This window comes from Pyrgilauda ruficollis, unplaced genomic scaffold, assembly GCF_017590135.1.
Source record: "Pyrgilauda ruficollis isolate IOZ18807 unplaced genomic scaffold, ASM1759013v1 scaffold43, whole genome shotgun sequence".
Lineage (NCBI taxonomy): Eukaryota > Metazoa > Chordata > Aves > Passeriformes > Passeridae > Pyrgilauda > Pyrgilauda ruficollis.
Genome location: NW_024525823.1, coordinates 7031876 through 7103964, shown reverse-complemented (window position 1 = coordinate 7103964; position 72089 = coordinate 7031876). Strand labels below are relative to the sequence as shown.

General features: G+C 44.5%; 1 protein-coding gene across 1 annotated transcript; it reads left to right on the top strand.

Moving 5' to 3' along the window:
* The first annotated feature begins 16424 nt into the window (after positions 1–16424).
* Positions 16425–58626, top strand: SCML4 (Scm polycomb group protein like 4). The gene is made up of 7 exons (XM_041478180.1): positions 16425–16595; positions 24917–25046; positions 27591–27791; positions 30940–31137; positions 45189–45446; positions 53956–54101; positions 58501–58626. The coding sequence occupies exons 1-7, from the start codon at positions 16440–16442 to the stop codon at positions 58624–58626; spliced, it is 1215 nt and encodes a 404-aa protein (XP_041334114.1). The 5' UTR covers positions 16425–16439.
* Positions 58627–72089: the final 13463 nt, after the last annotated feature.

Genomic DNA, 72089 nt, shown 5'->3' with positions numbered 1-72089 from the left:
AGAGATCTGTTTTCTGCCTCAGAAAAGTACAGGTCTGGTGAGGGCTCTCATTTTGCAAATACGCAGTGCAGATTCTCAAGAGAACCTCTGTGAGAAGAAACGGCACAAAAAGTCTCGCCTCTCTTTTCTGCACCAGGTGCCGGTAAAGGAAGGGTGCTGGGAAAAAGGGAGTTGTAGTGGGTGGCCCATCTTTTCAAAGTGAGAATATTCCCGTCCTGCAGCTAGTGCAGCTGCCAAGGAGCTGGTGAGTGAGTGAGCAGGGATGGTGCATGGCCCTCCTCTGTCGCTGAGGGACAGAAGGGACTCCTGTGCCAGTCAGGCAACAACAAAGCAACAAACCGTGCTTCAGTGCAGATGTGCAGTAAAGACACTCACAGAGTAAAAACAAATAGAAGTGGGGATGTATTCAAGAAACTGTTTATGATCGTTATTTATGTATATGTGGAGACTCAGTACCCTGTTGCCTTAAAAAAAAAAGTTTGTAGCATTTATCTCCCGATTTAATCTGGCAACCTCCATCTATTTCCCTGTAAACGATGAATGAGATGTGCCTAGTAACTATCTCTTATGGCTCAGTAAATACTTGAATTTATTTGCATATTAAGTTGGCCACGCGCTCGCTAAATGCAGCAGCACGAACTACTACACAGAGGAGGCTCATGGGCCATTAATGTGCCCAGGATTTATGTGAATGACTCCCTTTAACATTAATGGGAGTTATCTGCACAAATCGCCTTCCACTGGGGGAATAGACCATAATGTATGTAAACACATATTACTCACTGCTGTTTAGTTATTCAAGAGGACGCTTAGCAATCTAAACCACCGCTCTGGTGCTGATATATGAGCAGTTTTCCTTAAAATGTGGGAAGAGAAGATGCTGCTTGTTGTGTTGGTTGTTGTGTCACCTCAGAGCTGGCACACATTTGGAGGTGGTTGCAGTCCCTCAGGCTTCAATGGGACACAGAGGAGGAAAGTTTTTCAGGGTTAAGTCCTGGCTGAACTGGTATTTCACATGGGAGTGAGGGCAGTTCTGCTCAATGGAAGACAAGAGCTAGGATAAGATGGGTTCCTCTGTCGAGCTCCCAGTGTGGCTGGGAGAGGGCTGAACTGGTATTTCACATGGGAGTGAGGGCAGTTCTGCTCAATGGAAGGCAAGAGCTAGGAACTCCCCATTTCCCAGCCAAAGGCTCTGCTGTGTGCCCCAGTGCTGCGACCCTTCAGGAGGGGCTGCAGTGACCCTTCTGGTTTTGTCAAACTTGTCTCTCCTGCCTTCACTCACTCACCTGGGAAGCCCCATTCATGCAGGTCAGTGAGCAGCATGGCTGGGCTCTACCCACATGTGTGGTGTAGTTTGTCTCCCTTCCCACAAAAATGGATATCCCCTTGCACACTGGGAGCTTTGCTGCTGCCTGCCTGGAGACCCCAGGGCTGCGGGACTGGTCCCGCCTCACTGGGGAGGCTGCAGGTACGGGTAGGGTGTGCTCTGGGAAAAAAGCCTGTTGTTGTTCCCCCTCTGCATGGCTTTTTTCCACCTTTTCCATGTGTGTGAAAGTCAGCAGTGTGCCTGGGGGGTGCAAGTCCTGCTGTGCCCTCAGCTTGGCTCAAAAACCTTTGGGCACACGTTAAGATGTTGTGTTCCTCTTGCTGTAGTGACATCAGGTCACTGAAGTTAAGCCTGTGCAAATATCCTTGCCTCCCAGAACATGGGTTTCTTGAGTAATGCTAAAGAACCAGAAAATGCAGCTCTTCTCTTATTCACAACTGACTAGATGAGGGTAAATTTGCTGTGGAATGAAAAAGAATCAAGTGATAAGGCTGATGGGACTGACCAGAGTGTCACTGTTTAAGCCTGCTCCTGACCCTGTGTGACCACAGGTTTGTGTTCCTTCTACACCTGCACTTGTGAGCTTGGCTGTGTCAGGGCACAAAAATGTGCTGATGGCCAGTGCCAGTCCTCTTGGATGGTTAGTTTGGGATGGAGCTGAGTGGGATGGGGAGAGACAACTGTGAGAAACTTGCAATTTCAGGGACATTTTTCTTAATAAAATTATTAGAGATAGTGAAATTCCTTCAGTCTTCAATTTATTAAATTTACCTACCATGGTTGTTACCTCTGATTTCTAATTAAATGAGATTATTGAACTGGGAGACAATATTGCACAAATCATGATTTGTTTCTTTTCTTTACACATTATTTTTACATTCTTAGAGGTGACAGCCTCTGCTGACAGCAGGGACCGATGCTGAGATGACAAAGAAACTCAGGGATCTGTCTTTGTCACAAAGAAAGATCTGCTCAGATGATCTACCAGTAACCTCGTGCCAGGGCTTTTGTCTCTCCCTGAGCTTAGAACACGTGGAGCAAGAGGTTCTGTCCAGGGAAGGGCTGATGTTTAGTGGTGGACTTGGCAGTGCTGGGTTAGCAGTGGGACTCGATGACCTCTGAGGTCTCTTCCAACCCAAATGTTTCTGTGATTCTATGCTGGAGTGTTTATTTACCTGGGTAGGCAGTAGGCTGCTGTATGATGAGGAGAAAATTAAGGGAGGTTGTGATATGTGATATGGAGGTAGGCTCGCAGGAACAGCCTCCTCTCTGAAAAGGGGAGAGCAGGACTGATTGAGACTTCTGGTGGGTGATTTATTCTAATTAATTTGGAAGCTGGTGTGTTCTCTCAAACTCATTAATATCTAGCTCTGCAGATACAGGGGTCTCATGCAGAGGGACATATGGGAGGGGATGATGAGCACACAGAAGCCCATCCTCCTTCCTGGGTGAAAGCTTCAGAGCCGGCAGGGAACCGGGAGAAGGAACAAGTGAGGCTCCAGACCCTCTCAGGTGTGCTCGGGGGGGACTCAGAGCAGGACTCAAAGAGTGCAGCTGACAGCAAACCCTGTGGGAGGCTGTGCCTAGGGGAATGGTCCCTGAGGCCAGAGAGGGAGAGAGCTTTCCAGAGCAGGAAAAAATTGCCATGCATGCCCATCTGTGTGCTTTAAGACCTCACATGAGCTGGTTTTCCCCAAAATAATGTGAAGTCATAGAAACATGTGAAGTAGAGGTCCAATGGCAAACAGGGCCCTGTGTGCCACTCAGTTATTTCTCCCATTGGGGCCAGCATGCAGAAACACGTACAACCACGGGGGCACTCCTGTCTGGCCCTTTACCAGCTAAATGAAAGTGCAGAGGAACTGGAAGTGCTAACGATGGTCTTGCTGTGTACTCAGCTGTGACTGCAATCTTAATTACTGTTAATTACTGTTCGATGGAGAAGCGTTGCTAGTCAGAGGTATTGTAATTATTTACTGGTAGTAGGTCCAGGAGACAGTACACTACATCCCTGACTTTTCTGTTTATTTGTTTGATTTTAACACAGAAATAAATGGCAGCAGAATAAATAAATAAAGTCAGCCTCTGAAAAGGTCACATTTGCCTAAAGTCACAGTCCATATGCCAGTCTCTTATGCTAATTTTGGGACAGTGAAAAGCCTGACACTGGTCATGCTGCCTGTGATTGCTAGAGGAGGCTGCTCAGGTTGGTTAATGCAGGTGCCTTTAAGCATCAGAAGAGAAAAGGTGGGTTGGGAAGGCCAGGAGACTGTGCTCTGTAAGGGAACGTAAAATTAGAGGAAAGTGGGAGGAAAATTAAACAAATAAAGTCTAAAATTCTTCCAGGTACTCAGGAAGCTTTAGTCATCATGTGCTATAGATGGCATCATGCCACAGCCTCCTGATAAGGGAGAAGAGAAACTTGCAAGGAAAATGGGATAAACTGTGAATAGAGAAAATGGCTTCTGACAAAGAATTTGGGGGATGATGATGTTGATTGTATTTGATCCTGTGTGAATTACATCACAAGAGAGTAAATGTGATTTTGGACTTTAAGGTGCAGAGGGAGGAGTTTGCAGTGGGCCATTTTGCCTGTTCTGCTTTGGGCATCTGAAACACACACAATCCGCATTTAGAGACCGGTTTGGATTTTCAAGAGAGACATATGAAGCTTTTCAATCTGCCTTTTCATTTCCTTTGCAATATCACAGAGATTCCATGAAGAGATACATACTAGATGTCTCAAACGCTGCCACAAAGAGCTTATAATCTGTTCAGAAGTGATGTGGTCACGCACACAAACAATAAAAAAGGATGACTTACCTCCACCCAGTGTGACCATCCCCTACAGAGGGGCAGGCAGAATGAACTATGACCTGTAGATATTTTATTTGTCTCATAATCATTTGTGCTTTCTCACTGGCAGAAGAAAGAGGTTAAAAGCTGAAATATTTTATAGAACAATTTTGAAATGACTTTGCAGCGAAGCAGTGTGCCTGGGGCATTGATGTGCTTTATGAAGGCTTTTGATTAAGGGGATTCAGGTGGTGGGGGAGCAGGACAGTCCTCCCTTCTGGCCAGGGCTTGTGCAGGCACCCTGAGCCCTTCTCACCAAGTGCCCACCATGCTTGGCAGATGATGGAGGGAAGTCTCCCTGAGGGAAGGCAGGTCACCAGTCATTCTGTGTGTTGTTCCTCTGGTGATCCACATAGTGGGACAACCCTCAGTCACTGAGCAGCTCCAGAGCTCCTGCTGCCACTGAGCACAGAAACCTCTGTGGTCCATCAGAATATGCTGCCTGGGTGGCTGCTGTCAGCCTCAGGCTGCTGTGTGCCTCAGCCTGTGCATGAAGGCATTTCTTCCTTGGCAGCTCCTGGTATATCCAGGAGTTGTCTTTGCTACCCTAGTTGTTGTCCCAATTAGTAAGAAGAAACGTAGCCAGGAATGGAAGACTGCCATTCTAGAAGTCTCTTGCCAGTTTGGTGATGCGGACATAGAAAATATGAAAGCAGTGACACCTTGAGCACCACTAAACAATTCAACGCGTGGTGGGGAAAAAAAATCCTTGTGTGCAGGGACTGAGAATGCAATGCAAGTTCTTCTCTGGCCCCACAGAGCCCTGTTGCAGAGGTTTAAGCTGTACTGCAAGAGCACATATGCCTTCTGCTAGTGCTCTGTGTTTGCTCTCACCAGCCACTGTCAGAATCACAGAGGGGCAAAACTCAGGTTCCATAAAAACTCTGAAAGCTTTCTGTTAGCTTCCCTTGGATCAGGTTTGGAAGTGTGCCTACTGACACTGACTGACAGGCCCTTGCAAGCACAAACCAACTGAAAATTCATTCAGAGGGACCTTTCATCTGGGGTGTGTTTTTTTAAATAGCAGAGAAAGCACACATTTAATCAGTACAATTTTGCAGATTCTATTGCTGAAGGTATGCAGACTCTGACACACGAGCCAGCTGGAGAGGTTTTGCTCTGAATATTGAGTTTCTAGGTGATGAAAACAGGGTTGTTGCCAAACACAATGTAAAAATCATTGAGAAAACAGAAAATGGTGGTTAGTTGAAGAAGGAAATGGATCAAAACAGTTCTGAAAGGTCTAGGTTATATATTTATTTAGAAAATGAATTACAGATATAGTCAAACAGGGGCAAACTTTAGACTACTTGTCCTTTAACAATCAGCCCCAGTCAGCAAAGCTTTGCTCCCCAGTCACAGTGAGCTGCTCCTTGCAAACATGCTGCATGATATTCCCATGGTTCACTCCTAGGTCTGGAATATTTTGCAGTTTCCCAGCATGCTTTTATTCCAGATGTATCTAATCTGCACTTTGAGAGCCACCTGCAGCCTCCCCCAAGGACAGATCCAGTGTCCAGGCAGACAGCAAGCCTGTGAGTGGCCAGAACTCACCTTCCCAAGAAAGGTGTGCCAGCAAAACAATCACAGCTGATGGTCTGAAACTTCCCCACTACCCTCTGCCAGCCTGCCAAGCAATCGCTGAGGCACCAGAGTTTTTCTGCTGGAGTGGGAAAGAGTAGCACTGGGGTGACCATCCGGTTCTCAAACAGTCCAGGTTAATACAGCAGGCTCTAGTTAGTAATGCACATGCCTTTCTCATTCCTGAACTTAATTATTAAATTAATATCCTTTTATTCATGCTGTCCAATTAAAATGTTAAAATGTGATTTGAATATAAATGTGTCTCTCATGCGTGGAAGTGGAAGCTTTCCGCATCTTCAGAATCCGTGGTCCCTGAAATCTCTAAAGACAGAAACACAAAAGCTACTCCAGTTTATGCCAGAAAACGATGAATCTTTTATAAGTATTATTTCTCAAAATGTAATATAAAAGTGCATCAGATCCCTAAGGAATAAAGTTAACTTTATGTGAGCAGTGTGTGAAATTTCTGCCCTCTGTCCAAAAAAAGATATTTCCCTACTGACTTTTGTGATATCAGCTCTTCATATGTAGGGGGCTAATTTATTTCTTGGGGCAGATATCTGTGGTAGGCACATCAGCTCTGGTTTCTGATTCTGATTCCAGAGTCGGGGCTGGCTGTCACTGGTGGCAGAATGGGCTGGTTCAGGAGCAGGGGGCTGGGCAGGGCAGCCAAGCATCCAGGGCTCCCCAGCATGATGCTGGGATATCATTTGTGGGCAATTGGAGAAGCAGTGGACTGTTCTTCAGTGCTCAGACTGACTGCAAAGCACATTTCAGTGGGAAGGAGGGGAGAGTTCCACATCTTTTTTCCCCAAATAGGCACATTAGCCCTGGCGATTTCATGTAGTAGACATAATCTGGTAAGGAAGGAAAAATGGAAATTTTATCCCATATTACGAGCTCAAGAAAGGAGCTCACAATGGGGAATTATGGCAACTGTACTCAGGACAGGGGCTGTCTCTGTATTAGAAATGTACTTACTTGGCAAGGTAACTCAGGATGGCAGTGTGTAAGCCATAATGAAACACCGAGAGTAGCACAGGAGGCAATAAATACCAACACAAAACATGCAGACCACCTCAAGCTGTTCGTCATGACAATTTTATCTTTTATCATAAAAAGTTTGCTTATATTATTAACCTGAATCTGGGGAAGACAGGGAGTTTTTCAACTTGACTCCAGTTTCTGTTCTAGGGATTCTTTCTGTTAATTACAGATGATTTCAGGGATCAGACCAGTTGAAATTGAATTGCTGATTCAGAATCACAGCCTCAGTGCCATATAATTAATGAATTAATTTATGTCAGACTGTCAAACATACTGGGCATCTTTGCATCTCCAGCACTTGGGGTTTGAGTTGGGGAAACTGAAACTCGAGGATCTTGGTGTTGGAAATGACACCTGGCAGGTCAGGCAGAGAGGAATGATGTGCTCTGTGTTACAGTCCTCCCAGTCACTGGAAAATTCACTCTGTCCCAGATAGCAGATGGGCAAAGGCAGGGTGGCAGAGAAGCAGGTGGAGGCTAATTGCAATCTGGAAAGAGAGCAACCCTCCATTACACATCCCTACACCCAGAGGGATGCTGGGGGAGGATTCAGGGTCTCATGAGCCACCTAAGTAGGAGTATAATGGCTGTGGAGGCAGTGGGGGAGAGGACCTATCTCCTTTGGAGACTTTGCAGCATGTCAGCACCAAGGGGAGGATGCTCAGATCAGGCAGAGGAGGTGAGGAAATGGAGGAAGCCTGATAGGAAGGCCTGGCAAGCAGAGCTTGGAAGTCTGCAGGAGCATCTACTTGCATAATAAATACCAAACTTGTAATACTCAGCCCTTGGTTTTAGCTCTCCATCCTGCCTCTCCAAGATCCCAGAGGGAGTTTTGCACAGCTCCTGGACAGATCCCCCAGCAGCCCATTTTACCACCCCCAGGATTTCAGGACAGGGGATTTTAAGAGGGTCTCTTTAGCAAAACAAAATGGCACCTGTGCATACGCAGAAGCTGAGGCAGGAAGTCTCAGGACAGTGAGGAGAGGGATCCAGGTTGTTTTTCTGGGACCTTGTCTTGCGCATGGCAAACCACAGTCTGAGGCAATGATCTGCAAGTGGAGCCCCACCCACGCCTGCAGCTCACCAAGGCTGGACACCAAGTCTGCTGTATTTCTTCTTGCTTCTCTGCAATATCAGAAGTGGGGCCGCTAGCCCCACATAAGATAGGGAAGGAGGGAATTGCCTTTGCTTTGTCCCTTCTTTGTGCACATTTGCCTTCACCACCTCTGCAGAGTGACCCTTGCCACTCACATGGCCTCGCTCATCCATTTTCACATCTTTCCTTTGGCGCTCTGCTGTACTCACTCACTCTCCATAAAGTTTCATTCCCCCAAGTCCCTGCTCCAGCCTGCACATCTGCAACAAAAATGTCAGGCCAAATGAAGAAAGGTAAGATCAGGAGGGGAGGCTGGCCTCGGCTGCTCCTGGGGGTCCCATTCTCGCCAGGGTTTTCAGGTTCTTCTGGCTCATTAAGCAAACCTGAGTGAGAAGGGGCATGCAGCTACTGCTCTACCTGCTGCCACCAGGGTGCTATCCTTCAAAAGAACACCTCCTCAAGGACAGCACTGTCACTGCTGAATTGAATTTAACTTAAAAAAAATAATCAGGCTCTAAGAAGACACTGGGAACCATTTTCCCTTTCTTTTGCTCTTAGTAACAACAAAAGGTGCAGACACCATCAACAATTTTTTCTGGATTTTGAAGAATCCTGTGGTTTTTTCTACCAGCTCCCTGTCTCTTCATTAAGGAACGCAGATCGTGAGAGGGAGAAGAGGGCAGGATACAGCACAGACTCTGCTTGCATGCTGACCCCCTTTTTCACCCCAGTGCAGCAACTGAAAATACCAGGGCCTGCTCTCAGCACTTGAAGAGCAAGCCTGCTGCAGGACCCCTTCTGCCACTCCTGAGCCTGGAGCAGCCAGCAAAGCACCTGTGGCAGACACATTGATGAGTTTCTGCTGCGCTGAGACATGTTTGCAAGTATAAAAGGGTGTTTCCTTGCTTTAACTCTGATTTGGATCCTCTGGCAAATTATTTAATGAAGTGCTATACAGTTGCTATTGCAGGGTAAGCTTGAGTACAGGCTGGAGGCATGCAGGTGGGAAGATCTGAAATCACCTGCAAAGATGGATGTGAAAGCCAGCCAGCAGAGTGCCACCCATGCCCAGACTGGCTGCTGCACCTCCATCAGCTCCCATGGGGCAGCCACAAAGTCAATCACAGCATTTATAGGAACAGCCTCAGGTAGTTTCCTGAGCAGAGGAGACAAGGATGCTCCGTTTTCTATAGACTGGTGACACTGGTGACCTGTAACTGCCTGATTCTGGTGTCTGAGAGGGTGTCAGGTCTCACAAGATTTTTTTCCCAGCATCAAACTTTACATTGTGTATTCTGCTCTCATTGTCTCATAAGAGCACAACTGGGGTCTCACATCTCTGTCTTTTACACATTTCCACTACACCTGCAAGACTTTGCACCCCTTGCTCTTGTGCTCCATCAGCTCTGTTTGAAACAAAGCAACAAAAGTCATATGAGGAGTGAAGGAGAGCACGAGTCCATGAATACATGAAGTCTTACTCTGCAGGAAAGTAGACTAAATAAATGAACCACCTTTTTGCCATGCATATCTCAGGTGCAAAGTGATGTCACTGAAGGAAAATTGTCATCTCCCACAGTGTCCCTGGCTGACACGGTGGCTCCAGGGCAAGGTACACAAAATCTATGCAGTGACACATGCCACTGAATGTTGTTTTGGATGTTGCAACTACCTTCAGCTCTATCAAGGAGAGTTAAATTTCTTCTGTGCTGCAAGGACATTATGATACAGGGCTACCACTTCCAACAAGAGACTACAGCTCATTGGAAATCCATGTTTTTACAGTCCTGAACATAAACACATTCACCCCTCTTGTGTCTGTGCACACTCTTCACTGTAGCACTGCTCCACGTAGGGAAAACTCACAAATATCTCTTTGAATACCTCAGGATCAATCTTCTTGGGAGTGCCTTCAAGAAGAAAATGTGTTTGCATTTTATTCAGCTTTTCTAAACTGCTTCTGAAAATGTCTAAACCATAACATAGCTGGCAAAAAGAAACCACTCAAGGAACTATGGGGGGAAACATATTAATTTATTCAAATGAGAGGTACTGAAATATTTTGCTCCCTTTTCCTTGAGAAACAACATGTGGCAGTGGTTGGGTATGGGTCACGGGAGTGTGAAGAGCCTGGATCCTGCAATCAGCTGGCCTTGTCCCAGGAAAGTTGCTTTCCATGTCTTTTTTTCTTCTGGCCCCTGGAAGGGCTTCTGTGGGACATGTGGGAGAGGTGAGACACTGAAAAGATAGTAAGTTCCTAACTTGGAAACTGACAATGAGTCCAAAACAAGCCCAGGAATCTCATCTTTCTTACCCAGGAAGCCTGAGTTTTCACTTTCAAAAAGGTAATTCTTTCCCCTGCAATGTAAGGTACTATTAACCAGGAACACAGGACAACACAGAACTGGCCACTGCACATAGGCATGAGCAATCCAGTGCGGGATTCACAAGGGCATTGCTAGACATGAGTTTTTTTTTCTGGACTAATTTTACAATCAGAAGAAGCAAGTACACATAGAACATGATAAACCTCACCCTAGTGTCAGGTGTAAAATAGATAAGTCAAACCTAACTTTCAGAAATGAGAAAAATTTTGGTTTAAGACACCTAAATGCAGATGTTTACAAGCAAGGGACAAACTGGAGCTGATCAGTGGACCCTAGAGTCACTGAAGCCACCACAAACTATATTTATAGCTGGACAACTTCAACCATTTATATCTGGACACATCCCCACACCTTCAACCATATGGCCACATCTGTCCTGACACCATGGGACATCAGACATCCAGCACCCATGGAGACACCTGTGTCCAAGTGTTTGAATGCAGGCATTTAGGTGTCTTAGTCTGTTACTAAGTCTGGTTGTCTAGAATAGTCATCTAGTGGCACCTTGGATGGAAATATCTCACCTTAGGTGACCTGAAGTGTGTGAGATATTTTGGCAGATGTGACACAGGGTATCACATTGAAATCACCAGAGGCAACTATAATGAGGTGAAGATAAACTGGGGTTTGAAATTAGGTGAGATGAATCCCATTTTTGGTTCCCACAGCTAGCACAGGTATTTGCGTTCGGGTTTTTTCTTGAATGATTGATTTGGGAAAAGAGGCCTGTCTACTTATATCCTGTTGGCTAGACAGTCTCAAGAGTTCTATGTAGAAGTAGTCTTCCTGGGGTCAAAATGAACAAAAGAGTTCCTCAGAGAAGTAGCTTCTCATTTCAATTCCCAAAGCAACAGGCAAGAAAAGAGAAGTGGTTTGCAAATCACTGTAAAAGAACTTTGTGCCACAGATAAAAATTATCCTGACCTTTCTTTGAGCAATGGTGAAATGGGTGTTCACCGTGAGAGGTCATTAGGCAATCACATACAGAAATGCAGAGAATATTGGCTCAATGCTTTTATTAGCAAAAATTCCTCCTGTCTGCTTCACTAAACTCTTGCCTTTCATGTACTCTGCGGTGTTGCTTTGGTATTCACGATGAAGAGAAGTGTAATGTCTCATGTCCCTGAATACTCCCCAGGAGGAGCAGGCAGGTTTAAAGCTTGCTTTCTGGATCTGACAATTCTTTTCTTTTTGCTCACCTACTCCTCAGGCCATCAGCTCTGAGCGGTCACAGTCAAAGGGCTGCCCTGCTGTGCACAGAGAAAGAGGGGAAAATAGTCATGTTACTGACTGAAAGGTATCCCCTCCCTCTTGTTTAACAACGTGATATCCCCCCACAAACGTGCTTTCCTGAACAACATCTGAAGAAAAGACAGACAAGATCACAAGAAGTTTATCTCTTTTCCACGTTCCACATACCACCATTGGGTATGTAGATCAGTGAGACACAAAGCTCTGCAAGGGCTGGAGGCAGGGCTGCAAATTCTGACAGGTCAGAGTCTTTCTGCAGCTGGGAGCAATGGGTGTAGGGGAGGGAAGGGCAATCTCCTTCAGCTGCTGAGGAGCTGGCACATTTTCTACTTGACTGCACCCCTGCATGTTCCTTTGGCTTACAGCAGGAATTGCTTGTTCCTTCCCTATGTGTCGTTCCTGTGCCTGTCCAGGCACAGGTTTGCATGAGACCTGGTATAAACCAAGTTTAAATGATCATCCAGTGGAATTACCAATATAAAATTTAATGTGGTATTTTTACCTTCAGTCCTTGCAGTTACCGGAGTGCAGCTTAAAAGCTGCATTTATTGCAGACATTTATTTTTATTAAGAATGGATCTTTGCAGTCCATCAAAGACACTCAGCTTGGGAGGAAACACACTGTAGCTCCCTCTGCTCTCAGCTGAGGGAGCTTCCAGCACGGTAATCTGTGCTGCTAATTGTACAGCATACACACCAACCTGTGGGGCAAGGCATGCATGGTGTGAAGCATGGGCTGTGAGAAACATCCTACAGCTCACCAGCACTGGCCTAGGGAATGTTTTCTCCCCACCCCTGGCATCCCAAGGGGTGCTCATAAGGATCCTCTGAAGTCACAGCTGCACTTCTGCTCCTGGAGGGAATGAGACTTTGCCCTTCCTGCAGTGCTTGCCCAGGTGTCAAGGTGGGGAGAGGTGTTTCCCTGCTGCCTCCTCTCTGGGACCTGATGGGGCAATGTGGAAGGCAGGGTTAGAAACTGTATTTCCAAATGACAGTGTTTGAGAGACAAGTCAGGAGAGGTTACCCTGTGCCTAGCCCTGCATTAAGTGATGAGAAGCCATAAATGCAGTTTCCTGCTGTTATTTTTAAACTAAGAACACAAAAGTGGTAGACCCAGGTCAGACTGAAGCTGCACCATCCTTGGGCATCCAAAAGCTAGTGCCTTTGGAAAAGTACAAGGACAGGGCAAACATACACTGATTTCCCTCCCAGAGCATTCCTCTGAGCTATTTGTACAGTGCTTTCCTGAGCTGAGGCACTGCCTTTGTTGGTAGCCTGTAATTTGCTTCCTTGAATTTGCCCTTAAATTTCATCAGACTCTCATGACTTGCCTTGAACTCACCAATCTTTCCAGCACTGAGCTGCGGGTCAAGCCCAGGCTGTGGCAGCAGTCAGAGCTGCCCTGGGAAAGTCATTCCAAGGTAATGCCCTGATTTTTCTGGGGAGCAGTCAAACAAGCCCCTGTGTCCCTCTGACCTCTTTGGCCAACCTGCAATTTGACTGTGCGTTTTTCCAGCCTGCCCAAGAGCTTCCTCCTGGCTGCCAGGGAAGGTCTTGCTGTGACCCCTCTGTCAGGCAGAAGCAGTTTCTGTGTGTCTGCTGCCCTTCCCTGCTACTGGGGAGCACCTTTGCCTCACAGGATCTGCAGCAGTGTGACAATAAATGTCCCCAAAATCACTCACATTTCCCTCAGCACACAAGAAAGGAGAATCAAGTCACGGTGGGGCTTGTAATAAAATGTAATTACAACAGCTTGTATGCTGAAGTTGACAATGTCTTTGCTGTATCAAATCAAGTATGTTACACTGAGATCCTTTTGTGCACAGCTCATCTGGGTCTTGTGTGCCAGCTCCTCACATGTGGTGAGGAGCTCTAAGACGTTTTGCCAAAGCACGGTGTCACGACTATTGGGAGGGCAGAAACAGCACAAAAACCTGTGATGGTTAAAATTTAGTGCATTTCCTGACCACCACGTATTTAATACTTCACCAGTTGCAAAAGAAAGCAACATTTCAGACAAAGAAGTGCTCTGGGTCAGAACCTCTTGTTTTGGGGTTGTTAACTCAGTTTCTGAGGTGCCATCAGCTACTTTTACCATCAGAGGAGAATACGATACAGACAATGCAGTGTGGTGCTCCCTGCAGGTGCACAGCCTCTCTCTCACAGCCCCATGGCCACCAGTGGTCCCTTCGGCAGGAACCACTCCCTTCTTCAAGCAGGGAGCAAACCTGGGCTGGATTTGTCTTCCTCAGCCTCCACCAAGCTCCTCTGCAAAGGTTTATCTTGCCAGGTTTTGTTTAAAGCAGACCAAAATGCAGAGCCTGCAGCACTGGGCTTTCAGTGTGTTTTGGTGCCAAATCCAGTGTAATTGTTGCATTTCCTTTCCCTGCTGAACTCGCTGCCTACAGACAGCCTGTAATGTAAGATCCTGGGAATGTGTTGTTTTGGGAGGTGGAAGAGACACCAAGTGCCCGTCAGAAAGCACTACAGAGAGGAAAATGAGCACTGCTGAAGACAGAAGGAAAGCAGTGATGTTCAGGATAAACTGGGCCTTTCCATTTAACTCCTGCTGTGGCAAGCCTGATGATTTTAACCCTGAAAAGAAACTCTCTGCACTCACATGAGACTTTTCTTTGGTGAAAGTCAGAGCCCCAAGGCAGGCTTTCATGGGGTTCCCAAGCTGGCTGAGCATGCCTGGAGAGTGAGTGCAAGCACAGTGGCTCTGGACAATATGGTAAATCAGTTTGCTCTGCTCTGATGTTTGACAATCTGTAAATGCTTGAGAGTTTTAGGCAGGTGGGGTTGAAGACTGAAAATGTTGTAATCAATCTAGAAGTCCCATCATATATAGTGGATCTATCTGAACGGAGCAGATACTCCTAGCATTATTGAAAACACACAGGTTTTAAGATATTGCAAATAAATGCATTTGCTGGAGGGAAGTCAGAGCCCCAAGGCAGGCTTTCATGGGGTTCCCAAGCTGGCTGAGCATGCCTGGAGAGTGAGTGCAAGCACAGTGGCTCTGGACAATATGGTAAATCAGTTTGCTCTGCTCTGATGTTTGACAATCTGTAAATGCTTGAGAGTTTTAGGCAGGTGGGGTTGAAGACTGAAAATGTTGTAATCAATCTAGAAGTCCCATCATATATAGTGGATCTATCTGAACGGAGCAGATATTCCTAGCACTATTGAAAACACACAGATTTTAAGATATTGCAAATAAATACATTTACTGGAGGGTAGGGCTGGGCGCCCTTTTTTTTTTTTTATCATACAGGAGATTGTGTCAACTACAGATTGGATAATATCATAAAAGTGGGTTTCTTTTTGGTTAGTCACACTTACAGAGTTTAAACTAGGCATAACATACTTGCCTTTGAAAGAAAGAAGCCTCCAGCTGCAGATACTTGTCACCAGAGGCCCCTATCAAGTGGTACCCTTCCCACTATGTGAGTGAGCAATCCTGATTTCATTCCCAGCAACATCAGCTCTGATCACACTGGGTTCTGAAATTGTGAAATTTGAAGTGCTCTGAGAAATTTGTAGGTTTTATAGTTTATAGATTTTGTAAAAAGTTTTAGTTGTTTGTAGTAATAAGCAAACCTTTATTTTCTTTATGTAGAGAATGCTCTTGAACCACATCTTAAGGTTTTCTCTGAAGCTGAGAGAGCTATGAGCCTGCTCTGTGAAAAAAAACATATGGAAAACAGGGAGTCTTCCATTATCACTGGCCTGAGGGCGCACAATTTTGACAACATTAGCCATTGCAAGGTTTATCATAAAAATATGAGAATTGCTTGGGCCTTTGTGTCTAGCAATGCATGCAGGCAGGACTGGGACTACTATTCTGCCCATATGCAGGAAATCAAATGCCTGGACAAAACAACATTTAGAAACATATTGCTACAGCTGGTTTTTTTTCCAATTAACCTTTGTTCTTTGGTGACCCTTACTAGAAGCTGTGAAAGATGCTGTATATTCCCTTGGTATTGTGCATATAGCTGTATATTTGTTTTCTTTATTAAAATCTGGGCAGAGGAAAATGGACCAGATTCCACTCCATTACCCCTGCTCAACTTCAGCAGGTGCATGGAGTTGTGGTGCAGTAACTGTGCTCGTGGAGTACATCCAAAAGCCCACTACTAACATGCATGGTAACAGATGTTATAAAATTGCAGAGAGGAAATGTTTGGCAATTGCCCTCTAACACAGCTACCTCCTGCTGGCAGCCTCATGGCCCAGCCCAGCCTCCCCACCCAGGAGTGTTGTGGATGAAGAGGAGGAAAGTCCATTTTGGTATTGGTAGTACTTCTGAGGTGAGGCAGGATTTGCAGAACCACAGAATTTGTGAAAAAAAATCAGTTTGGCAGAGACTTTAGGAGATCATCTACCCCAAACACCCTCTGACTGATGGCTCCAAGATCAAGCCTTCATCACACTTAACTGCAGGATGCAGGGTCGAGGTGGTGTCCCCGAGGTTGTGGAATTCAGCTCTTGGACATCTGCAATAGAAGCCTCACCACTGCAGTCACCACCTGAGCAACTCCCTCTACTGTACTTGTGGTCAGGAGAGGGAAACGGGAAGGATAAGGGTTTTGTGGTCAGGTGAAGGTGAGGCTGTGGTCAGGTGAATCCCACCCAGGGTCATACATCTGTGGTGTGTTTCTTGCTGCGTTGTGAGCAATGGTAAGAAGGAAAATTACAGCATTGAGAAAACTGCCTTGGGATAAATAAAACAAAACCCAAACCAACAACAAAAAACCCAAACCAACAACAACCTAAAATAAAAACTAAATAAAAGTTGGATTGCTTTTTTTTTTTTGTTTGTTTGTTTCTTCTTAGGGCAGATGAGCCACCCACCGTGCCTGGACCCCAGCCTGGCTGCTGGGGAGATGCAGTCCCCCAGGATGGCAGGGAAGAAGCGAGGGCGGCCCCCTCTCCAGCCAGCACCCATCAAAATGGCTGTTCACAACCTCTTCTCAGCACCAGCTGGTTCTCTGCCAGCCATGAAGATCCCAAAGAAGAGAGGGAGAAAGCCTGGGCACAAGGTAGATGCATGGCTTTCACATTCCTTCTCCACATCCTGTTGGTCTTCATACATTTTCTTCTAGAATTTCAGCTGAAATGCAGGAACAGAGGAAAAGTTGTGCAAGTCTGGGGCAGAGCAATGCAAAGAAAAAAAAAAAAAAAACCAAAAACAAAAGAGAAGATGGTTTCTCTTCTACCTGAGCTGGTGGAAAAAATCACAGAATTGTAGAGTATTCTAAGTTGAGGGAGACCCATGAGGAAAATTAAGTCCAGCTCCTGGTCCTGCACAGGACACCCCAAGAACCACACCATGCATATTTTCCCACAGGTTAAAGTTATTTTAATTTGGTCTCTTTGAAAGTGTTTTCCACAGTGTTGTGTGGGATGGCTGCACACCTTCAGGGGAGGGTTTCTCATTTGTCACTTTCCTCTCTCTCACTAACAGTGATTAGAAATTGAACAAACTGAACAGAGAAGAAAAGGAATACAAGAGAGTGGAAATAAAGGGAGGGGGGGAAAAGCAATTTTCCAAAGGAACAAAAAAAAAAAAACTCATTTATTTGAGAAAAATAATGGTATTTTACTTTATTTGTGTGCTCACTGCCCAGCTCTCTGTGCAACCCTGGGGCAAAGGCAGAAATAAAGAAAGCCAGGAACCCTTAGTGCCTTAAGCCCTTCTGATGCTGCTGCTGGGCTGGGTCTCTCCCACCACACCACCTGCAGTGGGCTCAGCACTGCAGTGGGAGCAGCACCAGGCAAAAATGGGACTGTGATTCTGAGGGAAGGAGAATTTGTTCTGGGGAGTGAAACTGGGCCACAGCTCAGTAAGGGGTCTTGTGCTCATCAGATTGCTCTGTTAATGTCTCCGTCTGTGTCCCCAGCCAGCTCGGGGCAGTGTGCATGTTTGCCATGTCTGTTCCTTGTTTTGGATGGGCACTGGTACAGACATGCAGACTGTTACACAAGGAGGGCAAATTGCTGACTGATGGAAAATCACAGCTGCTTGAGTTCGTGGTTTCAAGACAGAAAAGTGAATAAAACAATCTTCCCTGGAGAAGGTCTTGTCTGGGGTGTTGCCTGGCTCTTCTGTGGGTCTCTCCTTGTTCATAGGAGGCAACAATGTCCCATGCATGGTGCTGCTGGCTGAGCTCTGGACACAGGGACCAACTCTTTGATTGCTGTGATCCTTGGATTTGAGCTTAATCTAGAGCAGGCTACCCTCATCTTTACCTTTCCCTCCTTTTCACCTCCTGCCAGACCTTCTTCCTCCTAGCCCCTAACCTCTGTCTAAAAGTAGTCCAAAATAGAGCTCCAAGATAAGACTGGGGCAAATATTCAAGTGCTTTGTAAAATGTGGGATATGGAAATACTTTTTATTCTTTCACTTCCATATCAGGATAAAACTCCAGGATGGAAACATCTGAATTGCTTTACTTGAGGTATTTCTTGTTTCAAGTTTATTATTTATTATATTTATTTATTTCAAGTAACTTAGTTATTATCAGTAAAGCTGGGTGACTTGCAGACTGTTCAGATCAAAACCACCCAGTGTGGACAATAATACATTGGAGATGTGCTGAAATGGGGTCTTTGAGGTTTGAGATTGTTTTGCCAAATACCACAATGACCTTGTATGCAGGGTTTTTCACACCCTGTCCCTTCTGTCCCTGCTTGTCTTGGTGACCCTCACTTCTTGCTCATGCATTTACATTTGATTTGGAATTTGACTAAAAAAAAAAAAAAAAAAGCCGTGGAATGTGTTCTGTTTTATCCCAAATGTACCCATCCACCTGGAAAAAACTCTTTCACCAATCACCACACATATATAAATGGGGGAAGTGGTAGACTTAAATTCCTGGAAATGCTGCAGTAACACAGTGCTTTGGACCTATGTGGCCGAGCATTTGATTGCTGTGTCCCCCACTTCTTCCAAAGGGACACTTCATCCCTGACTGGGTACCACACACTCTTCCTCTTTGTCCCCAGGCACTTAGCAAGGAGGCAACAGCATCCCTCCTTCGGCAGTGGATCTGAGATGAGGCTCTTTCTTGGAGAGCATGGCACATAAAAGGCATCCTTTTGTAACCAATGGCTCAGGTGCATGGGGCTGACACTCATGAGCTGCAGCACCCCTGGCTCCTGGCCTGGATGATTTGTGCTGTAGGACTCATACACCAAAGCAATGTTTTCCGTGTATTCCCACGTACGCTGTGTGCTCAGCTGAAGTGAGCTCCTCTCCACCCAAAGCACTTCCCCAGTGTGAGTCAAAAATTACATTTTTTCATGGGGAGCTCTAGCTTGATTTAATTAGCTCGATAATTGTGCGAGTTTCAGATACCACAAGACTTGAATGCATTTTAAAAAATGACTCCCTGCCCAAATGGCAGACAACCAAATTCTTTATAGCAGCCAGAGAGCTGAATTGTTACAGAACAGATGGAAAAATACTTCTGAATTTTTAAGAAACTAGGAATTTACAGCCTAGATTTAAATTTATTTTGACCAAGATGTGAATAACAGACATTTTCAATCACATGCTCTTTATAGACAGGTGACCCATTGCCTGTTTTCATTGATATTAAAGGAAATATCTGTGTCTTCCTGAAATGACATTTCATCACACTTCATCACCAAGAAAAGTCTTTTCCTTGCTATCCTGTTTATTTTTTCACAGCTTTGGCTATAAAATTTCATCAGCTGTTTTTCCAAAAACTGTTTTCTACCTTATGTGGAGCTATTTGCCATAAAACGTTACATTTCCCCAAAATACAATATTCTCTCTGATTGTCTAAATCTCTGGGAAAAAGCCTATTCTGGCAGCCAGAGGGGAAGGTTAGTCGATGGATGGGTTTTATTTCTCTGGCTGTGAGTGAGAGCAGCCCTGAAGAGATGCCTAGAAAGGCTGCAGGAGGGAAGGGATTGTTAGCACCCTGCAGGGATTCGCCCTGTTAGAGGACATCGGAGGGACCCACGCATGGGGCAGCACTGCAGCACAGACCATCGCGTCCCTGCCAGAGGGAAACAAAGCCACGGCACCCTTTGAGCAGCTCGAGGGCAGTTTGTCCCTCTGTGCAACCGGTGCAGCTCCCAGCCGGGGAGGTGGCCCCAGCCCAGATCAACCAGGTGGGGTGGGCAGCGAGAGTCACACGTGTGGAGTGACAGTTCCATTACGGGACACAGGCTACCCTGCTGCCCTGGAAGTCAATGCTAATGATGACAAATAAGCAGTCAGGATTTGGACACATTGGGAATGAGATTGCACAGACAACCTTAAAGTGTCCTGTTTATTCACCTGTCCTCTGGATTTCAAGGTTGTATACCCTCCTGTCAAGGTTACCTGCCTCATTCTCTGTGAAACGCTGATGGGATGTAGGAGGCTGTGTGCAGACTCACTTGCACCATTTGCTGTGCACAAGAGAGTTATTGCACAACACAAGAAGGAAAGGTGGGAAAGACCTTGGGCTGTGTTTGCCTTTGTCAGATGACCTCCCCTCTCACCCTCAGTGACTGGGCTTGTGCTATGCTGAGTCTCCTCACTCACAGCCAAATGCAGAGCCACAGACCCCAACACATGTGCTCAGAAGCTCTGTGCTTCCCTGGTGTATGCTTAATGGCAACCTTCTGTCCAGCCATCAGAGATCCACGTGGCAGGACCAGGCTGGCTCAGACACTCACCTTATTGCACATTTGCAGGGGCTGAAGATGGTTCTCTCTCCGGCAGCAAAAGCTCTCATTGCCAGGAGGTGCCTCTGCCCTCCTGTCTGGAAGGACAAAAGTCCATGGGGATGGAGTGAATCCCAGCCTTTTCTAGCAACTGTTTTTTCAGGACAACTGGTACAGGGGAACAGGGAGGGATAAAAATGAGAACCTGCATCTAAGCGGTTTAAGAAAACTGCAGGGAAAGATTGTGTTGTGGTTCATCGTGTTACTTTCCCATGTATTTTATTATAAAAGCTGGCAGAGATCTTCAGAAAGAAAAAAAGTTGCCTGGCAAATGTTCTTCACCCTCTTTCATTTTTTTTGGTGGGGGATGACATAAATACCAGTTAGATGAATCCTGGCTTCTCTGAGGAGGTGTGCAGGTTGTAATAAAAACTCCAGGACTCAGCGGAGTCCTCCCCATCCCCAGCCACTGCATACTCAAACAAACTTGTAGCCAGCATCAATGGCACAAAAGCCCACTATCTCTGCATCTCATGCATGGTGACTTTGGTAAAGCAGACACACTTATTTCCTACCCAAAATCCCTGATCAGCTTTCTCTGATCTCAATTCCATGGTAGAAAATCCATAAGAGTGGGGGGGGGGTGAGTAGATCTTGTTTTAAAGCAACTACTTTTACATCTCATGCTGTGCATATTAAAACTCATGATATTTGATAGTCAAAAGCTAATTCCAATGCCTTACCACAAGGATTTCCTAATGTGCTCTGACAGATTTCCTCTGTCTCTTTTTCTCTTTCTCTCTCTCTCTTCTTCACTGCTTTTTTTGACTCTCACACATATGTGCTTTCTACTGGCAAGCTCTGTCAGTCAGCTGGTTGGTTGGGTTGGCTTTTCGATAGAGAAGACTCAGTCCAAGGAAAAACATCTTAAAATGGAGTACTTTGAGATTTACCCTCCATTATATTCAGGGACTACTCAGGGTTTCAGTGTCCAGGAGGTAGCTAAGCTGTTGTTTTTTTAGTGTACTGTCTCTGCACTAATCAGGCATTGTTTTATTTTGATCTAACAAAGGCCAGTTCTCTACTATCCCTAATAAAATGACATTTATCTGTACCCAGAGGCTGTTGCAATTAATTTTGTTGCAATTAATTTTGCAGTAAATTGTTCACTAAAACAGGGGATTTCAACAAACAAAGAAAGGGGCTTCCACACTAGAGAGCTTACACAAGCCTTGCCCTCTGTTTATTTGCTTTTGAATGTAAGCTTGCCTGGGCCTCCAAGATCTAGGAGGAGAAAAAGGTCTGATGATGCTGGTGAGGCAGCACACACTCACGAGGCTCAGGGGCTGAAGAGGGGACTTTTGTGCCTCTGTTTGGGACCACAGGAATGTGAGCCAGTAAGGATATTAAGGAGCCAACATGCAAGTGAAGCAGAATTTGTCAGGTGTACTGTCTCAAAAATAATATCTATATAGAGAAATGTAAGAGTGACAGCATACAAGTATTGCTAGAACCTGTCCAGAGGAGGACAACAAAGCCAGTGAAGGGTCTGGAGGAGTCTTATGAGGAGCAGCTGAGGGAGCTGGAGTTGTTTAGCTGGGAGAAAAGGAGATTTGGGGAGACCTTTTCAATCTCTACAACCGCCTGACAGGAGGGTGTAGCCAGGTGAGGCTGGTCTCTTCTCCCAGACAACCAGCAACAGGGAAAAGGGAAATGACCTCAAGTTATGCTAGGGGAGATTTAGATGGTATGTTTGGAAAAAATACTTCACTAAAAGGGTGTTCAAGCACTGGAACAAAGGAAATGGTGGAATCACTGTCCCTGGAAGTGTTCAAAAGACATGTAGGTGTTTAGGGACATGGTATAGTAGTGGTCCTGGCAATGTCAGGAAATTATTGGACTCAATGATCTCAGCAGTCTTTTCCAACCTAAATGATTTTGTGGTTCTATATCTGCACATCTCTCTATAAATATATCTATTTTATATAATAAATAGAGTGCGTACAAATGCACATACGTACATATATATTCGTTGTATACATGTGTGTATATATATATGTGATCAAAAACAAGCCCAGAAGCCTAACATAGGGGCTACACAGTGGGTTTCACTTTGCCAGCCCACTTTGCCATAGAAAAGTGAATAATTGACATATTGCTATACAATGTAATAAATCATGCTGCTTCTCACCTTCTTACATGGAATAAATCCCAAACTGGATGGAGACCTTGATTTTTGAAACTCTGTTCTCTTCCCATTCAGTAAAGCTTTCAACACTTTATTTCACAGTATCCTTCTGGACAAAATGTCAGGCACACAGCTGGATAAATCACATCATGCCATGGGTGAGCAACTGGCTCACCAGTCAGGGACGAAGGGTTATAGGGAATGGGGTGACATCAGACTGGTGACCTGTCACTGATGGGTTTCCCACAGGGCTACATTCTCAGCCCTGTGCTCTTCAACATCTTCATAAAATTACTTGGATGCAGGACTGGAAGGGACACTAAGCATGTTCTCATATACAAAACTGGGAGGAGCTGTTGACTCCCTGGAGGGCAGGGAGGCCCAGCAGAGACCTTGACAAATCAGAGGACTGGGCAATCACCAACCACATGAATTTCAATGAGGGAAAGTGCCAGATTCTGCCCCTGGCATGGATACACAGACAGACTGGGCAATGAGATGCTGGAAAGCAGTGCTGTGGAAAGGGACCTGGGGGTCCTGGTCGATGGCAAGTGGAACATGAGTCAGCAGTGCCCTGGCAGCCAGGAGGACCAGCGGTGTCCTGGGGGGCACCAGGCACAGCGTCGCCAGCTGGGCAAGGGAGGGGATTGTCCTGCTCTGCTCTGCTCTGGGGCGGCCTCACCTTGAGTGCTGGGGGCAGTTCTGGGTGCCACAATATAGAAAGATATTAAAGTATTGGAGAGCGTCTAAAGAAGGACAACAGGGATGATGAAGGCTTGAGGTGAAGCCGTATGAGGAGCAGCTGAGGTCACTTGGTCTGGTCAGCCTGGAGGAGACTGAGGGGAGACCTCATTGCAGTTACAGCTTCCTCATAAGGGGAAAAGGAGGGGCACACACTGATCTCTTCTCTCTGGTGAGCAGCAACAGGACCTCAGGGAATGGCATGAAGTTGTGTCAGGGAAGATTTAGGTTGGATATTAGGAAAAGGTTCTTCACCCAGAGGGTGGCTGGGCACTGGAACAGGCTCCCCAGGGAAGTGGTCACAGCACCAAGCTTGAGAGAGTTCAGAAGTGTTTGGACAATGCTCTCAGGCACAGGGTGTGACTCTTGGGGATGGTTCTGTGCAGAGCCTTGATGATTCTTTGTGGGTCCCATCCAACTCAGCATAGTCAGTGATTCTGTGAAAACAAACTGACAGCACCTTGTTGCTGGTCATTCTTGATCCCAATCTGAAGTCAAGGCAACTCTACAAAAAAGGATAACGCAGGCAAGTGAGAAATGGCACTAACCAGGGGCCAGCTCAGGGTCCCCCATACTCTGCAACTGCCATATGGCAGGAGATCAAACCCACAGCTTGTCTCAAATGCACTTATTTAATATTTTTCCCTCTTTCAGACTGAAAGCAAAAGAGGGAGGTAAAAACTCACTTAGATGTCCCTAAGTCCTACATACTTCCCTCTCGTTTCCCCAGCTTTCTAGTTTTACCATTATGCTGAAACAGTGACCATGATTTTAGACATGTAAATTCACAGTCATGGACAACAAAAATCTTAATCCAAAACAACTTCTACTCACCAACAGGGATTGCTCAGGCTTTGGTTTGGAGGCAGTTGTCTGACTTCATTTTTACTTAAAATGTACTTTGTACATTGTCCATTGAAAAACAACAAAAGGAAATAAATGCCTGTCAGAAGAACATTTTGGTGTAGGACATGTAAATATATAAACCAGCAAGATGTGTGCTTGGCTCTCTGCTTTCCCCCTACTTCCCTTCTTCACAAAAGGAAAAGCAAGAGTGGTACCTTCAGGTTGCATCCATCACATCAGTCCTTTTTAAATATGAGGACCTGATCATCATTTGACTGGTGAGATGTTGCCAGGTACTAGCAGCATAAAGACATTGTGATATTGCGCCGTAAATTCACATCATGCTTCTCTTCTCCAAGCTGGGATGCAGGTTGCAAAGATCCTGGGTGAAACAGTGCAGCAGTTTGTATTTCCTAGCTGGTAATAACACAATCTGGACCACAGTGTGAGCTTATTTACATGTGTGTCAGCCCAGAGTAGCCTCTTGGTGCCAGTGCATTTATACAAGATTTACAGCCCTGCAACGAAGAGCAGAATTTGGCCCTAAATTACGATGCAGTTAAGACCCCATGTTTCTGCGTTGTGGAGCATTGTTTACACCCACATGAAATGGCTCGTAAAATGCCATTGCACTGATTTGTTGGAGTGTTAGGCTCAATTTGCTCAGGTGTAAATAACTACCCGGTGGGTGGCATAATATTTGCATCCCGTAGCTTAAGGCGTTGCTGTCTGCAGCAAATCAGTCAGGCTTCAGGCTCCAGTATCCTCCTGGGAGCAGGATGGATCTTCTGGCCTGCAGAAAGTGATGCAATAGCAGATTGCTAATGAGTGGGAGTTCATGGGGCATGACATACATAGAATAAAATTGGACTATCTTGTGTATACTTTCATTACTTTTTGCAGCTGAAATCTCGTGTCCTGATGACTCCTTTAGCAATCTCTCCTCCGAGAAGCACGCCGGAGCCGGATATTAGCTCAATCCCCCAGGATGCAGCTACGGTACCCAACTCGGACACCCCACATGCTCTCACAGGTACTCAGCCTCAAGTGCTCTTTGACCAAGGGCTGAGCAGGAGCCACGGACTGACAGACAGATGTCACAGCCAGATGCTGGGCTTTCCAGAACGAGGGGAGCTCATGAAAACGGGGTGTTTGCAGATTAGTCCAGTGACCAGTGACAATGAGCAGAGTTATCCTGCAAGACTGTATTTTCACTGTCATGCATCGAGTTTAACAGAGATGTCAGTCCCATTCCTCTTGAAATGTGGACATCAAAACCCCATGAATGCTCCATTTTATCCCTAACACTTTCACCCCAACTGATATGTTGCAGTGACCAACCTAAATCCCTGTGTGAACATGAAGCATCTGTTACAGCTGTAGGGAGAAGAACGGAGGAGCCATGGTCAGACTGTAGGCAGGGCTACCAGCACAAAAACCTCAATGCCTTATCACAGCAGCAGGCATGGTCATTTCCAAATGTAGTCAGAAAACACAGCCTTACTCCTTCTTTTTGTTTATATTACCAGAAGTAACATAGGTCAAGGCTTTTAAACTGATGTAAATGAGAAGAAAATCAACAAGACAGCTGATTTACCCAGAGATTTCAGCAGAGAAATGGATTAGATAACATTAGAATCTAAACACAACACATAAATCCCATTATTTCTTAGCTGGGATGCACAGAGGAGAAGTTTTCCATCTGCTCTGGTGGCAGAATGATACTAAACCCAGCAACAATGACAATAATATATTTTATTCTCATTTATCCCTTCACACGCAAAGTCTGCAAAGCACTTGGCAAACAGCAGCTGAGTGGATGGAAGTGCCCTGAGAGATTGTGCCCAGGGCTGCTTTTGGACCGGGACAGGGAGGCACAGCCCACCAGCTCTGCCAGATCACCAGGGTGGCTGCAAAGGCAGGGGCTCTGTGGGTCACTTCAGGCAGTGCCCCACACCTCTGCCCATCCTCATGCCACTGGCACCTTTCCTCCCAGCACCCTCCCAACAGAGCGTGCAGGTTCCTACCAGAGTGGGGCTAGCAGGAGGCGAAGGGAAGCTCAAGCCAGCTTTCACCTCCCTCTCTGCTTCAGAAGGACTGCAGGGACCCTGGCTCCACGGTGGGGGACTCAGCACATTGCAAGCTGCAAGCTGCAGAATCCCTCCCACAGCTGAGCCCCGACAAAACCCGTGGATCGTCACGCAGAAGCCGCATTCTGCAGATTTGTCAAGGTGTGGCACTCTGAGAAAGCTGCACCCTGACATCCCCCTGCAATTCCTGCATGCCACTGCTGTATTTTCAGTGCACTATCCCTTTGTTTGTTTGGCACTTGGAAGGTGTGAAGCGGTATAATGATAAGTATGATTGCTATTATCCTCCTGTTTACCCTGGATGTACTGCTTGAGCCCCTTCTGCTGGTCCCTGCAAGATGGGGGAGCAGAGTGCACTGTGACAGTTGCACTAGATTTTCATTATGGTGATGCAAACTGTAAATTATTTCCAACTTTACACAGCTGTCATCATGTCCTCCACTCTGCTTGATGGGGTTTTTTTGTCACATATCTGATTTCTGTCAGAAGATAATGTTATATTGTTTGAGAGATGACAGCTCGAGCACACTCAGCCAGCTATTATAATATGTCTCACTTTAGCCTGACTTTAGGCTGTGTCTTAGTCGCCCTTAGTTACCCAGCACTATCCCTGCTTCCCCTGAGATGCAGTTAGCCTCAGCCAATCTTAAAATAAGTTCATGGCTGTGAGGAGAACACTCATTTTTTTGGCTATTGCTGGCAGCCTGATGGCGTGTAGAAAAACTACCTTTGCAGCTTATGAGAGGAGGCATGCAGGGCTTGGCTGTTTAGAGGCAAGGGCAGACTCCCTCAGGGACCCCTGAGCAGCACAGTCACACTGTTGCAGTCCCAAAACGTACCACTGTACAGTTTCCCTCAACTTGATGCAGTTTGTAGAGTGTTAGGTTGGACATGAAGGGTTAGGAAACTCCCAAAGACCAGATTTCTGCCATGGCACTGTGCAGCATAACCCTCCAGAAATTACAGCTGCGTTTGAAGAAGCAAGGATCCAAAGCCTTTCCAAAAGTCATCTCAGAGCAGTGCTTCTCACAGCAGCTCCAATGAACCACTCTAAAAACAGAGGGAAAAAAAAAAAAACCAATCTGAAAGCACACCTCAGGCTGGCATTCCCTCCTTGCTGTGAAGTCACCACTGGTAGCCACTGTTCTGCACTCCCAGCACATTTTTCTGGTCACAAGTTGCATGGACAAAGTGGCCTCAAGACAGCAGATCCCAGGCACATATAGGAGTTTTTTTCGATGTGTGTAGTTTATCCTAGCCTGTGACACTGAGCTAGACCTAAACTCGGCTTGCTTTGCTCTGGCAGTGTGTCATTAGCACAAGGAAGTCTGGCTCTGCCATCACGAGTGGGAGCAATTCACCAGTTCAGTGAAGGAAAAACTTGGGAAATGAATAGAAATGTAGAATGCTAGCATTTCCTAGGATGCTCCCTGTAGCTCCCTGTAGGACTGTTTTGTAATAACCTTGTTGGGATTTTATGTCTACAGTCTGCATTTATGTCAACAAGCAAGCAAACCTGGGGCCGTACCTCGACAGAAAGAAGGTGCAGCAGCTGCCGGAGCACTTTGGCCCGGAGCGGCCGGCGGCGGCCCTGCAGCGAGCGGTGCAAGCCTGCATCGACTGTGCACTCCAGCCAAAGGTGGTCTTCTCCCTCATCAGGCAGGGCTACGGAGGCGAGATGGTGTCAGGTAAGGGGTTTGTGGACAGTAGGGAAGTGCTTAAAATCTTAACATGTTCCCTAATCCTAATTGCCCTGGATGTCCTGTTCCCATCAGTGGGATGGTGACCGGCTTTGGATATCAGTTCTGCCTTTGTAAAATGAGCTGCTGCAGGAATCACCTTGGTGTCAGATGAAAGAATGTTGGTAAGGGGCACTGCACCGGTGATTCAGGCAAGGAACGTGCACTCCAGAGTCTGCCTCTTACCACTCTTTGGAACAGTGCTGAGGCCAGGGCTGAGAGCTGTTTGCATGCAGCTGGGCAAGCATGGGATAGCAATGCCAGCCCATGACACACATGCATGCCTTGTGTGATGAGCATGGCAGAACTCTCGAACAGGTTGCCCAGAGAAGTGGTGGATGTCCCAAACTCAGATATATTCAAGGTCAGGTTGGGTGGGTATTGGAGCAATCTGAGCTAGCTGAAGGTGTCCCTGGTCATTGCACGAGGGTTAGACTAAGTGACCTTCCAGCCAAGATATTTCTATAACTCGAAGATTCTGTGTGTCACAAAAGGACAACTTTAATGGAGTTTAGCTGTTGGTGTGTCCCCTGCCTGCAGTTCATGGGCCAAACCTGCTCTCTGCTGCAGGAATTGCAAAAGTCCCACGGCAATTCCCCGTGCAGCAGGACTGCACACAGTCTACACAAATATATCAGAGAGAATCAAAGACCAAGGGGAACTTCCCAGCAGCTCCTCATCTTCCTGCAGTGGCATTTCTTGCTGTGTCCTGATGAAACTCCCATGTCCTACAGTGAATCTCCCTGGCCTGGTTCTCAGTGTGAATGTGAACTTTTCTTCTATCACAGCAAGAGTTTTGTGTCACAACATTTTTTTGACATATTGGGATGCAGTGGGAATGAAACAATGATGGGAATATGGGAACAGCACTCTCCAATGAGCTGCTGCAGATGAGTCAGGCACAAACACAAAGCCAAGGGTTGCAAGTCCAATCAGTTTTGCAGGGACTGCAGATGCTCAGCTGTGCCACTGGGACCTTCTTGTGTGGGAGCCCAAGCTCTGGCCCTCTGTGCAGCATATAAATCTTGCTCCTTCCCTCTCCTCAAGTTCTCTGTAATCACAGGTGTGCCTTCCCTAAGGGACACCAAAAATACTCTGAGAATGATCCAGACTTGTTCACAGAAACACAAGACTGAATCAATGCAGTGCAAAGTTTCATTTTTGCCTAGTTCTGTGCTGCATATATGATTTTCATTACAATCAGGAGAGTCATATTATGCACCAAGCCTGCCAAAATCCTTGGTCTCAGCTCCTCTGAGCTGGCTCAGCTTCAGCTTCACCTGAACTAAAAGCACCTAGTCAACATTTCTCCCAATTTCATGGTTCTTCTAGTCATCAAAGAGGGGTGAATGGCCTCCTAGTCATGGTGTGGCTCTGCAATTGCACCTCACTCCCAGCGGTGCAGATGAGTTTTGTCAGGGACTTTCCAATCTTCCCATGGCTTGGCTCACAGATGCTCAGCCAGCTGTGGAGCATGATCCCTCTCAGCAGCTCAGGCCAACAGGAAATCTCTGAAGTTATCCCTGAAATTATAAGTCTAATGTTGCAATTTTTTCTTGTTAGTAGTGATGGGAGCTAAACTATAGGATTGGGAAAGAACCTTCCAGGTGGAAGACTTCAGGCAGCCATATCATGCTGTCCTCCCTACAAACCTGTTGAAATCGATTGTGTCTTGCTACAACTGATCCTGGTGGGTCTGTTTTGACCCCTCCACCCCTCCCATGGCTGGGACCTTATGCTCTTTTCTTAATTCCTGGCTAAGTATGCCCCCTGACTGGTTTACGCAGGAATTTTAATTGCCCTGCTCTTACCCTTAGATGTATTTCTAAGAGAGCCACCCTCATCCTGCCAGGCTGAAATACACAGTTCATTTCAGGTGAGGAAGATCACTGCACCAGTGAAAGGAGTGCAGGTGTCTTGCCACAGTCCCACATAGCAGGATGGTGGTGGCTGCAGTGCCACAGGGAAAATTTCTGCTCCCTGAACATCAGTGCAGTCTGCCTGTGCACTTCTGCAAGTGTGAATTCACCCTTCTTCAGCCTGTATGACCAGAATGATGCCCATCCATCCATATCAGGTTTCTCCAGAACTTTGTATAGGGGCTTTAACCCTCCATTTTCTCTCCTGGAAATGTTTTGTTCCACATCTTCTGGAAATATATCTGAGTTTTTGTGACTGTGTCACCTTGCTGTTTTATGGGCATCTGTAAGCTTGCATTATCATTTCTTGTCCCACCAGGTTGTTTTGAGCCTCTTCAAAGAATTACAGATTTCTAAACATTTTATGTGTTTATTTCCAGATTGTTTTTCACTCATTTTTACTAAGTCAAAAGTCAAAATCAGTTGACACTTTCTGTGCAATCTCTCAGGCCTCTTCTCCATTGATGGTGTCTGCCAGATTACAGCATCCACAAAATCTCTTTGTGCCAGCACAGACTGCTGCTGGTTTCTCTCTGGGACTTGGGGTCTCCTGCCAGCAGACCCTGTTGCCATTCCTTGACCCACCTCTCGTATGCAATCATTTCCAATTTAATGCAAGATTTCTCATACTTTACTGAATTCTGGATGGATCATAGCTGCCAACATTCCCTTGCCTATCAATGCAGTTAACTCAGTAAATAAAGATCAGCAATGAAGCTGTTACCTCTCTCTTCAGTACAATCCTGATACCTTTCATTCATTCACAACCATGCCTTTAATTCTTATCTCCCCATTATCTTTTAAAACCTTGGGTACTACTGAAGTCAGCTTACCCATCGCTATTGGTGATCACTGCAAATCACTTTCCCCTTTCTTAGACCAGGGTATCATGATTGCCTCATTCTAATCACACAATACCATTTTCAGGTGGATGCATATATTAGAAAACCTTGCATGGCTGGCCATGCCAGTCAGCATCTTTCAGCTCTTAAGGAGGAAGGTGATCTGGGTCACACAAACTCAGCTCCTTAAGCTCCTCCAGTTTGTAGTGTGACTCAGGTAGGGTAATTTTGCAAAATATTTTAAGACACTGCAAATACTTGAGTAAAATTATTTTCCTCGTTCTCCCTTCTGCCACGCATCCACAGGTATTGAATTGCTCCTGTTTTGCTTTCCAGTTTCAGCTTCTTTTGAGGGGAAGCAGCATCTCCAGAGCCTGCTGGTAGTGAACAGCATCGGGTACGTCCTGCGCTTCCTGAAGAAGCTCTGTCGCAGCCTGCTGTGTGACAACCTCTTCAGCAACCAGCCTTTCCAGCAGCGTGGCAGCGCCGTGGCGGAGAGCCCACAGCGCTGTGACAACAGGCGGGTGGAGGCAGGTAGGCTGCTTGATCGCCTTGGCTCAGGATGTAATCCAGCTGAAGAAATGACTGTCCTTTTTTGCTGCTGTGCTGTGTATGATAGGGAACGGCAGGCCTCTGTGGGACCCTTCCAGAGGGAGGCAGTGAGCTTTCTTGTGGTATTTTCCCAGTGGCTACAGAGGAGGTGTTCGGGTGAGAACCACCATGTCGAGGTGCCCCAGCAGAGAAATTCTGGGCCAGCACATTATGGTAGCACAAATCTAAGGTGCATATTATTAGCTGTAGCTCAGACAGCCTGGATCCCAATGTGCCACCACTGCCCGTGAGTATAAACCTAAATGAGCTGTGACTGCTGAGTGGTTTGCTTTGCTACTTGGAGGGATGTTTCTCCTGGCTTAAAACCCTCTAGGATCAGCAAGGTCCCTGTCTCAGTGCTTGATCATGTGGGGCAAAGCCTGGAGGAGCTGTGGCACGAGGCAGATGCATGCAAGGATGGTGGTGGTCCTGAGCAGCACTGAGCTCCCAGATGGATGGTATTGCTGAGCTTCCTTCTCATTCATATTCTGGGACAGGGTGCTGGCCCCACAGCCCCCGTGGAGCTGGGACATGCCTGCATCCCCATCCACAATCAGAGGATTGGGAACCTGCCCTGGGGCTTTACTATGGCATTGCAAAAGCTAGTTTAGAAAAAAAGGAAGATGTAAATTATAGGCACGAGACTTCATTTCACCTGTAGCCTTTCTCCTGACTTAAATAATTTTTCCTTTTCTTTCATTAACAACACTGTGGGTGTTTGGGGAGGACACTGTCTCTCATGCATTCAATTTAATGGCAGATTAAATGGCTGGCAGATGAGAGAAGGATGTTTTAGTGTCCACAATCACGATTTTTGAATCACCTGTTCACCAAGAATACCCTCAATGTGCGCTCTGCTCACCAAAATGGGAGAGGGCTGTGCACATGGTGCAGAAATCAGCTTTTTGTACAAAGAAATACAAATGCCACTCTTACACATAGGGGAAGAAAGGCAGGAACCCAGACTGAAAAGCAGTATTTTCTTTCCTCTCTACTAGGACATTTGCAGCAAGCTGAGTGCTTCTGAGAGGTCAAGGGATTTCTGTAGCACCGAGGAGTGCAGCCCAGGAGGCCTGGCATTTGCGTTTACATTTGCATTTTAATTTGCATGTACATTTGCATTTACTTTCTCACGGCAGGGCTGTGTGTGAGAGAAGGCAATTCCACAACCAGAGTTTTTACAGTTGCTCTTACACTCTGAGCATCCCTACCCCCACAAAATTCCAATGGAGATGTCCCTGACACCATCCTCACTGGATCTCCCCAGACACTGAAGATGTGCAAAACATTCTTTTTCCCTCAGACTAGACAAGAGAAGTGGGTGTAGGCAAAACTTCTTTCCTGGGTCTCCCGCTGTGGGGTGGGTTTGTGTGTGTGTGTGTGCAATTAACAGCCTCCCCAAAAGCAGCACGGGCTGGGCAGCCTGGGCTAGTCAGGTAGGTTTCAATTAGCCACGAGGAAGAAATTCTTTACTGTGGTGAGAGTGGTGAGGGACTGACTCAGGTGGCCCGGAGAAGCTGTGGGTGCTCCATCCCTGGAAGTGTTCAAGGCAGGTTGGACTGAGGCACTGAGGCTATGTTTAATGCTGCATTGCCTAAATCTCCTTCCACCCCGCCAGGAGCCAGCATTTCTCTGCAGCAAGGTCAGCATGGGGGTTCCTCTGTGCACAGAGCAGAGACAGGGCTTCCCCACTGTGCAGTGACAAGGAGGGCCAGTGATAAGCAGGAGCTGTGCTGCAGACAGGTCTGTGAGGGCACCTGTTGGGATAAAGCTCTCATGGAAGGAGCAGGGCCATAAAAACACACCACAGGAAGCCACACAAAGCAGCCACATTTTTCATTGTTCCTGTTCCCCATCTTGTAATCGAGATGTCCTTTCTTTTAAAATCATGTGCTTTTCAGCCCCTTTGCACCAATGAATCTAATCCATGTATTGACTTTGGTGCAGTTACTCTTGATTTACACCGTCAGGAGGGAGAGGAGAAGCCTGCATCGTGGCCAGTCATATTAATCCACTTACCCCACACAGGAGTCACCTCTTAACCTTGCCCCAAAGCACATGCCCCTGAGCCATAACTCACCTGTGCTCACAGCAAGCTGCCAGATGCTAATGGCTGTGTACAGGCCAGGTGGGATTTGTTGACATATGCATATATCACTTACAACTGTGTTTGACATGCCTAGGAAGTGCACACTCATCAGGCTGTGCCTAGAGCTGGCCTCTGCGGTGAGCCTTGCTGGCTGTGTGTCACCCTCCCTGCACCTGAGCCCCACGCTCTGCCGGCCTTGCCAAGGCCCCTCACCTGCCTCATCCCTCATGTGGGACATTCCCCAGGGCTCTTTCTCAGCTGTGAAGGGACTGTCTGGCTCATGAGAGTGATTTGTGGGGAGCAGTTGTGGGATGACTCCCAGGCCTCCTGGGAAATGCCCAGCTTCTGGTCTGCATTACAGCAAATGCTGAGATGTTACCTGTCACCACAGCACCTGGCTTCAAAGAACCTCTGGACCTGCACCCCAAAATTTTCCATGGGAGCAGCAGAACAGTTTGAGCTAAAATGATGGCAAGACCTGGGTGACCTGTGCAGGAAACCCTGTGAAGTGGGGCAGGGGCTAAATGATGGGAAGACAACAGAGATCCTGTAAAATGTCTCCTTTCTGTGTTCAGATTTCATAATTTGTTTCATGCTCAGCTGATGGAGGCTTGAATGGGAGCATGTGAAAGGTACATTTCTAGGACACCTACACACTATGGACATGCACCTGTGAGATCTCAGATTATTCTTCAGAGGAAACCATGTTTGCTAAAAAAATTCTGGTGAACCTGATGGTGGGCACAGAAATGGAAGAAGTTTCTCTCATGTGGGAAGCATTAAGTTTGATAAACATCTGCTTTCCCTTTCAGTCAATCCTTTCATTGCTCCTTCTGTCCCAAACCTTGGGTTTTGGCTATTTTGTGCTGTTAGACAGATGATGTCTCCACACAGAGCACGGCTGCATGTGGCTACAGCAAAACTTTATGCAAGAACTTTGGTAGCCACACTGTATTATTCTTATGATGGGGGAAGACAGGAAGGTCTGTGAATAAGGTCCCCAGTCTTGCTGTTCTCTCCATGGCTAAGTCAAATTTGGAACCATATAGAGTTCCCTACCACAGGAGAACAGCTTCTCTTTTTGTGGCACTGGCTGGAAGTAGGGATCTATATGGAGCAGAAGCACAGCAGGATGCTAGTGCCTCTGTCTGTAGGAAGGTGGGCTCTTCCTATCCACAAGTGCTTGGAAAGCTGGTATGACAAGTACAATAGCAATGCACAATAGGAGTGTGACTAAGTAGGCAAGAGACTGGCCTGGGAACTGGATTTTGATAAGAGACTTTCCTATTGACTATGTGGGCAAGCCACTCTTCCCTGCTGTGCCTTTATTTGAGTATGTGTCAAAGGAGGGCAACGATTCTTGCCAACATGTGCAAAGCCCTTCTAAAGCAGCTAGGAAAAAAGGAATATGATACAAAACCACATATTATTACAATCAATATTTTCTGTTGCAAGCACTAAATAAACAGCAGCTCAGAAGTTTCAAGCCCTGAGAGGGTAAGAAAAATGCTGTCTTTCCCCTTTCTAGTACCATGGCTTGTTTAATCTTGTCTTGTTGCATGCTATGAGGAACACAGCAGCAGTGCTCCTGGCTTCTCAGCACACTCAGAATAAATGGCTTTTATGGCTATCAATAGCTTCAGCGCTCCTCAGCATTTAATTACCTGCAAAGGCCATTTATTGCCTCATATATTCCTCTACCATGATCATTATCCTTTAAACAATAAATAAAGCATTAAGGTCACTCTTAAAGAGGGAGCAGAGACATCCAGCCACAACAAAGTATAATATAAAAAGTTTATATGGTCTTTGGGGCTTTTGGATTGATGGCAGATCCTGCAGTACAGTTGAGAAAGGCTGGGATAGCCTTCCTTCCTTCCACAGGGCAAAGCATCCAAGCAAGGACCCTGGTGCTGAGGTCCTGCTTGCAGCTGGAGCACCATCCCAAGGACTGGCTTCCTGAAAGGAGGCGTGCAGGGTGGTAACTCTGTGGCAGAGCTGAAGGAGAGGCAGCTGGAGCTGCATGTTGCAGCCCAGAGGAGGGACAGGAACAGTTTAGGATGGTCCAAAGGACAGGGGATTGAAGGAAGTAAAGGCAGGGGGTTGAAAGAAAAGAGAGTCAGTCAGTGCTCCTGTGGAGGGGTTTCATGAGGGTGGTAGCAGAGGCTTTAGCATTCAGACCCTTTCAGGCTAGATCAGAAGAAATTCATAAAATGTACGCTAAGGAGCAAATCCTGGAAGGAAGAAAAATAAGAGATGGATGGAAGAGAGAAAATTCAGGTGTGATGTATTTTGCCTGGACTCTATAGAATTGGCAGAATTGGATAAATTGAACTTTCTGATCTTTAAGTTGTGAGATTATTGTTTGCCAGCTCACAAATGAAGACTCTTTTCCTTTAAGTTTATGAAATTGTATCTCTTTGTGGATGCTAAGCAATGAAGCTGTAAGCAGCCATCTCTTCAGCAGCCAGCCCCAGGGAAATCCTCCTTCCCACATTCTGCTGGGCTGTTTTTCCTTCACTGACTTGAGGGGCTGCAAGGAAGTTCATCCCTTTTGAAAAGCTACCCCTAGGAGGGCAAGCACTCTGCTCTCAGCAGTGAGTGAGGAAAAGCCCAAAAGGCCCTTTTGTCCTTCAGCCCAAGATGTGCTCAGTGCCGTGGCACAGACACCAACAGTGCTGGATATTGCCTGGGCTGCAGCCCTGGAGGTTAGAAAAGAGAGCCAAGGTATGAAATAGAATTTAAGGATGCTTTATTTCTCCATATCAAAGGGTATGCATAAGGAAAGTGGATGAAATGATGGGCATAAATGCATGAAGCATGATGGATGAGATCATATCCACTACAGAAAAGAACACCCCTGGGTATATGCATTTAATTCAAGCTTTACAAGCAGTCATGTGGAGGAAGCACGACACTTTCAGAGCCTTAGTCAGGTAAATTATGTGATTATTACTCTGTTTTAGCTCCAGGTTTAGCTTTAACTTTGTTTTAGCTGGTTAAGACCTTTCCCTAGAGCTATATGATTCCTTTAGGAGATACCTGAAGTTAGTAGTCCAGGCTTTTATTTTAAATAGCTTAAATTAAAGTTGAAACAGGAATTTTCATTCCTAAACTTTTAAAATATTGATCCAAATACTTGTGATCCAATATACCAGTATTTCGAGCAGTCAGATGAGTGGGCCAGAAGCCAGAACTGGTGATGGGAAACCTCTGCAAGTTCTGCAAGCATAAATCAATATGACTCACCTGGTTTTCAAAGATATGAGTGTGAAAAAAGGTGAACCTCAAGATCCAGCACTTATTAAGTAAAACAAGAAAGGATTTGGAAGAAAGGGGAACTTTTGCTTGTGAATCTGGATGAGAGGGCCCTTGGTTCTGGGACTGCCTGGTATGTGGTGCTTATGGCAAGGCCTGGGCTTGCACCTCCATGGCAGGAAGCAGAGACAGCTGAGAGTGGGAAAAGGGAATCTGGTATTTAGGCTGTTTCAGTATGACAGATTTCAAACAAGATTCAGAATTTTTTTCACAGGACATTACTGATTTTTGCTTGGCTGTTTTTCAGTTTTTCACATTCCTCATGTTGCTCTCTTTTTTAGCTTTTTATCGTCATCCCTCCCTTATCTGTCTTTATCCACCTTCTGTTTCTTTCTATCTTTTCCCAGTTCACTACAAAACAAATGGAAACCCACACAGTGGCATTTCCATGGAAATCATCCACTGGTTTTTCTTGAAAAATCTTGGCCACTGTTTAATCAACAGTGCTCCCCAGTTCCTTAGGATTTATTTGTTTGCAGTAATTATACAGAGTACATCAAAATGCCTTTCTGAAAGTAGTAACACACATCATCTGCCTAAAGAACATTAATCTGTTGGCAAAATGAGTGCAAACCAGGGGATTAAAGCAATTAAGAGAATACCAGAAGCAAATTGTTGGTGGTGACATGCAGTTTGGTGTTTGTGCTGGCCATGGACTGCAGTGAGCAAGGTAAGGGTGCAAGGCAAGGAGGTGCACCACCAGCAGCTGGGCAGGAGAAGTACATCCTCTGACTGAAAATAAGCTGCAAATGGTGGCTTGGGGAAGGGAATCAGGTACTTTATGGTGGGTTTCTTCATGGAAGAGAAAAGGTTACAGAAGTGACTTAAACAAAAAGGTGGCAGTGGCTTGATGGTCTTCATCAGAGAAGCTGGATTTGAGGAAAATGCAGTGAGGCTGGGGATGAGTCCTAGGATGGGGTCCCAGGGTAAGCCCAGCGCACCAGCAACGTGGGACAGTGCAGCACAGTGATGTGGGGGAAGCTGGCTCTGTAGGGTCGTGGAAAGAGGAGGGGATAAAAAGGCTCAGCAAAGGGGAATTGGTGAGTTCCTAGCTGCTGGGATTGAAGTCAGACAGAGATGTCAGAAGCAGAAGCAAAGGAGACAGGAAAAGAAAGGTTTTGTGAAGGGGAACTAAGACTTCAGTGGTCATATATGTTGTACTTCTATGGCAGAAGAAATATCAGAAAGTTCAGCAGAGCAGCAGCACTGGGAAGGGAGAAATGAAACAAAGACTTTATAAAAGATCTTATACCTGCATACAAACACGTGCACAGGCTCATGCTTTATAGGTACTATTCTACCGAATTTCTGGATGAGATTATCATATTTATTAATGAGCAAACACAGTTTATTTTTCAGTCACTGCATTTTGCTGTAGACATCTCACTTCTTGTATCTCAAGTTATTTGTTTTTCAAACAATATAAAAATTACCTTTAAATATTTTAAGCCAGTACTAAGCAATGTGATTAAGGAACATTCATCATGGTGGTAGCAAAACAGAAATGCACTAAGTACTTCATCTGCAGAGAATCCCACTATATAATACCTTGAAATTTTCATATAACACAGTCATTTTCATCTAGTCTATTCTGTATACAGCTTTTTTGTGACTTCTATCAATGCTGATTTATAGGGATACAGAGTGCTTTATAAACTACCTTGACAGAAAAGCCCCTCTAGCTACTGCTAGAAGCTGGAAGCAGAAAAGATCGATCGCAGCCTCTCCCACCTCCCTCTGCCATCGCAGAACCATTGCTGTGCTAAGACACAAAACTGTACAACCCTCATAAATCTTCTTTTCATGATGTACACTTTGGTATAACATAAAGGCAAGGGAGAAGTGAAGAGAGAGGAGGAGCAAGTTTGAAATCAGGTGGAAGAGACCAAAGGAAGACTTTCACTACAGCCTAGATCCCTCTGTCATTGAAATCCCTTTGCCTTCACTCGTGCGTGTGCCTAAACAATTTGCCTGTGCTGTAACACAGGACTAAAACCTCTCTATTGTGACAAAATACATTTATTCAATCCTCCCCAAGCACTTTGAAAATGGAAAAAATTCCTCAATGGGTTATTTATTCACACAAGCACCTTTTATTATTAAATCTAATATATTTGTCAGCAGTAGCATTTGAATTTACTCTACCTTTTAATTTAGTTTGGACAATAAAACCATGTTGATCTGTTCCCAGCTGGTTTCATTCCCTAGTTCTACTGCATTAAGCACAATGTGGCTGTTGTCTGGGCTGCAAACACTCAAGGGAAATTGTTTAAATAATGAAAAAAAAATTGCTTATGCTGAAGACCTAATCAGGACAACATTGGATTTTGGAAAATTCTCTAAAAAAATTTAGATTCTTGATGTTAACTGACTGGCAGCTTCTCCTTGGGGGACTCAGCATTTCAGTTACTGCAAAATATTTTTAAGCAGCTAGGACACAGCTAGGTGATACATGGTGCTGTAAAGCCTCAGACTAAACCCTGGAGAATTCATTTCAGGTTTTATCTACACTGTGTGACCATAGTTTCAGTGTTCATAATATCTGCATTCACAAGTGAATGAGGCATATTTACATTTTCCTGTTCTGACTGACTACTAACCCCCCCTTTTTTCCCCTGTGGATGCAACTGTGTGTTCCTATAACCCATGCAAATGTTCTCCCATAGACTAAAAACCACAGGCGTGACAGCCCTGGCCCGCTGTTGGCGGGTGCCCTGGGCTGCCTGCTCTCTCACTGCCTCTCTCAGCAGCCTCAGGGATGCTGTGACTCCCTGGGGACGTGTCTCCATGCCACTCCGCCTTGGCAGGCAGCGAGCAGCTCGGCTCTGCTGCCACAAACCAGATGTCACTCCCCGAAATGTTTTCCTTGTCCAGCCACGGGTTGGTGTGGAAAAGGCCTGGTCCTTGCCCAGCTGTGTAGGGGGCAGATGTATGCACCAGAGAGTGGTGCTGACATGGTACAGAAACATCTGCTAAAGGGTGACATCATATTTTCATTGTGCTGCATGTCTGGATGGGCAACGGAGCTAAAAGGAATGGGCTGGTGCTGTAATCCCAGAGTAAATCACAGCAGCCAGAGCTGGAAAGTCTTAATCTATCACAGGAGACTCTTATCTTTAGATAGATGCATGCAGGCTCAAACTGCAGGGAAGATAAGGGCCGTGGTACATTCCTGACTGCACTGAAATGTGTGAGACTGTTTGGAAGGAACAGAAAAAAATTCTTTTAAAATCTTTTAAGTGTTGATGTTTAAAACAGAAGATAGCAGTTCAGAGCCAAGGCATATCTTTCACAATCTCAAATACTGTTTATACCTTTCTGCTCTCTCCCTCTCTGGCTGACACTAGATTGAACTGATGGTTAAACTCATCTGAAGGATTTCCTCCTGCATTTCAGCATTTGCTTTTTGTGTTTCCCCACTTCTGTTTTTGCTTTCACGAAGGCTGAGATGCAGGGTTTCTAAGCTGCTGCTTAAACCTGTCCCCTCCACCCACTCCTCCCTCACCCCTCCCACCTCCCTGATAGGGCAGATGCCATCCTGGGCTGCGAGCAGGAGCCAGGCTCAGGAACTATAAAATACAGGCAAAGATAAAACCATACAAAGAAGGAGCCTCTCGATAGGATTTTGACACTGTGGCTGGCTCCTCTCAAAATGACTGGGAGATGAAAAAAGGCTGTCCCTGGCTGGGAGAAAGGAGAGGTCTGAGGAAGCTATGATATCATGCTGCTTAAAATATGGAGTTCACATCTGGTCAAGCCATTATAGACAATATATGGTAGCACTTTAAAAGGTACAGGGAAGGGTCAGAGGGCAAAGCCCATCACTAAATGATATGAGGAATAGGAGACGACACAAAAAAGGGATAGTGGAGGCAGAGAAAAGAAAGACAGAAATAAATCTGTATTGACTGTGAAGAAAAGAAGTTAAGGGGGAATTTAATTAAAGCGAATACAAATGATTGAGCATTGCAGGTGGTAAAGTAAAAGGTTATGAAATGACATTAAAGTATTGTCCTAGAAGGAAGGGCAGTTTTCCTGGGAAGCTACTGGTGTGTAAAAGAGGCTGGCTTGGGGATCAGTGTCCAGCATGCTCAGAGCAGGGAGTGTGGGTTTCCAGCAGTGCCCCACGCAACCTTCACCCAGATGCAGCCACTTCATGGCCCCAGCATATGGCCTGTTAGCTGGGAAAGGGACTCTGCTCCCACTTCACTGCCCTGACCTTGGGCTCTGCTGTCCTAGCAGCAATCTGGGGATGAGCCCAGAAAAAAACATGGGAGTAACAGGAAAGGGAAATCTGGATCAATGAAAGTGTGAGATGGGTGGAAGGAAAACAGCCTGGGGAGAAAATGGCTGAAAATCATATGTGTGGGAGGAGGGAAAATAGAAAAGAGAGATAGGGAAATAACTGGCAAAATGGGAAAAGAGTGATGTAGGTGCAGGAAAATGGAGTTAGAGCAAGGTTGAGGTAGTGGTAATAAGATGGAAGAAGTGGGAAGAGGTGACAGGGAAGAAAGAGGGAGAAGCACATGGGGGATATAAGGGAATGGAACCTGAAAGAGGTAAAGGGAGAGAAAGATGTAACATGAGCAGTGATGTGGGAGCAGCAGCAGGTGAGGAAAGCGGCACAAGACATGTTTGGTCTGGGAGCAGAGAAGGCAGAATAGTGTCCCTGGAGTGTACAAGGAGATTTTGCCTGTAGGAGAGATTCTAACAAACTGAGTTTGGGCTTTTTTTAAGGTGTAGAAGAAAGAGATTAGATCTGCTCAGGAAAAGGTCAGCTAGAGATCATCTTTCCTGTGTATATACTATTCTTCATTTCCTGCTTGACTTGAAATTGATTTTCATTTGCTTTCCTAATGTACAATGAGAGTAAATTCTTTTGTCTTCCTGGAGTGTCTCTATTCCCAGATGCTACCAAAGGCCCAGTGTTTGTGTTCTGCACTCACACATGCAGTATGCATCTATGTGGCACTCCATAGAGGCAAATGAGTACTGCTGGGGCAAAAAACTCAACATTTTTCAGAAGTGAGAGACAAAACAAGTGTTTTCCTTCATCCTAATGGAGAACTGAGGTCCAGAGATGGCAGATAACCTGACCAAGGTTGCTCCAGAGGTTTGCAGCAGAGCTGGGATGTTAGCTGCAGATTCTCAGGCTCTTTTAACTCTCAGCTGACCCATCTTCAGGATTTTGGCTAGGGATCTTATAGACTGCTATTTTTTAAGAAGCTCAGCCAAAGAAATACACATTTTTAAATTGGGAAGGCAATTGTTGCTTTTTTTCTCTGCTTTGTTGCTTTTTAAGGTGTGCTGGATGTAACAGTCTTGGGCTTTTCAATCCAGCTGCCTGTGGACCACTCATGGAAAGGAAAACTGCCAAAATGGCTTAAGCATCTCAGGGTGGTGAGCAGTTGTAACAGAGACTGCTGTGCTCAGAGCAAAAGCTTGAAGCAGCTTTCTCATAAATCCTGCTTTAAAGCATTGTGTACTAGTTTCTCACTAATATGTGGAACTGACTACCTACAAAAAAAAACATGAAAGTGAGTCAGAATACAGAAGTGCTAAGCTACAGATTTTTGCACTGCTGCATTTCCAACCCCAACAGAGACTTACATTTTCTTCTATTGTCTCAAAAAAATGGGTTTTTTTCCTAATTGGCCAAAGTGGGATTAGAAGCTGTGATGGCTATGCACTTTACAAAGCTTTCTTGGAGCTTACAAAATGCAGATTTTTTAATGCACATCATCAGTGGAACCTCAAGTCATGCAGCTTCTCTGTGGTGCAAACTAACAGAGAGCTGGAAAATTAGGAACACAAAAGCTTCCACAGGGTTTTTTGGTTTTTGGTCAGTGGGCCATTTGAGATTATCCCTGCTCCCCTCGATCCCATGAAGACATTAATGTGACTGTCCAAATTCCCAAAGCACCTTCCACTGGGGGATGTTTCATGCAGTGAGGAATGGAGGCTCCGGTTTCTTCCATGGCAGTAGGCAACATTACTGCCATTCTGGAGCCCAGAGCAGAGATGTGGAATAAATTGATTTGGATCAAGAAAAGTTAGGAACAGATCTGACAGAGATTGGCTCCTGGTTGTAGTCTTGTACAAAATTAATGGGTGCCCTTCCACAGGGAGATTGTATCTGTACATGTCTTAGTTCACACAGATTGTTGAGACAGTCTGCCATCCATCAAAAAATCCCTGGTGTCTGCCCAAAAATTTTGGAGTAATTTGCATCCATGGCAATAAAAGCTATATGCTGTTTATTTAGCAGGGCTCTTTTAATGTGCTGTTTGTTGTTTTGATAGTCTATGTCTTCTTCATATTGTAATCATATTAAAAGAGCATTCTTTTCCTGGAATAAAGAGGTAATGATTCACAAGAGGCATAATTATTCCATGCAGTGCAGGCAGGATGCTGCAGAAAGAGCCATCTTCTTTATGCATAAGAGGCTTTTATTGCAAGTGTTCTACACAGTAATTAAATTCCTTTGAATGAGGAGGCTTGATTGGATTTTCTTTGGTTTATTGGGAGGAGTTTGAAAAGCAAGGTATTTAGCTCAATCGCTGTATAATTTTGGCATCTGTTGGAGGTTAGGAGGAAAGGTTCAGAGTGTCTGATTCCCATTTCTCTTATGTGTTACGTTATCTGAACTCCCTTGAATTCAGTTGGATTACACCCTCTCTGTATTTGTATGAGAATCAAGCTCAGAAATTCCTGGCAGAAAGCAGCAGGACACCTGAATGCATGCTGTAAGAATCCAAATCATCTAAGGGAAAAAAGCCTTGCTAAAGGAAAGTTTCTTGCAGTTGCAAAGGCAAATGCCCAAAAGCGAGGAAATTTCACATTTGCAGCTTTCCTTCAGATTTGATGTTTGCCTTATGGTGAGTCCAGCATTGGCCCAGAATGAGGCAAAATTTTAAAAGAAGCAATAAAATAGAACAATGTAACAAAAATCTTGTGCTGTGGCCTGACACACAAGCCAAGATGATGGTATGGCACAACTTGTGAGCATTTGAGTTGTTGAGATAAATCTTGTTTGTTTAACATCAACCGTGGTACACAGCTGTCAAGTAATGTTGTTTTTTGGAGTTTTTTTTTTAAGGAAAAGAGTGAAAATGTAAATTAAAAAGAATACTCTGTTATATAGAGCTTCAACATGGAGTTTGTGTCTTATGGCATAAATTACAGCACAAATTCTTCTTGTTACTCAATAAGGTTGCATAACACATCAGGAGGAGAGTATTGCTCAGGCCAGGAAGATGATGTGCAACACCGTGGGGGAAATTTCACCCTGCTTGGATGTCTCTGACAGTACACATGTTGAGGAAAGTGGCCTTTTCAACAGCTCAGGAAAATGTCATGGGGCAATGGAAGGCACTTCTCGAATCTAAGGGCTCCTTGCCTGCCAGGTGTTAACACCCAGTGGGAGTGGGAATCTCTAAAGTGCAGGTTGCCAGCAGGGTTCTGCCAAGGCTGGGATCTTATAGAGGTTTCCAAAGGCTCTGCTTGTATCCCAGTAGTGATACTGGGGCTGGGTGACCGGAGGGCTGGTTTTGTAGGGGGAATGGAAGTGGGAAAAAGGAGGAGGAAGACCTGTGGCCATCTTTTGTGAAGGCAAAAAAAAAAAGCAAATAGGAAAGACACTGATATGAGGAAACTGGAGGAGCAAGACAGTGACACAGGCATGGAAGTGTCAGTGACAAACCTGAGCCTAAGTCTGAGGGGAAATGGCAAAAAATACCTGTGTGCTGCAAAACCTGGAGCTAGACCTGCCTCATGCCTGTGTTTTAGATCCCTAAGCACAGGGGAGTGTAAGTCTATAAAAGAGGTCTTGAAGTGCAAAATTTGGTTTATTGCCAGGAATCTGGAAAGCAAGGTATTTAGCTCCTACACAGTGTGAAAATTGCAATGGAGAGGGCAGGAACCATCATAGCAATGGTCTGCAGTTGTCTGTGATGTTGGCACGTTTGAACCTGAGTCAGGTCCAAGTGACTAACACGTAACACATCACTGTCCATGAAAAACCTTGGGTGTGCTCATCAGTCATCAAGCCTCTATCCTTGTGGGATACTGGGCCTGATGGATCTCTGCAGCTGAGGATGCTTCTGATTAATTTTGGTAATTGCAGCCAGAATGCTTTGGTTTATTACCTTCACTCCTTCCTACCGGCTGCCAGGCGTTTTGAACCTAACAAACTGCCTGCCCCATTATCTTCCTCTGCCTCCTTCCTTACAATCCTCCGGTCTCAGTGCATTTGAGGAGCACCATGAGTCCAATCAGACCTGGGCTAAGTGGCCCAGGATTTTACAGAAAAGAATATTGTAAGCTGACATGGATGACTCATATCAAGCCGTGGTTTCCCTCTTGTGACTCTACTGACTTTGAATGGTTGTGTTTCCCTTCACTGTTTATTAATTCTCAGCAAGGACCTCTCCTGGGGCCAGCTGTCTGTACAGAAAGTTGATAACGCAGTTATACTTTGTCACAAAAAAATGGAAATTTTGGCTAAAAAAAATTTTTTTTTCAAGGGTTGAATTAAAAAAGTTTCTGTTTTACTGATGTTTATTTTGTGTCTGGGCTTCCTGAGCAGAGACAGTTATACCTGAGGACTACCTGGCTGATGCTGCAAACAGGAAGCAGTACAGTGTGGATCCTGCCGACGCTGCCTTGGGCTCCACGTACACCGTGCATCAAAGTCCTGCAGATGGACACCCTTCTGGAGGCTCCTCTTCCTCCTGTAGCCATCATCCTGCCCAGATGGCTTCAGGGGGGTCCTCATCTGCTAGCCTGCGGCATCAGACCTCCAGCCCAACAAGGAATGGGGCCTATCTTGAAGGAAACAGAAGTGGTAATGTAACATCTTCCATTTAGCAATGTGTGCTGCTATGCTGGTGCTGTGCTGCAGTCCTAACTCATTCCCAAATTCCCAAGAAAATTAGTAAGGTGGTTCTGTGATGGAATCCATCCAGACCATTCCTGCTTCCATTTAGAAGGGGAAATAATAACCTGTGTAAACACAAAATCAGTCTGTTCACCATTAAGTAAAAAGGTGAAGGTTTTCTAATGCTGTTGTTATGTAAACATATGTATTACCTATAATTGTGTGGCAATCACACCTGTTATTATCAGCTCAGACATAAAGACATTAATATATAAGGCATTCCTCCCAAAAATTTATACTGCCTGCAGGCAGGTACCTGTTATTTTTGTGACACCAGCTGTGTACAAAATGTGATACAGAGCAAACACAAATATTAGTGCCTACCTCAAAGCATTTAGCCAGAGGTTTTACTTCCTAGCTCTGTGCCCATCCTGCCCCTTTAATTACATACCAAGCCAGATTTTGCTTGAAAAAGACTCCTCAACAAAACATGTTTTTAAAAATCATTCAGCTCATTGCTTAAGGCTCTGTTATTCTTCTGGAAGCAAAGTCAAAAGAAGTTTATCTGCAAATTCAAGAAATGCCATGGGAACCACTGCATTCAATGATTCTTCTTCCCTTTCTTGGTATTTTTGTTCAGTTACCATTTGCTGGGGAAGTTGCTCTACTTACCCACTACAGTTCCTAGTGGCCATGATTTTTTTCCTCTTGAAATTACTCAAGTTCATCAGACGGGTTAGCTATTTCACTGAACTTCAGTTAACTTTGTTTGCATTTTTCAAATTCTCAGTCAACAGGTCTTTATCAGTAGTGATGCTAATAGTGTCTTCACCTCTTACTAATTATTCAAACTTCATGTATGCATTTTTCATTCTGATGACAGAATGAAAAGGAGTTGAATGTCTCAGCCATTCAAAGGAGTTGGATGTCTCAGCCATTTTAAAGTCATTAATTTTTTTCCCTTCCTCATTTATTAATGGAATCTACTGCCACTCTAGTACTATTTTTTAAAAATCTTGATATATTTGCAGAAGATTACTGCTTCCCCTAGCCCCTTTGTCTACCATTATCTCATTACGCTGTCTTTTTGCCCTTGCATTTCTCTTGGAAACTTCAATTGATTCTGCATATTCTTGCTTGGAAGCCATTCCAGAGCCTCTTTTGAGTTTTCTTTGCTTAATTTTTACTTAATTCTTTCACATTCCTCACCTCCCCAACATCTGTATTATTTCTTGTTCCCGAAATTTCACTATTTAATATTTTAGAACATTATTCTTCCAAAATATGTATCACAAGTATTTATCCCTGTATTTACCTGTTTATCTAAGTTTGCCTTCTTAGATATTCAATACCCACCCAAAATTATCACTGGTTTGCTATTACTTTTGCACACTTGCTTTCCTGGTTTACCCCTGTTAGCCTATTACAGAGACCACTGATAAGTGTTTGGGTCTTGTAATTACCTAATTCTTTACTTACAGAGCCAACTTTACCCAAAGCAAAGTGGATAGTATAGAAATATACTGCAAACAGCTTGTAAAAGTTTGTCACTAGGAGCTAGTGGCCTTAATTACAAAGAAAAGGAAATTAAAAGCCATTTTCTTTCAGATCTTGTTCAGTGCCTCTCAGGCTGGCACAATCAGGTGCTGGAAGGACAAGAGTCTCACTGTGCAGAGGATTCATTGACCCCTCTCCCACCACTTCCTTAGAGCCTCCTAGCAGAACTGGGACCCTTTCACCAATCTTTATAGTTGGCAGCTCTGAGGAGCCAAGATTTAATAATGTTGATACTTACTTGCCTTAAAAATCTTGATCATTTTTCTTGGGATCATCATTGTCTCTTTGTAGCACATATGAAGAGCCAGGGCAGTTCAGAGCAAAGGTCTGTCTAGCCACACATCTTGTCCCCAGCAGGATACAGCAGCATGCCCCAAGGATAGAGATAAGTGCAGAGTTGGTGGTGCATCCCTCTCTGCCTTCAGAAATTTGTGGCTCAAAGACTTCCTCAGCCACAGGTGGTAGATTCATACACAGTAACCTGTGGTATTCATATTCTCTGAACAGAGAGTAACATAATTCTCTCTCCCAGGATTTTTCCTGGGGAAGGCAGTGGGAACCTTAGAGAAGAAGAGAAAACAATTCTTATCTCTATTCACTGCGCCTGTTGTTTTGCACATGTGGAATGTGTTATGGAGATTGTTTACTGAAAGTGATTTGGTTATTTGACACCGGTGAAAGTTGTTTTGATTCCTTGGCCAATTGGGTCAAAGCTGTGTCCTGGCTGTCTCGGACAGTCACGGGCTTTTCTTTAGTATTCTTTAGTACAGTATCTTTTTAGTATGCAATATAGTATGGTATTAGTATAATATAGTATAGCTTAATAAAGCATTTGTTCAGCCCTTCTGAATCATGGAGTCAGAGCACATTATTCCCTGCATCGGGAGCTCCCGTCATTGATAAAACCCTTCACAGATTTTTTTTTTCTTCTGGATCACTCGGTGGCTTACTGAATACTTTGTGAATTTTCAGAATACATAGAACTTCTGTGTGTAAGAATGTGTAGTGTGGAGAAAACCCTTGGTATCAGGGGACAGAAACTATGTTCAAGGGACTGAAGCTTAAAATCAGAGCTTCTTAAGCTTGTTCAGCTGCACTGCTTTCCCTTTTTGTTTTAGACTTTGAATGTCACTGCTTCCCAATGTTTTGGCCAGTGTTTCCCAGTCTTGGCCAATGCTTTGTGAAACCTCCACGTAGTGCTGAGCAGGAAGCTAAAATTCAGGAGACATCTCCATCTCTCTTTTCGTGACTTCCCACAAAATCCGCAGTCTTTACAAAATGAAAGGCTGAAATAGGGCTCATGTTTTCTCCCAGAACTGAATCAACAAAAAGTCATTGAGTGGTCATGCAACAGGCTTTACATGTTCCTGTATTTCTCTGGCTTAAAACCATTAAAAGCACTTTGAGGAACAAAGAGGGAGAGATTGCTTTTGAACCAGGCATCCATGACATGAGTGCCTCTGAAGCAGTCACAAGTGACTTGAAACTGCTACATATACTACCTGGGGTTAACAGAACTGATCCTAAAACAGCTTAGTAATTTTTATGTGACAATCATTTGACACTTGCATAGCCTAGTTCCTCTGAGGTCTCTGGGTCATTTGACCAGTTCAACAGTAAAGGCTTCCTAAAACAGAAATATATGCAATGACCATCATTAAAATGGTTTTGGATTCACTTATATTGTTGGGGTTTTCCTAATTTTTAGGCATTTATTAGTCCTGGTATCACCCATTGTAGATTAGGGTCTACCATGGAGGCACATGCAAAGCCACACAGGGTCTACTGCCAAGGTCCCTAACAATCTGTGCATGTGTTTTTCTTCTTTCTAGGCATAATTTATATGTTGCTGAATCATAAGTAAGCAAAGATGAGTAAGTGGAGCATGTCAGTCTCTGTTCTTATCCTCTTCAGTTTGTGTACTTATGAGGCAGAGACGGGCTCATTAAAAAGAGGAAGAATTTGTCTCCGAAACCTCAAACCAATCCTGTTTATTTATGGATGGTTTTGAAAAATAGCTTGCCTTATTTATCACGGTGGGCAAATATCGTGGAAAAAGCCATAATCATAAAACATATCTCAGTGCATAGCAGAACATGTCTTTCAAGCGGAATGGATGAGATTAAACCTCAAAGCTCTCATTAATGCGATCGGAAGCTTGATGCCTAATTCCCCTTGATTATGCTAAAAAATTCTGAAAAAAAGATGTAAAAAAAAATAATTTTAGAAAGCCAGTTGGGGCTGCAAACAGATAAACATGCACTTTCCTGTCATCATTTGCCAAATTGAAGCTTTTAAATTAGGGAAGGAATACTCAAGGACATCATAAACCTTTCCAAGCCTGCTTACATAACAGACAAAGCCTTTATCCCAAGTATGAAGAATTGTGTGTTCAACCACAATATAATAACTTTAACCTTACCCTGTAGCTTGTTATTTTTATGGAGATTTTATTATCCAGTATTAGCAGTTAATTATTATCACCTGAGGGTCTTTGTTAAAGGGGCAGTCCTGCTTATTAATATATGTATTTTCTGAAAACATCTGGGGGCATGGGAGTAGAAATTTCTCTTTTTCCAGAATAATGCTGCAAGCAGCTCATGGGGGGCAGATCCAGCACTGCCCCAAGGCAAAGGAGCTGCTGATGGCATTGTGAGCCTCAGCACTGTATTCGGCAAATACAGCCTGCCTGATAATTTTTGAGGACATTTCAGTCTGAAAGTTTCAGTGCTTCCAGCCAGCTGCCTTTTTGTCTCACCTGCAAAGGAGAGGCAAAGCAAGAAAAGCCCGGATAAATATTTAATGTCCGCGGCCACGTCTGGTGCAGGTGGATGCCGGGCTGCTCCTGCAGAGTTGCAGAGTGTGCCATGCTGCCAGTGGGACGGGCTGCCACCCTGCTGGGACAGGGACTCCGCTCTGACGCGTCGCAAGGTGCAGGACACCAGGCAGGTGGTGCCCGACATGTCCTGCCAGCGCCAGCCAGGGCAAACAGGTGTGCTGAGCCTGTCAACACCCTGCCCCGCCCCAAATATCCTGTAGTTGTGTTCTTCCAGATGCCTGCTTCTCTGATGCATCTCTTCTTCTCCTGCTTGGTGTGCCCTAGATTTTTAGAAAAGTATCTTAAAGCCTTCCTCCTTTCCTTGTTTATAGTGGGGGGTGGCTTGTTTTTTAAAATAATTCCCGTTTCTTTGCACCTTTGAGGGTCTGCTACTTCGGCTTAGTTTCAGTAGATCTGCTACTCCTTATTATCTGCTCCAGTGCAATCAGAGAGAACCTTTTAAAATTTCATTCCCACCCCCTTCCCCTGAGGCAAAGAAATCATTTAGGCCTGCAGCAATATTAAAGTTCATCTGTCACTCCCTTTCCACTCTTATCTATCAATGACTGTACTCCCCCTGGGCTCTGTTTGTTTGCCAAGAACATATTTAGGGAGTCTGTTATTTGTCTTTCCTTCTTTTGCAGGTTTAACTCCATTTTAGCATTTTATTTCTTTGTCATGACTCTGCAGCCATTTGGCTGTTGGCTCTGTCTCCATTCTCCTTCTCAGGAGGGTCCAGAGGTTAGACATGAGTGGCAAAGGAAAGTGTGGGGTGAAAACTCAGACTGAGCCAGGCTACCTCTTTCTCTCAGCTCACTCAGCTTTTGCCACTGACCTGGTAATTCCAGCTGTTTCTGTGTGGGCAATGGTCTTGACTGGGATGCCTGGAGACGTTCCTCTGCAGAGGAACCTCTTCACTGTCCTTCCCAATATCGTTTGAGGCAGGAGGGGAAAGTGCTTCCCTCTGATTACCTAAATTTCCATATCTTGTTCCATTAATTTGACAAATTTTTGCCACCTGTCAAAAACAGGAAATTGGATTTGACCTAGATTATGATCTCTAAAAATAATTATTGGTCGCAAGCACTCCCATCTCTTTGTAATCTGAGTATTCATTATCATCTTGATTAATTCTGATGACAGGATGGCATAGGATACCCAGGAGACATGAGACTTCCTCATTTATCTTATTCTTAGGTTAAGTGTGAATACCTTCAGATATGAAAAGAATGTATAGCACTTGCCCTGCTGCCATCAAACACTTTTGTGCTTCATATAATCTTTCACCAAAGTGACGCTATTGAAAGAAACCCCATGCCTTTTTGTAGACATGAAATGATCTCTTTTCTTTTGTAAATTGAGAAATTACACTCAGATCGGTAAAATACAGTGTTAAAAAGCCAAATAAATTAATCAACAAAATAAATAATAAAATATATAGAAAAACAGATTGTTTCCAGACTCATCAGCTAAAACCTGATATTTTGCTGCAAACTGAGGGTATCTCAGTTTTATTAATAATATTTAAATGTAGCTCCTTTCACGCAAGTAAATTAACACCCCTTAATTAATGAAAAAGCAACGAGAATCCAAAACTTGATACTAGGTAGGTACATAAAGACAAAAAACGTATTTGAAGAATTAGTATTGACACATAATTCTTGTTTGTATATTATGATATTATACTATCCCCCAGGCATGGATTTGAAAGGGTTATCCTCACCTGCTAGGGTCTGGAAGAGTTCTAGCCATGCAGTCTCTTTAGAAAGGTCATTTATATATTTGTCTTTCAGAAATCACATTTATACTATTGATTGCTAGATTGCAAAGGAGTGAATAGATTCCTCCTGTCATTTCAACCTTTTCTTCTCATCCCCCCTCCTTTTGTTACAGATACTTCCAATACCTGTGAAGGCTCCCAGCTGCACTTGGGGCTCTCTGCTCCCCTCTGCCTTTTCCTGGGCAGGTTGCAGGCAGGAGTCAGTGGGCTGCAGGCTGCCCTTTCTGTTCCTGGTGTAAATCCCAGGCTAAGTCCTCTGGGCTTTCCTTACATTTATATAAATTTAAGGGAAAAAATATGCTCCTCAGTAGTGGCACATTTCCCCTGACCATGTTATGGCAGTAGCAGAGAAACTTCTGCAGTCTTTTGGTCACAGCCAAACCTTTCTCTCCTCCCTCTATTCTCTGACTAGTTTGCAAAAGCTTGGTCTTTCTCCTGACCTTTGGTTTGAGGTGATGCAGTGCCCGATGCCTCCACACATCAGCGCTCATCCAAACCATCGACAGATCATGAAGGGGAGAAATACCCCTCTGTCTCCAAGACAAGTCTTGGTTCTCCCTGACAAGTCTCTGGTCCCTGACAGAGTTCCTTAATGTTACTGATGATCCAGGGGTTGGCCAAGATTACCCTGTTCGTTTTGCACTCTCTGTCTTCATTGTTTCATGCCAAGGCGCCAGATGGTGCCTGTACCACTGTGTATTGCATTTATTCTGTGAGCAGAGCCCAGGGTCACCTGAGTCCATACAAACACCGGTCCTCGCTGTCTAATTAAAAGGACCTGCGGCTGTTCCTTGTCCTTTGTATCCAGAACAGTGACTTAGCAAATGAGAGTGCAATTATCATGATATTTACATCTCATCTCATTATGAAAACCATCGACCAGATTTGCACATTCATAGCACTGCTGCTTTCTGGAGTTCATTGTGAGTAACTGCAAATACACCTCATTACATTATACTGTAAGATGAGCACGGTGCCAAGGGAAAAAGGACAAATATGCACATAAACCCATTACTGGGTGTATATGGGCAGAGTCTCAGCTAATATAAATCACCAGAGCTCTATTGAAGTCAATGGAATGACAATCTACACAAGCCCCAAACCCACCGTGCACATTTACTCACATGCATTAGGATTGTGTTTGGAGTCACGCACGGGGATTCTCACACATCTCATCTGTCTTTTTAAGCTCAGTGTTTCTCTAGAGAGCTCATGCCTTCTCTCCTCAGCAGTAAGGATTGTCTCTTGGCTACTTGGGACGTTTCCAGGCTCTAGTTTAGGTGTCTGCGATCTCCCTCTACACGCACTCTTCTGTTTGATTTCTGGTATTCTGCAGTGGATACTTGCTTTCCATTTGCACTTCTCTCATTAAAATCTGGGCCTTGACAGGAAGAGATGAGCAGCTGAGATGTGAGCAAGTAACATTTAATGCGTCTGTGTGCTGCTGCCTGCTAAGGCAGAGTTTGCTTGGTGTGTATGTAAGAAAATGGAAACAGCTTTCCTGTAACCTAGCATAATATAGTTCTTGTTGTAAAGAAGAAGCATAAGTGGGGTACAAATTATATTCAGGTGAAGACTGAGATTTATAGTTCTGCAGAGACTAAGAATAAAAACATAAATGCACTTTCATTCCAACGTGCCTTTATTCACTTGATTTAAAGCTACAGCAAGCTGAAGTTGCCTTAAATCATCGAGGGGTTATACCATTAAAAAGTCACATGTGCAATGTTCATCTTCACATGTTTTAGTAACTTCCCAAATTGGCATTCACTGGGGACCATCAGCTTTGTGAGAGACTAAGATTAGGAAGATACAGACTGAAAACCTTCTGCTAAGCTCTAAAAGAAGTATGAATATCTGAATGCAAATTTTAAAACCCTGTTTGCTAAATCCTGATTTTATCCTCTAGCCTTCACATTCAATGGCAGACTCCTTTGTTTAGTGCTGAAGAACTTTCTCTCCAGGTGTGAAGGCAGTGTTTTCTTGAGCCAAGATCCTTGCAGATCAGACAGCAGGGGCAGCTTGGTTTAAGAGCCTGGCAGCTGGCACATTTTTCCTTCCCCAGCAGGGACTTAAGGGTTTCATGTTTTTTAACACAATTCACCAGCTGGGATCATGTCTTCCAATAAGCAGTCAGATTGGAAACTTCTGCAAGTCCCCTTTTTTCCCTATGCCACCATCTCAGGCCAGTTCTTGCACTCAGAGAACCAATGTCCAGGGCTGCAGCGAGGCTGCCAAAGCCCTGCACACTCACAATCCCAAACCGAGGAAACCTCTGCTTGCCATTGTAATGCACTATTGTGGGCTTTTTGTACCGATAGCCTCAAGCCCTTCACCTGAACAACAAGATGCAGCTCGGCCATCAAGCAAGAATCCTTTGACCTGGACGGTGGATGATGTGGTTTGGTTTGTGAAGGATGCAGACCCTCAAGCTTTAGGCCCTCATGTGGAGCTCTTCAGAAAGCACGTATGTAGAAGGCTACCCTTACCACCTCTAGGTAATTTAAGTCACAAGAGACAGCCAGCACACGTCACACACAGCCCCTCAACTGCCTTGGGCTTCCTCAACCAGGTTGAATGCAGGGCCTGGCAAGGAGCTCAGCACCTCTGGAGGGTTTGGGCTGAACAGGTTTCACTTATCCCTTGAGATGGTGGTTAAACACCAGGATGGGCTTTGTGAAAAGGTGGACAATGCCCCAAGCTTGTCAGTGTTTAAGAGGCTTTTGGAAAGTGCCCCTAATAACACAGTGTCATTTGGTCAGCCCTGAATTGCTCCGGGAGTTGGACTAGATCATTGTAGGTCCCTTCCCACTAAAACAGTTCTATTCTATTCTATTCTATTCTATTCTATTCTATTCTATTCTATTCTATTCTATTCTATTTCATTCCATTCTATTCCGTTCCATTCCATTCCACTCTATTTTGTGCTATGTTATGCTACTCTATTCATTTCTATGTCAATGGGGAAACCATAACAGTGTCTTTAGAAAATGCTCACTGTTTGTTCCCAGCTACTCCAGCATAAATTGTTTCTCTGCCAAGTCTTAGAGAAAGCACTGAGGGTCTGGTGCTCATTTTTCATTGTCAGATTGGCACAAAAAAGCCTGATTTCAATGACAATTTTTTTCAGAGGGTATATATGATTCTTCTCTGAAGAGCATTTTTAATGTGTCTCTAGATATTTAGCAGGAGAAACCCAAAACAGCCAATATTTTAATCTTTTCCCTCTCAGTATTATGTAACTACATAACCAAATTTAACAGACCTGCTGACTCTCTAGAGGATATGATAGTTGCTTTAGTAAGAATAACCTCCAGTGATAGAAATTTTATTATCCTTAATTAATAAAGGGGAAACTTGTCTGATCTGGAGTTTCTTGTTCTGCTGCTGTATATGGACTTGACACCAATGTATCTGTTAGCATTTTTTGCCTTCTCCATCTCTCCTTAATCGATTCAGTCTGGCTATGAAAAATGCATTTTACCCTAGCTGTTTGTGTTCAGCTGGAGGTCATAAGTTTTCATGTAAGTGCCTGGATCTAGGTCTAAATGAGAATTGCTCCCCAGCCCTTAGTGCTGACCAGCACTCCCAGTGCTGCAGAGACAACAAGAGGGCCTGATCATTCCTTGCCCCTATGCAGCAGAGACAAGTGGGGATGTGGAGCTGCAGATGAGAGCTGAGGAGCAAGGTGAGGGAGCTGGACTTCAGCTACACTCTGCCTCCAGGGTTTCCAGATAGAGGAGAGGAGGTGGCTGAGGAGCAGCTGAAAATGAAGATAACACAGGCCCTGCTCACCCTAGGAAGGCATTGAGGCCATCTGCCATTCTGCAGACAGGTCTGTGGGATGAGAACAGCAGCAGGCACAGTGGTGTAGGGCCAAATCTGCAAGTACAGGTTAGGTGCTGGACTACCTTTCCTGCCTTCTGCCTTATAAGCTGATAATGAAAGCATGGCTTATATTGGTCATGTGGGCAACCAGGCAGATAAACAAGCCACCTTCAGGCTTGAAAGAACTTGCTATAAAATTAGTTTCTTACAATATCAGAAGAGGCTGTTCATCAAGAGAAAACCTTCATGCAAGGGAGTGAGAATTGACCCAGTCTGAGGCATAGGGGTATACCTCAAAGGAAAACCCCCGACTTTTAAAGTTTGTGTCGTAAATATGGAAAGTGCAAAAGCACTAATTTTGTCTAGTTTCCATTTGTAGCAAAGTATGCTTTTATGTAGCAGCAGGAATGCTGCCTGGGAATGCTCCAGGCAGTCATGGGCCAGCTGCACTGGAGAATGCCATGATACTGCAGCTGCTCTGCGACCAAAGAGATCAAGCTAAATTGCCACTAAAGGCTGTCCCTGTCATCCTTTGTTGCGCACCCAGCACCCATGGGCTCTACTTATCACTGGTTTCCTTGTAAAATATGCCATAGGTGTGAGAACCTGGGTATGATTGCCACACAACTCAATTCAATTACACCTTTGAGTTATATATATCCCTGCAATTTTTCAGCCTTCAAACCTCATCTGGATTAGCACAAAGACCCCAGGGGTGAGAGACAAGTGATTAGTCCATTAACCTCAGCCATATCTTCCTGTATGTTCAATCTTTCTATGGAGCAGGTGCATAATTTACTTAGAAGCACTTACTGTCATTGACAAGGCCCAGCTATCCCCCGAAATAGTTGCTTTGGCAATCAGCTCATCTGAGCTGGGAGACAGAGGCTGTTGGGACCAGCAGGAAGAAAACAGCTGGAGGATGTATCCTGAACGTGGGCAGTGTGCTTTCCTACTGCCCTACCAGGCCATTTGGGTGTTGACCTCAGTCCTCAGAGCCAGCTCTTCCAGCCTGCAGCCCATGTCCTTCACTGCCCCAAAAGGCGCTGCAGGATGTCCTGGCTCTGTCTGCTCTTCCCACCAGGAGCAGAAGCTTTGCTTGTTGCCAAGATACTTGAGGAGCTCTGTCACAGGTAGCTCCTGAGAGTGTACACCAAAGACAGAAATTTCCTGCACCTCCCGTCGGCTGTTCCCTGCTCTGTCAGCATGTCTGTGTGCCAAGGACAGCTGAGCTCATCACTGATAGAGCTCTTGCTCTCACGGAAAGGAGACGCTGCCCTGGCCAGGGACCTGGCAGCAGCACCATGTGAGATCGTGGAGACTCCATCAGTGGAAAAGTCTTGGCATAAAGATAGGGGGAAAGGAAACAGAGGAGGGGAAAGGTGGCCTTGATGGCACTGAATGTTACCAGTTCCAGACCTGGTCCAAAATCTGCTGGGGCTAAGGTATATGTGGCAACCACGTTATCAAAGTCTTCTTTAAAAAAATTATTTTTAAAAGGGCTGACACAGTAATACTGTGAAGAAGTCAAGCCAAGAATCTGCACAGGGAAATGGCTAATATGGGCTATTTAATTGGATATGAATGCTCCCTCTGGCATACTATTGTCATGGAGTTTAATCTTGACCCCTACACAGTAATAATAATGGAAATAATAAAATGCTGAACTCAACATTTAGAAGCAGCTGCCTCCACACCTGACCCTTGACAGTGTTTTTACCCTGTGGTACCCCAGTTAAAGGAGTTCTTATTTTATTTCTTATGCAAATAGTAATTATATGTAACTCTTATTCTTACTTTACATTAGCTTCCTTAAAATAATGGCAAGGAGAGCAGGGAGGTGGAGAGAGTTTCTATTATGGATAGAGTGGGGGTTGCAAAATGAGGAGCATTAATTGATTGAGTTAATCAGAAAGTGACCTTAACTGCTCACCAGATAAATCACCTGGTGAATGGAATAATAATGATCAGGGCAAATTAGGATCCATAGCGTTGCTTAATAAGTAGGCAATGGATCACAGTGGAAAGATCTGACCATCAAAACCACAGAACACAGTGTAGACAGCATTGAGGTGTGTGTATCTGTGTATGTGTACACACACACACAGGCACTTGTGATGTTTTAGTTCTGGCACTCCAAGTGTGTGAATGTGCTGGAAGATGTGGGGACAGGTAGTATTTTTGGCAGATCTACTGATAGAGTCAGGAAAAACCAGACAGGCTTTGGATTCAAGGAAGAACAGTACAGCTGAAAGCGTCTGTGTTCAACAGCCCATAGTAAAGGAGCGTCTGTTTCTCTGTAGGCTCAGGCTTCTTTTGCAGTAGAACTTCATAATTTCAAAAGGTTTTCAAGCCAACAGCTCTGGGATAAACAGCTGAGCTTGGTGGCAATTTCCTCCACTTACATGAGGGTTAAATTAAAATTTAGCAAATTTAATAATAAATGCAATTTAAAAAGCAAGTTACTACTGTCTTGAATCTGAGAAAAAAGCAATATATATATACACATATATATACACATATATATATATATATATATACACATGCACATATATATATTGCATCACTGGGTATAAGTGTACTGGAGCTATGTGAAACACACAGATAGCTGGGGACAAAACTGAAACTGAGATCCAGAGGTGTTCTATTAGCAGTTTAATATGGCTACATCCTTCACTGTCACCATCATTCATGCTTTTCTCTCAAGGCTGACTGGCTTTTCTCAGAATTGCACTTAGAGCAACACTGATTTTTAAAAAAATTCTACTTTTAATTGCAAAATAAATTGAAAACCTAAACTAATCTTATAGTTCCTTGAAGAATAAAAACTAGTATTTAATTAAACCTTCCTTTATGGCTTCCTTCTATCACATCTCAGATTTCAGGTTTTTAATGAAATTTCAAAATACATGACATTTCAGGTAGCTCTACCCTAAATGACACGCTGTTTCTAATTCACCTTGTTTAATGTGTCAGGACACAGCACTTAAGGGGGGGGGTCAACACATTTTGATTCTCTTCCTCTCTTTTGAAACCAGGAAATTGATGGCAATGCTTTGTTACTGCTGAAAAGCGACATGATCATGAAATACCTGGGGCTGAAATTGGGACCAGCACTGAAACTGTGTTACCACATTGATAAGCTCAAGCAAGCCAAGTTCTAATAATTTCTTGAACAACAGAATCTAAGCTAAATCTAGATGGAAGACTAAAGGTAACATGTTGCCTTACAGAAATGCATTCATTTGCAGATTGCTTTTCCTTCTTTTTTATCAAAGACTGTCTTTTTTAACATTTGTGCATTGTCACCTTTTTTTAATCCAATGGGATCTTTTTGGGCCGCTTTGTGTTAATAATTTGCCAAAAAGTATATAATTACAATAATTATTTTGTATCATTAATATTATTATGATTATAGTAAGTCCTATTTTTGTAACCAGAAGTGGGAAATCAAAACCAAACACAGCTACAGCATATGCATAGGACTGCGAGAAGACAAACCGAGAGTCCCTCACTTGCCACCGGTCTGCCTCTTGAGGAGCAATCGCTGACCTGCACTGCCGGGGCACCAGCCCCACTCTCCATGCTCCAGGGCTGGAAAAGCGCAGCCTTCGGTCACCTTTTGTCCGATGGAAACTGTCTTGCACTATCCGGAAAACTTGAATTATTCACTTAAACAAATTTAAAAAACCAAACAAACAAGAACAAAGAAAAGGGGGGGGGGGGGGGGGGGGGGGGGGAAGAGAAGAAGAAATAATTTTTAAAAAAGAGGGAGGGGAAGGTTTTTTCCCCAGCTGAAGTCCTTTATCCCGCTAGAGGGAGCAGCCCCAGCAGACCGGCGGCTGGAGCTCGGGCGAGCTTTGGCCGTCACGGCTCTCCTGTCGAGCACGTCCGCAATCACCGCCACGGAATCGCGGGCTCCCAGCAGGATAATTCATCCAAGAAGGGCCCGAATGCAGAGAGCGTTTCTGGCAGGATGTTCCCGTCGCCCCGAGGAGGGGGTGGATGGCTCCCGCGGTGTCTGGCGCGCACAGCTGTCAGCTCCGCTCCTGAGCCGCCCCAGTCTGGAGCACACCCTGTGGCATCCAGGAAAAAACAAAATATCTCAATTTGTTTTTGTTTGCATCTTTTAAAAACGAGGAAGCCGGGTGGGATTGTTCCTCACGAGGACCTGCACTTCGCCCAGGCCCAGGACAAATGCTGTAGGGTTGGTTCCTGATGTGTTGGACTTCCAAGTGAGTTAAAAATTCACTACTGCCTCTTACACAAATCTAAAAGGTGCTTATTGACACTCCATGTAACTGAGGGGGGCAAAACAGGTCTCAGGCTGAGGAATGTGTAGGAATCTGTGGAATGAGTGTGTCCTCGCTTTCATCCACAAAGGATGACTATGAAGGAACGCATCCATGCAGTTCAAACCCCTAGTGCATGACAAGGAGAGGTAGCAAGTGCTTGTAAGTCATGCAGGTGATTTTAGAGCTAGTTAGCTCAACTTTACCGAGAAACAGGGTCCTGATAGTATGCAAGATTGACTCTGTTTACGTAGAAAAGAATGTTACCAAAAATACCTCATGAAATAAAATTCAACCTGATGCATGTTGCTAGACTAGAACTCCTACAAAAAGATACCCGTTCAAAGGCCTACTCCTGGAAACCCTTAAATATAGGAGAAACCATATCCTACAAGACTTTCACTAAACTCCTAGGGACTGTTCTCCTAATTTAAAAAACTTGTCATAAGTTTGCAGGATTGGGTCTTTCCAGGACTGACCAGCTTTCAGCAAATCCTGTCTGCATGCTGAAATACCCTAAATAGGAGTAGCTGAACAACTGTGTTAAGTGAGAAGTCATATATGTCATTGAGTGACGTAATATAGGGAACCCTAATCGTGCCAATGCTTGTAATACAGCACCCATCTACATCACCTTGTGTCTGTGGTATAAAGAATGGAAATCTCTTTGGTCAGCTGTCTGGTTGAGGCAGAGGTGCCATTCCATCAACAGCAAACCTGTACAGTTCATTTTTTACTCTTAAATTCCCAACACATGTAAAAATCTTGCTGTATTAGTAATATCTCCTTCAGAGAGTCCTCAAACAATCTTTTTTTCCCCTCACAATTACAAACTTAGTTAACCTCTCTCCATTTTTCAAAATGAGATTTTAATTCCTTCACTTAAAACCCCACCTTGCTGTAATATATCAGTAATCAGAGCTGGTTAGACTTTATCAGATGGCTTCAATGCTGGAAAATCCCACTTTGTCAAAATCAAAACTCTTCATAAAAGCATGTCACTTTCTAACATTAAATTCTATTTAACTGAAACTACAGCTTTCAGTAGTGTCAAAACATAATTTTGACATTTTGGAAGTGGAACATTTTTGTTCCAAGAATATTTTTGCATTTTATTGTGTTTTCCTGGAGGATCTGTAGCTTCACATTTTATTCTGAGACTGGGGGGAAAAAACCACAACCCACAACTAGATTTTCCTCAGCAAGAAGCCTTCTGATTGTGCTCTGTGTCTCACCCCTGTTCTGTGTCTCACCCCTTCCCACCACTCCCTGCCCCTCCCCTGGATGGTGCAGCCGAGGGGGCTGATCATACCAACACAGTGTGAGAGACTCCATGGTGGAAATGATGTTCATGCACGATTTAACACGCTGAGGTGGACACACACAGTCAGTGGTGCCATGTCATTTGATATCACACTTGTAGGTACAAACACAGTGTGAGAGACTCCATGGTGGAAATTATGTTCATGCACGATTTAACACGCTGAGGTGGTTTTCATGTCTGCTTCTGACACACACAGTCAGTGGTGCCATCTCATTTGATATCACACTTGTAGGTACGTCAGGACCATCCAGGCCATGATATTTAATGCTCTGTTTTTCACAGGGGAGGCAGTTAGTGGAGTCCTTTTACATGTAAGTAATGCTTATGACAAAAATTCCTCACTGCATGATGTTTTTTTGGTTTTTTTTCACTTGAGATGCAATTAGGAGATGAATATTATTGCCATTGCTGTAATATAGAAATTGTACCTAATTTTTATCTTTCAAGTCTTGTCAGTGGAGGTAATTAAGCAGCTCTGCTGTGCTGAGAGGGTCAGGCAGTCTCCTCAGAACAGGCACTAAAGAACCAGAGTATGCATGGCAGCCGCTTCTCCATTGGCTGCTGCTTTAAACATTGCTTGTAGAAATTACTTTGCTTGCTATTCCTTTCACAGCTCTCCCTTCAGACTGTAGCCAACCCAGTTGTATTTTTTAACTGTTCCCAACAGGTGGGTGGATGTGTGATACCTTTAAAAGCAACACATGTGCCTCTTTTCTTCTTTTAAGCACTTATAGTTGGATCAAAAGGCACTTTGGTTGCTCCAGGCAGTTTCAATTCTTTGTGAGCTTTCACTTTTTTCCCTTTAAAAATGCAAGCAGTTGAAGTCCAAGGACTTGGGGACCATTCCTCCCGTGTTTGAGTGGTGGTTACAGGGTATTGGGAGCACAGAGCCAGTGCTCCCTGGCAGACCATCTTCTTGGATCTCCCGTGGCTGACCAGCTCAGCCTCAGCTGCCAGAACTGGCCAGCCTCACTGCTTCCCATCCACCTGCCTCTTCTCTCGCACCAGAAAATGCCTCCTTCTCCAGCCAGACCTAATTGCATTTCAAGACATGCCTCTGGGAATGCCTCCACCTCTTTGAGCCCACTGCCTTGCTTGGCAGGCTGAGTGCAGCAGCCTTTGCAGCGTCAGCAGCTTTGCTCAGCGTGATTCATGCAGGCAGGCACCCTTGGGACCGGCATGTAAAGCATCACTCTGGGCTGTTATTGGCCTTAAACTGATGGCTGGATTTCCATAGGTTGTCAGCAGTCTTCATGAGTTACACTTCATGCCTTTGTAAAGAACGGATGGCTGTGAGAGATTGAATGGAACATTATTAGCAAAACCAGCAATAATTAGTAAAACAACAAGAAAATGGCTGATAAATTTTTGTGTGGAAAGAATGCCGCTGTTGGATCAGCAGCAGGAGCACACACCCTCCTCCAAAGGCTGGTCCTGGCTGCAGCAGCCCTGGTTGGCCATTCCTCTCGCTCTGGCACAGCCACCCCATGGCTCATTCCTGCCCGTGGGATGCAGCACACCCCATCACTGGCTTCACTCTTTGGGGGCTGAGCAATCTCAGGGAGGAGTCTGGCAGCTCTTACTGCCCCAAAACATACCTAAAACTCTCAGTTAATTAGTTAGTGCCTTCTTTATTTGCCTGCCTACTCTCTGTTTTCATTTGAATAGCTTCTGCTTGAAAGAAAGACACCACAAGGGAAATCCCCCAGTCCTTCAAGCAGCCTGTGAATGACCTCTCAGCTCACCCCACAGAGGAGCATCTCCAGGGTCACACATCTGCCTGGATACAACTGATCCACCCTCAGCACCGGAAAGGGAGACAATAATTAAATGCCCCCTTTTTTATTAAATTAAATGCTTTTCAGGTCCTTCCCCTCTCCGACCTACAGCCTCCTTCCACAGGGCCAGTTTATCACTTCTTCCCAAAGCAGCAAGGGAGGGTTCCTGAAAGGACTGCCTGCTGCTGGCTGATCCAGCATGGCAGCAGGTATGGAAGGACCAAAACCAGCTGCTCCCCTGGTTTGAAACTGGTTTGGCTGGAGAGAGGTGTCAGGCCCAGGGATGTGGTCTGGGGGATTTTCCTGTCAGACACACGCAGGTTGTGCCCCATTTCAGTCTGCACCTTCAGTCAGTTGCATGTTCACTCTGTTGCAGTGTGGATTTTGACTCCAAATCCACCGTCCTGAGCTTGTGTTATGGAACTGGCTGCTGGCACAGGCTGCTTCCACATGAACAGGCTTGGGGTTGCTAGGGAAGTAAGTCATAACAAGCACATTGACTGCAAAAATTCAGGGAAACGGCAGGTGAGCAAGATCCTCCTTGCCTTTCCAGGCACTTCTGTGGGCAGAACTTTACTCAGCAGCTCCATAATGGGGCAGAATGTGCTGATTTTTGGCTGAGGTGGAGTTAAAACATGACACCCACACACCATTACACCTCTCCACTGGCAACTGGGTCACATGGAGCTGTAGGGATTTTCCTTCTCTCACCAAGAAATATGGTCCTAAATTCACACACCTTTACCCAGAGAAGGCAAACATGTAGCTGCACACACTGCCTCTGATGCCTTGAAGAAGTTGCATGCTGTTCTCCAATCCATGCTCTCTTCATGGACAATTGGAATTCGATTCCCTTGGAAATCTAAAATTTTCCTTGAGAAAAAAATCAGTTTTATTCACTGCCATGAGTTAAATATCATGGAAACATGACTGCTAACAATTTGCTTCACATAATTTGTACTAATGCTAATAAGCAACAGCTGCAACACTTCCTGTTGTAAATTCTTTTGTGGTTGCAGCAGAATTATCACATCTGTACTTCACAAATCCGATAGACTCAAGCACAGCTCGCTCATTCTGGCCCCAGCTCCAGCAAATCCCTGTGTCTCAGAAGTACAGCTACAGAAAGATGTATTTACAGTCTCTGTCTCCCTTCATTCCCAAAGCCTCTTCTCCCCACCAGGTACCTGGAGCGAGAGGGGTCGGGGCTGGTGGGGATGTGGCAGCCTGGGGGTCAGCCAGTGCATGCATGGTGTGGTTGGAGCAGATTGCTTTCAGCAAAGATATCATTGACCAGCCAGGTTTATTGCAGTTCAAGCAGACAGTTTTTGGTCAGAGGCTAAGTACAGGAGAAAAGTGATTTATTAAAGAAAAAGAAAGAAATATGAGCGTGCAATACGCTGCCACCATAAGACTTAAGCTGAAACCCAAGAATCCTTCAACTGTAATCTAAAGAAAAATGTTTCCCTCACTCAAGACTCTAAATAAAGCATGTTAGGCCAAACCCAGGTCCCACTGAGGTCTGCGTAAGTTTTTCTATTGAATTCATAAGACTGGGGCTTGGCTCATGAACCAGGTCAAGCTTCAGCCACATCCCATAGTAACCAGAGCCTAACAAGCTATTCCATCCTCTCTTATAAAGAGCGGAGACCAGCCGCTGCTGGCCAGCCCCCTCTCCCCTGCTCCCAGGAGAGCTGCTAGCTTACTGGAACACAGTTCTTCCAGCTGCACCTCTACCTGACCCCAACACCTTCTCCTGTTAGCTTTGCATTTTAGCTATGAGTTTCGTGGAAGGTGGTTTGGGTTTTCCACTTTGGAGCAAACCAAAGCCCATGCCCTGAGGAATTCAGCTGTGCCACTAGGCAGAAACTTGCACTGATTTGAACATGACTGTACTGGGAGATTTCCACATGTTCCTGAGGTGAAGGCTGAGGTGGAATTTAAAAATAAAACTTTTCAAAATGAGTCTCAGTGACCCACAACTTTTGGCTCCTTTAGCATCCACCACACTTCATCATACTTCAAATGGTCAAGTCTCTTGGTAGTGCCATAATCGGACAGGAATAGCTCAAAGAACTTCAGAAGAGATTCCATCTCTGACTACAGAGTCTTGCTCGTCTTGGTCTGTGGGCAGCTGCCAAAAAGCAGCATTTGGGGAGAATGTGTGAGTGGCTGTGTGTTGCTCAGAGAGGCTTGCCTGGCTGCACAGACAGGTTGTGAAGTGAGTGAAATAATAGAAGGACAGAGCATCTAGAAAGGAGGGGCTTTTAGAACTAGGAAAGCCCCTGACTTCACTGGGGTTCCCATGGAGTTTGTGCCCTGTCTCCAGGCAGCCCTGTCTGGATTGAACTTGCCCTGCATAGCACAGCATGCCTTTATTACCCAGAGTCTTCCCTTAGTGTTGTATAAAAGTGGGATCATGCTGCCCTTTGTGAACATGAAATACGTGCAACCAACTCCATTTTGTCAGACATCTCTAAAAGAGTGGGGAATAGCAAAAATCTGAAGTCCAAGTGGTACATGAATGAGGATATTTCAGGGTGGAGCAGTTTCACAGGTTTTAGTGTCTTCCAGCTGAAACGTGGAAGGAGAGAAAAAGAACTTCTGAATTGAAGTGAATGCAAGCCAGTGAAAAACTAGTGATTAATATTATCCCTCACTTTGATGGTTTCCTGATCTGTAATGTGTTTTATGGCCCTGAGCATTTGCTGTAGTGGCAGTGCAGTGAATTGATCTGCGTGTCCAGGTTCCACTCAAACCAAATGACTGTCTCTAAAAACTATCTGTCTTCTTCATGCTTCTTCCAATGTGCTGTAGCATCCAAAAAGCTTCTGATCAGCTTGGTAAGAGTCAGTATTTAAAGAAAAACATCTCTTTTTTTCCTTTTTTAAAAATTTTTTAATCTTGTGGCACAAAACTTCAGAAAGCAGCAACAGCCACAGCTGTGTGGCAGGTCAACATACCCAGCTTTTCATTTTATGCCTCTCAGAAACCTAGTAGTAAAAAATCTTTTGCTTACTCTGTCTATGTACATACAAGAAGACAACCTAGATTCCAGTCTTCCACTGACCCTGTAAATGGAAATGTTAAATATAGTAGAGTTATTGATGATCTAAATTTAGTAGAGTTGTTACACATTTGTATCAGTTTAAAAAAAAAAATCCGTATCTCATTTGATAGACCTGCCCTCTGACAATGCTGAAATTTAAATGCAAGCTGGTTTGGCTGCTGTTACCAAAACTTGCCATCAGTATTTGTGTCACAATGACATGTAAGGATTGTGTCCAGTGCTGTGCAGGGATACTGTGAGATGTTCAGCCTGCCTTGGAGACTTGACAGCTTCGTAGGGCAAAAGAGACAACCTAAGGAGAAGGGTTTCCTGGAGACAGTTTTTGTTTCCTATTGTAGATAAATGCTGAAAACAAATAAAAGTAAATGGCATGAATTTCCCACAGTGATGTGAGTGGAAAATGGCAGAACACTGAGAAAAATGAAGCAAAACTTCCATGAAGGTGAACAGCATTGTCTCCTTCCCAACACTCTTGAGCCTGGCCTTTGGTGAAATCTGGGATCTGAACCCAAGCCTCCTGGTTGAATCTAGTGCCTTACCCACAAAACCCTCTGCTCTCACTGTACTCTGGCTTTTCTCCCAGTGCTGTCCACGTCTGTGTCCTCACACATCCCTTAACTACATCCTTATGAATCTGAAAAATAGCACCCAAATGGGCCTTTAAAGGTCACTTAGTCCTTCACCCTGCACTCATTCTTCTCCACCTCAGTCTTCCTCTGTTATCTATTTTTTTCCCTGGAGCTTCCCACCCCTTTCCATTCCTATCTTCCCACTGTATTTAGTTTTATTTTTATCTCCCCAGTTCCATTACTGCAGCATTGGTTCTTTCCCTTCCTTTCCCTCTCTCAGTAACCATGCATGTGTCTCCTCCACCCTTGCCACAACTCCTTCTCTTCCTTTTGGCTCTTCCCTCTTCTTCTATTTCCTCTCTCTTCTGCAACCCTTTCTTTCCTTTCAATCAAGTGCCCTTTACAGGATAATCTTGTACCAGTTCTGCTGTGACAGAGACTACCATGCGCTGACATCTTTGAATTAGGTTGTCTGTACATTTTTTGACACACTCTTTATCTCATACAAAAACTCTTCTGCTGCTTTCATTCACCAGCATGAAAGGCACTTCTTCAGAATGGTCTTCAACTAGTTGGCTGATGACTATTTGCAATAAATATCTCATTAAAGGCGCAGCACTTTTATAAAAGATAAGTGCAGTTTCTCCCTCTAGCTTCCATCTTTTCCTGTGCTGCCTATTGATATTCAAGCTGCTAAAATTCTCCTTGTTCTGAAGAGTCCCTGTTGCACTGCTCACTGGGATGAATCCTTGGCTCCCACCCTGTTGCTGATGGCCATACGGACCAGGCTTGGACCTGTGAATGGCACACCATTAGGCAGGTGTGGGCACTGATGTGTACAGAGCCACCAGCATTTCTTCCCCAGCCTTGGAAAAGGTCCAGCTTGCTTTCAGCCAGCATCAGAAAGCTGGTTGGAAAGAAGAGGTGCCCATTGCCAATGATGAGGGCAACAGAAGGTAGGAAAGAGCCATCCGCTTGGAGGAAGAAGAGAAGTGACATTGGCCAGCTGGAAGGTGGTGGTAGGATAGACAAAATCAGAGTGAGGGAAGGCCATGCTTGCAAGCCTATATTGAGGATGGGAAGGAAATCTGTGTGGCAACTGGTATTTCAATATTGACAGCATCATCCTTCACACTGAAATACGTGCAATAATGCAGGGCAGAGCATGCATGGGTGCACACAAGTGTGAGTTTACAGTAATGGCTGTAGCTTCTGTGGGGCTACTGCACACTTCTACCAGTAGGAATGAGATCAGGTCTTGGCTCTGGGTTTCCGTTTCCAAATAGTGCAAAGGATGAGAGCAGAACAGTTTCTATCCAGCTGGAAAGTGGCAACCTTAAATTAGGCCACAAAACAGAGCAACTCCTGTCCACACTTTTTAATTTTTTTTCTTTAAATGCTGCTCTGAGCTCTCTTCCAATTCCTCAGCATTAGCTTCCAGGGCTAGTGAAGCATGTACTGAAGCAGGGCTTTTTTTTGATGTATGTACAGCTATCAGTTTTTGTATTGCTAATTGGGCTCAAAGTGTTCTAGCTTTGATTTTTAATGTTCTGTAATTTGCTAGATAAGCCTCTATTTCTGCAGCAGCTATATAGGTAGGGCATCTTTCATCACATTTTGCAGATATTTTATAATGTTGATATTGTTTATATATCTACTGACCTTGAAAGGTGAATGGCAGCTCTTTCCTGGTACTGTAAAACCTTAGGAGTAGATATTTGTAGCAGGCATCACATATCAAGGAATGATATAGTTATTTTAATTTTTTCAAGCATATATAAAATCTGCTAGAGAGAGTCAAACCTGACTAGACAAGCAATTTGGTTACTATCAAGAGTTAACACTCACAGTCTTGCATTCTGACACTCCCAAATTCATTACAGCCTATATCACTTACTGTTGGTAGACACAACATCTCCACATCTCACATCATTAGAAAAACACATTTGTGACTGCTCTCATCCAAATCCCATAGGAGATAACAGGAGCTTGTCCAGCACATGGCACAAGTTTCTCGTCAGTGACTGCTCTCAGAGAAATCAGTTCGCATACAGTACCTCACCAGAGTTCCTTCACCTGCCAGACTATATATTAAAAATAGAATGTAAACAGCTAGATTTCCTATTTGTTAAAAATATGCTGTCATGATAAGAGTATGGGCTTGAATGATGCTGATGACTCAAGCAAACTATTCTATGATTCTGTTCTACGAGTCTCTGACTCGATGTGAGGTGTGTATAAGGCTGAGGACTTTCGAAAGTCCTTGGCTCAGATTGTCCCCCTCCTTTCATTGCCCTGTGTGGTTTTACTTGGCACTACCACACTGCTGCCACCAGGCTCCTGCTGTATTCCTGCTGGCAAAAGGCAGCGAGGTTTATTTATTTCTTTCTTTATTTATTTATGCTGGCAATACAGCATTGTCAACGGCAGCCCCGTGGGCCGTGACAGGAGTGATGCTGCCTGAGTGACCCCTTGGAAAGAAAAGACCACGCCAACTCCTCTCAGAGTTCTCACATCCCTGTCCCCAGTCCATAGCACCACACAGCTTTACAGGTGTTTGAGCATTTAAATCTTCTTCACTGCTTCTTTCCTGATGCTGGTATAAATCCAGGTCATCCCCACCAGCATCGATGCAAGGCTACCCATGGCACACTGACTGACGAGAGAACAGTCAGGGTTTCTGTGTTCATCTTTTACACATCTTTGCCTTAGCACTGTTTTATTTTGCTTTCTTTCAACGAGGAACAAGAAAGCATCTTAGCCTGTGAGCAGTTTCAAGGCCCCCAGGCAGCAATGCAATTCTGTGCCAGGCAATGCCAAGACTGAACATTTGTACCATTGCCATAAGTCGTGAGCTTTGTCTCAAGCTGAATGCTCGACATGCTGAATATAGGTAATTTCTGATTCTGGAAAGCCTAATGTTCACTCTGCTGTCCACTCATTTTACTTATCACCATATTTTAACATTATTTTTTTCTTATTGTCAGGAGATAATAAACAATTTAGGTTGCTTAGATGCCTACATAGATTTAGATGCCTACAGCTCTTCTTAATGCAAGCCTTCTCCATTTTTGACCAAAAAGTTTTACTAAAGGTGACCTACAGAATATATGATATACAGGTGATATACAGGATTATGCCAGGATTACCATATGATGCTAACAATCATCAGGGAAAAGACATCTGCCCCTTAGTTCCACTTATTGGAAAAACAATGCACACCCTTTCATACTTTGCTGTTTCTCAGCTATCAAATCCTCCCTCAGTAAATCCTCTCTAACAGTGAACATTGCATTATATTGAATAGTTTTGTATTCACTTTGCCAATATGCAAACTTGGGAGAGCATAAAATTAATGTGGAACTTACAAGTGGGGATAACAACACGCAAATAAAATGCCTGGAGTCCCAGGAGTGGCTCAATTATGACAAACAGTGTATTAGTATTGCTCTCACCCTGCCTCAAAGGGTTTTTTGAAGTGTTTTGTCTTCAGCTGTGGAGGTGTGTGCCTTTCTACGTGTGTGTACACACTGGTCTGAGGTATGTATATATGCACCTGCCCACCATGTGTACACCTCATACATATTCATGCATCTGAGCCAAATAATAACTTATTTTAGCATGTTCTGTATGGGTGGGTCCAATATAATAATTCTTTGTACGTACAGTGTTTCAATACATGTGCAGACATTTACCAAATATAGTGTCAAACTGTGATTCTTTTTCTATTTGTTCGGACACTGTTCTTTATTAACTGCAGCTCATTCCTTTCAGTGGATTCTCTGTCACTATTTAGAGGCATGTTTTAATGTATAGCTGTATATTGCCTGTTCCGTGTGCTATATGATACTGTTTGCATCTAAAATAAACTGAGTATTTCTGGTCTAAATGTTCTTAATTTTGTACAGCAGACTTTTGCTTGGGTTTCACAATTTGATGGAGTATGTTTAAGAGTGTAGTATGGAAGGGGACCGGCTGTGATAAAGTAAAAAGGTCCTAAAACTTCAGATTTATGTTTCATAGAAAAAGCCAGTACTTTCTTTTACTATTGCAAAATTATTTCTGTATTTTTTAATAAAGAATTGGATTTACTTGGTTCTATGTATGTTTTATCTAATAAACCTTATTTTTAAATAAGGATCTGGGCTCAGTCTTTATGCATCTGCAATGTTCATTGTGTTCAACACACAAAGCACTTTTACCTACCACACTCCCTGAGGCTGAGCCTGCAGCTCTCCCAATGCCAGAATCACCTCCTATCCTGCCCAGTGCAGAACTAATCTCATGTATTTATGCACCTTTCTCTGCTATGCAAATAAGAGCTGGATACCGAGGTGCCAGCCTCTTGATAAATCCCCACTGCGATACATTAGCATCAGCGCTCCTTTGCAGGGCAAGCGGTTCCTTCGTTCTCCACTGAATTAGGGCTGGGGTGTCAATTTGAGGCAAGGGCACAACACACAGGTGGATGCCTAATCCCTCAGGCTGCCTCTGCATGGGCATGCCTTGCTCTCATTTGTGTTGATGTAAATCTGAGGTGGCTCAGCTGAAGTCATTACAGTTATTCTGGATTTACACGGGGGAGAAAACAAGAGCAAGAGTTGTCCCGAGACCATATCTCAAGGTTGATCTGCCCCCTTTATACTCTGGTGGCTAGTGGAATACTCTAGCAATGTCTCAATGAAAAGCCTGAAAAACAGCCAAAAAAATCTCAGCTCAAATACCATTAAAAATCTTCTCCTAGAAAATAAAAAATGCTTTCCCTGTTATATAGAGTCAGCTCTAACTGTCCAAGAAATACATTGCATTGGATGATTCCCCTCTTTTCTGCCCTTTAATTACATTTTCCTCCATGATGCTATCAAATCTGCAGCCTGATGAAGTTTCCCTTGAACTCAATTTGCCATCCATGTCAGTGAAAGTGAGTACAGACCCTGGATAATAGTCTTTGGGTCCTAACTTCTTATTGCTCTTCCTAATCAGACAGAAATCAGGTGCAAAAACTAATGTTACAGAAAAAGTAGATGAATCAGGACACCCCTTGATTTCATTGATTCTGCACTCTCTTTATGAATCCGGAATTTAAGACAGACTTTAAAAAAAATGCTTTAAAGCTGTTTCTTCTTATGCTATGCCTTTGCATGCTAAGACCAAAAACGAAGGCTTGTGAGATGTACAGCAACCCAGCTGCTGCTCATCCCCAGCTGTGGCTTGTCACTGTGCTTCTATTCCAGGGACAGTAGAAAGAGAAAGTAGATATTCCAGTTCTGAGAGGCCAAAGGCCTTGGCAGAGTTGACAAGAGGCCCTGGGCCAACTCCTGCTGATGGCCAGAGGTTTCTCTGGTATGGATGCTCATATTCTGAGTGAGTCACAGAATTAGGTCCCAGTTCATACAACAAGCCTGACTTAAGCCATGTATTTCCCTTATGTCCCTAAACAATCAAGTGCAGCATTTTGGCTCTTCTGACTAGGAGAAATTTGCCTTTTTTTCACCAGACAGTTCTTTTATCTCCAGGTTTTAAAGCCAGAAGAAAGTTTTCCTTCTGACTGAATATATTTAGAAGCTGTCTGAAGTCATTTAGAGCCTGGTTTC

Coding starts and splice junctions, on each gene's coding strand:
- SCML4 (XM_041478180.1), top strand. CDS start 16,440: ATGCAGTCCCCCAGGATGGCAGGGAAGAAGCGAGGGCGGCCCCCTCTC. Junction 45,447..53,955: donor TCTTGAAGGAAACAGAAGTG/GTAATGTAACAT, acceptor TTGTACCGATAG/CCTCAAGCCCTTCACCTGAA. Junction 54,102..58,500: donor TGGAGCTCTTCAGAAAGCAC/GTATGTAGAAGG, acceptor TTTTGAAACCAG/GAAATTGATGGCAATGCTTT.